Consider the following 70,845-nt stretch of genomic DNA (forward strand, 5'->3'; position numbering starts at 1 on the left):
GACGGGGAGGTTTGAGGCAGCTGGGCCAAATCGGAGCCCTAGGCTGCTGCTCAGAAATCTGCTGCCTTAGGCAGCAGCCTAAAAGTTGGGTGTGGGGAGGTGGGGGGAGCAAACCAAGGTTGTAGGGACAACTGCTGCCCTTCCCACTCCATAGTGAATGACCCCCCTGCTCCCCTCTAGGCACCTAACTGAAAGGGCTGGACTTTCAGTGTCCCAGTGAAAGCAGCAAAGAATCCTGCGGCACCTTATAGACTAACAGATGTTTTGGAGCATGAGCTTTCGTGAGTGAATACCCACTTCGTCGGATGCATGAGACGAAGTGGGTATTCACCCACGAAAGCTCGTGCTCCAAAACATCTGTTAGTCTATAAGGTGCCACAGGATTCTTTGCTGCTTTCACAGATCCAGACTAACATGGCTACCCCTCTGATACTAGTGTCCCAGTGAGAGCTGCTGAGTGCTTTTGAAAATCTGGCTCTACAATGGGATTTTTCAGAACCTAGGGGAATCAGGAACCTCAAATCCCATGGAAACACAATGACAGCTGGGTGCATAACTCCCTTAGGGCCCTTTCACCACCTCTGTGATTTCACAGGTCCCAGGTAAAATCCCTCCTGCTGCTGATCCACCTGGGGACATAGCATTACTGAGTGGGTGATAGTAACAGTTAAACTGTTTCCTTCTTGGCAGACGGGAACCCCCTCACCAAGGTCAAGGGAGCCCCAGGCTGGAGCACAACTCCTACTGAAGCAGTGCTGAACTCGACAAACAGGGGCAATCAGTTATGTCTGGGCACCTCTTTGCTAGAAGATACAGATGGAAGTAGTTTGGAGAAAAGCAACACATTATATGGGGCAGTGGTGAAGGGACTGGTTATGAGGAGAAATCCATGCCTAGCTTGGCTAAGCAATAGGGTGGTTACAGGAGGGGCAGGGGCAGGGGCAGGGGCGGGGGGGGGGGAGGTGATTGCACAACATTAAGAGCCACCTAGCCACACCTGCAGGGTGTGAACATCAATGAGGGAGAAGAGCTATTCTGGCTCCTGTGAGAGGGAGTAACTAGGAGCTATGGGGGGAGCCAAGAAAGGGAAAAGTGAAGATAATGAAATGCAAACAGTCCTGGCAGTGAGATTTGGCAGGGCGTGGAATGGTTGCCTGGAGGGAAAGGGTAGAAGAACCATTTTTCAAGAAGACTGCCGGACAAGGGGTGCTTTTGCAGGCAAGGCAGCGGCTTGCAATGCAGGAGGCCTGAGCTGAATTCCTGGCTTTGCCCTGAGTTACTGTAAGACCGTAGGGAAGTTACTTTGTTTCAGCTTCCCATCTATACAGTGGGGTTAGTAAAACCCTCCTCTCTCACAAGCACTGGGCAATGCTCAGCAGGAAGGCAATAAGGGCTGTGTACGTGTCTGGTTTAGTTTGGTGGAGAGCACTGCAGTAAATGTGCAATAGGGAACAGGGCTGCTTTGGCAGAGGCATGGACTAGATGGGATTTCTCTCTCTTCCATCTCTGAGTTCTGTGATTATTTTTTAAGCCACAGATTCTCCTCCCCAGTTCAAGGGAAAGCTGCAGTTTAGCATTTCAACAGCTCATAGCCCTTTTCATCAGTAGGTCTCAAAGTGCTTTACAAAGGAGGTCACCATCATTATCCCCTTTTTACAGGTGGGGAAACTGAGGCACAGAGTAGTGACTTGATATGCCCAAGGCCACCCAGCTGGCCAGTGGCAGAGTCCCAGTCAAGTGCTCTAGCCAGTAGGACATACTGCCTCATTTAACACCCTGCTTTTACCTTCAGATATATCCATTGCCTCAGGTCAGATTTTTATAATTACCCCTCCATGAATTTCATCTCGCAGATTATTCTGGAGTCATCGTCTTTGTTAATCAGCCAACTCCAGACACTGCAGCTTTGTTACCCCGCTCCTAGGTTTTCTTTTGCACAGAGCAGTTTTCCAACTTGCTCAGAATGACTCTCATTAGTCACTATTAGCAGAGGCTGCATTCTTCTCCCAGTGCTTCTAGGGGTGTAGCACTGTCAGAATCAGCTCCACATTACTCCCGGTTGCTCTGAAGCCATCGGTCCTAACTGTATTTTGACACCTGCTCATTATTCACCAATATCAGGTAAGGCAAACGCTGCACCAGATTCTTGGAATAGGAACCTGCTTCTAGGGCTCCCAGTTCCCTAACAAAGGACCCCCAGCTTCTTCTTCTTACTGTTTGAATTGCAGTAGCAACTAGAGGCCCTAACCCAGATCAGCCCCATTGTGCTAGGTGCTGTACAGACAGGCAGTGAGAGATGGTCCCTGCACTGAAGTGTTTACAACCTGAACAGACAAAGAACTGGTAAAGAATGAAAGGAGAGGGATAGAATTAATGCCAGTCAACGTGGTTCTATGAAAACAGTCTTGTCAAACAAACCTGATTGCATTCTTTGAGATTACCATTTTGGCCGATAAAGGTTCCTGTGTAGATGTAACATACTTAGATTTTTCTAAGGTGTTTGAATTACTGCCATATGACATTCTAATTACAAAAATTAGCATGATACAATATCAATTAAGCACATGTTAAATGGATTGAAAACTGGGTAACTGACAGATCTCAAAAAGCAATTGTCAGTGGGAATCATCATCGAATGGGGGCCTTCTTAGCATCTGCACCTGATATAAGAGCTAATATGAACACAGGCAGTGCAGGAAAAGGGTAAAACACTGACCACATAAATATAGTGGATACCACTCCTCCAGGCCTTAGATAACAGGGACTGCAGGGAATTGATTTCATGGAACACACTTAATAGGGTTTTCAAACCCTTTTAAATGGAAACCTTTCAAGCCCTTGTGCTGGCTAAGAGGGGCAGCTAGAAGCTGAGGCCAAGAATTTAAAAGTTGCGTGTCTAAAGTTTGTCTGTACAGTCTATAATCAAGTGAATAAAATGGTTTGTTCGCAAAGCAAATAATGAACAGCACCTGGTAGGTCAGATGCTGACAGAGCAACAATAAAACCTATCTGATGGCAGGGAGTCTGAACAAGAGAACAGAAGTAAAAAGCTTCAGAATTTGCAGTTTTGTTTATGCTCAAGCTTATGCAGAACATAACCAAAGAGATGCTGTAATTCTTTTGGTGTGCATTATTTACTAGATTTCTAGTATAATAGGGACTAGGATGAGACCTTCCTGGTGGACTGATTGTCCCACAGCTGACTAATAACATCTAGCTCTCATACAGCACTTTTTATCCATAGATCTCAAAGCACTTTACAAAGGACATCAGAATCATTAGCATCATTTCACAGATGGGAAAACTAAGGCACAGGGCGGAGACTGGCCAGTGTTGGAGAGAAGATGCTGAACTAAATGGATCTCAGGTCTTAACCATTCTGGAAATTCCTATGAAAATCTACAGGTCCCTGAGGTTTCACATTTTACATGCTGGTTCTCCACATTCCCCATCCAGTCCCCTAGGATACAGTTTTGGATGTTTCATTGCATTCCTCGTCTGTTTGGTAAGCTAGAGAAATGTTCTCCTGGGCTGTGACCATTCATGGAGGAGAGCTGCTCGTTGATACTTTTTCATTGATTTTTTTTTCAGCTGCAGAGGCCACATGAAAACCCATACTCCTGTGGTTAAAGCTGTTTAGTTACACTGGGACATGTCGTGGCCACATTTGGATCTCTAAGAAATTAATTTTACTCTACAGGGAGATGGGAAAACCATCTTCCTATAGTACATTGTTCCCCAGCAGTCTCATTTCTTTAGGGCTCTGCCTGTTCTTACCTTGGGAGAATTTTCCCATGGATCAGTTACACAACCAAATCTTACAGAGTTTCCAGATCCTAGAGTTTCTCTGTGTACTTTCATTGCTTTCCTAGCAGTATGGAGGAGAATGTGGAAATCTGCATTTGATTGGCTCACCTAACAACCTCATCATCATAGCAACTGTTACTCCTTTTTGATCTGAGCAGTTTGCCAATTTTGGAGGCCCTGACGGTTGTTTCCATTAGAAGGAGAAATGGATGATATGAATCAGATATTTCTCTGATGCACTCGTTTATTGACAAAGAATGTGCAAAGACCTGTTTTCCTGAACACAACAGGAATTAAACAGAAGATGGTTTCTTTGTTCAGAGTCCCACACCACTTTTCAGCTAGCACTCAGCCCCAAAGTTTTCTCTCTAGGTTTTTTCTATGAGTCATGTTCCCCGCACTTGTTCTGTTTATTCCTTAGCATTCTGCTCCTTCTCTGTGTCTGTTTCTGTGTTGCTTCTTGCTGCTTCTCTTTCTTTCTCTCACACACAGACACACTGCTCCAATCCAATCAATCCCCTGCCCCAGTGTTTGTTAGCAGATCACTGTGGAACCCCATTGGGCTGCCTCGCTTGGATCCCAGTCTAGCCTTGCACATGGCTTTGTTTTAGGCAGGGGGCCCTATTATTTCAGGTACCTAGACCATGAAGGAATTCAATTGCTTCTTACATTTATCCTGGATAAAAGGCAGTTCTTCTGCCCACCAGCTCCAATGAGTTTTAACCCCGCTCATAACACACCAGTACTTAAGACTGACATGGTCCTAAATACCTTAACAGCAGCACTTCATAAACATTAACGAGTTAAGCCTTATAACGCCCCTCTGAGGTATTTTCCCCATTGTGCTCATGGGGAAAATGGGAAACTGAGGCTTGGGAGAGATTTAGGGCTAGATTTTAAGGAACCGAGCCAGGGGTTGGCAACCTCTAGCACGTGGCTCACCAGCAAAAGCACCCTGGTAGTCTGGACCAGTTTGTTTACCTGTTGCCTCAACAGATTTGGCGGGAAGTGTCGCAGGCCAAGGGATGTGCTGGCCGCCCTTCCCGCAGCCCCCATTGGCCCGGAGCGGTGAACCGTGGCCAGTGGGAGCCACGATCAGCCGAACCTGCGGAGGCAGCAAGTAAAAAAATAGGTCCAGCCCACCAAGGTGCTTACCCTGGCGAGTCGCGTGCCAGAGGTTGCCGACCCCTGAACTGAGCAGTTTATTAGTGGAAGCAATTTAGCTTACCTACATTATCAACATCTCTGACTGGGGGCACTCGGAGTATGTCTACACTGCAGTAAAATACATGCACTAGTCTGAGTCAGCTGACTTGGGCTCCCAGGACACTGGCTCCAGGGCTATAAAATCACAGTGTAGATATCCGGGCTTGGACTGGAGCCTGGTGCTGAGACCCCATGAGCAGAGAGCGTCTACGCCAGGGATCGGCAACCTTTCAGAAGTGCTGTGCCGAGTCTTTATTTATTCACTCTGATTTAAGGTTTTGTGTGCCAGTAATACATTTTAACATTTTTAGAAGGTCTTTCTATAAGTCTCTAATATATAAACTATTGTTGTATATGACGTAAATAAGGTTTTCAAAATGTTTAAGAAGCTTCATTTAAAATTAAATTAACATGCAGAGCCCCCAGGACTGGTGGCCAGGACCCGGGCAGTGTGAGTGCCACTGAAAATCAGCTCATGTGCTGCCTTCGGCACCTGTGCCATAGGTTGCCTACCCCGATCTGCGCTGTATTTGTTACACCTTTGCCACCTGGGCCCTGGGCCGCAGTCAGGGGACCCAGGCCAGCTGTGGGTGCTTCACTGCAGGGCAGAGGTTCCCCCATATGCCTGGCTCGGCCAGCGTCCAGCGCGACTACCCTGCGGTAACGGACACGGTGCAGACATGGGCGGTGGGTGCAGGACTAGCGCTAGGGGTCTGAGTGCCCTAGGTGGACAGCAATTTCGCCGCCCCACGCGCTGGTCCCGCGGCTCCGCTGGAGCTGCCGCAGTGATGCCTGCGGGCGGTCCACCAGAGCCGCATGAGCAGCCGACTGTCCACCGGAGCCCCGGATCCTCCGCAGGCACCACTGCGGCAGCTCCACCGGAGCCGCCTGCCGCCCCCTCCGGCAAAACGGCATCCACCATTTATTCTGGCGCCCTACGCGATTGCCTAGGCTGCCTAAATGGTAGCGCCGGCCCTGGGTGGGTGCCCAGGAGACACACCCCAACGCACCCCCGGGAACAGCGATCCGGCCCTCTCCCATCACTGGCTGCTCTGCTGCCACACGCCCGGTGCAGCAGCCCCGCTGGAAGGGGCCGGGGGGTGGCACTGCGCGCACCAGGCCCTGGCACAGCGCCGAGCACCGGGCTGGTCGCTGCGGGACGGCGCTGCCCCAGCGGGCGCACGGACCCACCCAGGCGTGACTCAGCCCGGCCAGGCAGGTGCTCGGCGGGCGGGGCCCGGCGGAACCAGCCGAGCGCCGGAGGCGGAAAGGGCCGAAGGGCGGCGGAGCCCAGCGCCGGGAACATTGTAACCCCGGGAGCCGGCTGGAGCGGGGCTCGCTGCGCCCGGATCGTGCTGCGCCATGGGGGCCTGCCTGGGGGTCTGCTCCCTGCTGAGCTGCGTGAGTGCCCCTGCCCGGGCAGCGCCCTCTGCAGCGTGCCCCGGGCTCCTCTGCCCTTCTCCGGGCTCCTCGCTCCGCTCTGCTTCGCTCCCTCCTTCCATCACCCCCTTTTCCTTCTCTTTCCCCCCATCCCACTCTCCCTACCCCTTCCCCGGCTGAGCGTCTCGCTCCTGTTTCTGCTCCTGCCTTTCTCCCCTAGTTCCGTTGGTTCCCGAAGATCTGGCCGTGTGCGGGGGCTCGGACTTCTCTTCCCCCTCAGCTTGACTCTGTCCTGCTAAGCCTGGTTACCTGCGCCTCGCTGGCTTTAAACCTCTCTCGAGTTGCATTTTGTTCTGGTTAAATATAAAGAGTCATTTGAAAGTTGGATCATTTTTGCTTTAATACACGATTGTGTTCTCCACTTCTCGTCTAGACAAAAGGCTTCAGTGGCTATAATTTCTTAGTCATTTTTCCAACCTCCTGAAACTTCAGGAGGAAGTCAGTGTAGCACCGTGTATTGTGCAACATACAACTTGTGTGGGACCCTTTTTGTGTCTGTAAATATTTCTCAAGTGTCTAAAATATTTATTTCAAAGCTTGAGCATGATATTTAATTTCCTAACTGCAAATTCTTTGCTCCCTGGTTTCCCTAAACTTAAAAACCCGAGTGTATAAAATAATACAGAACTGTATGTGGCTTATTGTTAAAGTGTCTGGTTAGTTGTTACTCAGAGCTTGAGTGCCCGTGCATGCACACACACGCTCTCTCTCTCTTAAAATGAGAGAGGACTGTTAGAGTAACTCGCCTGAAATCTGTTTCTTGTTCTTTCAAAGCCAGAAATTACTTGTGTTTGTGGCATGCATCTTTTGTGACTGTTTATGAGACAAACCTCAAGGAAGTAAGTCTGTGTGGCTTTGTGGCTTAAAGCAGCAGTGTAACATTTTTACATGTTGACATTTTAAAACAGAATTGCAGATTTTGTTAAGACAAATAACCGTGAGGTGTAAGGAATCAGGACCCAATAGACTGACCAGACAGCAAATGTGAAAAATCGGGACAGTGAGTGGGGGGTAATAGGAACCTATATGGGAAAAAGCCCCAAATATCGGGACCGTCCCTGTAAAATTAGGACATCTAGTCACCCTAGGACCCAATCCTGCAAACACAAGAACGAGCACTCCCAATGGGACAACTCATTGCAGGATCAGACTTGAAATTGATAAATCTGGCACTAGCATAAATTCTTCACAACAGAGAGTAAAGAACTCTTAAAAGGTAAAACACCCTTCCACTGCTCAGATAGCCAAAAAGAATCCCCTAAGTGGTTCTCAAACATTTGTACTGGTGACTCCTTTCACACATCAAGCCTCCGACTGCGACCCCCCCCTTATAAATTAAACACTTTTTAATATATTAACACCATTATAAATGCTGGAGGCAAAGCAGGGCTTGGGGTGGAGGCTGACAGCTTGCGACCCCCCTCGTAATGACCTTGCGACCCCTTAAGGGCACCCAACCCCCAGTTTGAAAACCTCTGCCCTAAACATTACTAGTTTTTTTCTTTAATGTAGGTATTTTAGTTAGATCAGGTTAAAATAAGTAATGGGTGTCTATTAAATGCCGGGGATTTATCAGTTTTTAGTTTTCAGTCAGACTGTGCCATGTGTAATTCTAGTGTGTGGGAGGGTCTTCTAAACTTTTGTGGTAATGTTGTTTGTAAGGTGACCAGACGTCCTAATTTTATAGGGACAGTACTGATTTTGAGGTCTTTTTTCTTATATAGGGTCCTATTACCCCCACCTCCCATCCTGATTTTTCCTACTTGCTGTCTGGTCACCCTAGTTGTTTGGGAGTTTTCTTTAGCAACACTGTCATCTGATCCAACTTTTCAGGGGTGTGGCCTGTCTTCCTAGTCAAATATTTCCAGTGCTTCAGATCTGTCTATGAAAGGCACAGTAGTTGTGTGAAAATGCTTAGGAGCTTGATACACACACACACACACTGTACAAAATACATGAATAATTGGGACTTGAGGCAGAGAACTTTGGCTTCTGAGCTCAGCTAATCAATGGTGTATGTGCGCTGAATCTTCTTTCTCATTGAATCACATGTGCCTTTGCAGTGGACTCACACCCTCCTTGTGTGTGAAAGCATCAAGATGTTATTAAAGGGACCCACCCAAGATGGAAGTTTAAATACCGGTTTGTTTTGCTCTAAACACACTCCTACGTGATTACCTGTTAGAAGGAGGCCAATGTAAATTAACTTCAGAACAGGATCACGTGGCCGACTTATAGCCTCCACGCTTAGTAATTATTGCAACACAACTGAGAGCAGCATCAGGTGGCTGATACTGGCTGGAACTGAGATGGTTTCACAACCTGACAAAATGCTCCAAAGGCAGTTGCAACAAGTGGCCTGCAGCCTTCTGCTTTAGGGCGTTTAAAGCTCACAGGATTTTGAATAATGTTGGGAGGCCTCAGATAGGAAATGTAGAGCAGACTCTAGCTGCACAAATTCTGTGTGCGCGTATGTAAGTGCCAGCTAATCAGTCTGAAACCCTAATTCTGGTTTTCTCCCCCAAAATCCAGAGGTCATTCTGGGGGGCAGCCTGGAGGCTGGGGCTGTGGTCACTGTGGCAGATCCACAGCTGGCATAAATGGTGGTATTTCCACTGACTTCAGTGGAGCTGTGTCAGCTGAGGATCTGTTCTCTTATGGTTATACACGTGGGCCCCGCACCAAGTGACCAGAATGATGCAGCCTCCCTGGCACATATTATCTGTGCTGCTAGTAGGAATAATCCATGTGGAGAGTGATCCTCTTACCAGTCAGGATCTAGTCCTGTACTGTGGTATCTGAGCACACAGCTGTGAGGCTATTTTGGAGCCATTTACACAGTGCACCAGAATTTGGCCCCCAGTGTCAGGTACTGTGATATGATAAAACACATTAGCTGCTCAGTTTCATTTTTGTCCTCTTAAAGCAACCCTTCCTCCCAGTCTTCTGGAGGATGCTCTGGTGAGTGATGGAAGAAAAATAATAGAAAAGGGCAAGGGAGGAGAGATGGGTGTAATGAGTGGGTTCAGCAAGCTCAGGTGAAGTGATTATGGCCAAGCTGCTTCTGTCTAGAAAGTTTTTAAATTCCAAGCACATACAGGAGTGGAACTAGATAAGTTCCTGGAGGAAAGGTCCATCGGTGGCTATTAGCCTGGATGGACAGAGATGCAACCCCATGCTCTGAGTGTTGCTAGCCTCCGTTTGTCAGAAGCTGGGGGTGGATGACATGGATCACTTGATGATTGCCTGCTCTATTCATTCCCTCTGAAGCATCTGGCCATAGTTGGAAGACAAGATGGACCATTGATCCAATCCAGTATGGCTTTTCTTATGTTCTATCTTAAAATGCAGTAGCCTGCTCTGAGAACTAGGAAAGCGATGGTAAGATACCAAAAAACCCACAGTGACCAGGGAATCAGTTACACTGAAGCTTAATGATATTTAATACAAAAAAACCTGTTAATGCAACACTATAAAGCAGGGACTCTCGACATTTCCAGACTACTGCACCCCTTTCAGAAGTCTTTGTCTTGCCTACCTGCAAGTTCCACCTCACTTAAAAACTACTTACAGTCAAACCTCGCAATAACGCGAAATCGCATATAACGCGATCATAGGTTGGCTCCCCTTTAAGGCATAATACAGTACTATACCAGTGGTCCCCAACACCATGGCAGGGGAGAGAAGCTGCAGCCCCGCGACTGCCGGGCACAGAGAACTCCGAGGCTGTGGGCACTGGTGCTCTCTGTCCCCAGCAGACACGGGCCGCAGCTTCTCTCCGGCTTCTCCAGGGCTGTGGGAACCGGTGCTCTCTGTCCCCGGCAGGCGCAGGGCTGTGGCGTCTCTCTGGCTTCAAGAGGAGCCCCGGCTCCCCGCCTGCCAGGGACAGAGAACTCTGGGACTGCAGGCGCCGGTGCTCTTTGCAGGGCCGCCCAGAGAGGGGGGGGCAAGAGGGGCAATTTGCCCCAAGCCCCGGGCTCTGCAGAGGCCCCCACGAGAGTTTTTCAGGGCCCCTGGAGCGGGGTCCTTCACTCGCTCCAGGGGGCCCGGAAAACTCTTGCAGGGCCGGGCCCCGGAGCTTCTTCCGCTCCCGGTCTTTGCCGGCGGGGAGGTCCTTCTGCTCCGGGGCGGAAGGACCCCCGGCCAGCAAATTACCGCTGAAGCGGGACCTGCCGCTGAAGTGCAACCCTCTTCGGCAGTAATTTGGCGGCGTGGGGCCCTTCCGTTTCGGGACCCGCTGCCGAAGTGCCCCGAAGACCCGCAGCAGGGGCCCCCTGCCACCGAAGAGCGGGCTGCACTTCGGCGGCGGGTCCTGCTTCGGTGGTAATTCGCTGGCGAGGGGCCCCTGCCGCGGGTCTTCGGGGCACTTCGGCGGCAGGTCCCGGAACGGGAGGGCCCCCCGCTACCGAACAGGGCCTGCTCTAGACATTTAGCCGCGTGGGGGGCGCCCTGCTGCTTGCCGGTCCTGCGGCTCCGGTGGACCTCCCGCAGGCATGCCTGTGGATGCTCCACCGGAGCCGCGGGACCAGTGGACCCTCCGCAGGTACGCCTGCAGGAGGTCCACTGGAGCCGCCTGCCGCCGACAGCCCCAGGCCTCCAGAATCCTCTGGGCGGCCCTGGCTCTTTGTCCCCAGCAGGCCGGAGAGAAGCCGCGGCCTCGCACCTGCCGGGGACAGAGAGTGCCGGCGCCCGCAGCCTCGGAGTTCTCTGTCCCCGGCAGACGGGGGGCCACAGCTCCTCTCCCCTGCTGGGCACTAGGGGCACTAGGCGGTGCACATCAATGCACCGCATTGGGGACCACTGACAAACTGACTGGTTTGAAACCCCGCTATACCGCGACCCCGCATTTAGCGCGATGGAAGATTTTGGACCCCAAACGTCGCATTATAGCGGGATTTCACTGTACTTACAAAATCAGACATAAAAATACAAAAGTGTCCCAGCCACACTATAACCGAACAAGTGCTTAGTTTCTCGTTTTTACCATATAATTATCAAATAAATCAATTGGAATATAAATATTGTACTTACATTGCAGTCAGAGCAGTATAAACAAGTCATTGTATGAAATTTTAGTTTGTACTGACTTTGCTGGTGCTTTTTATGTAGCCTGTTGTAAAACTAGGCAAATCTCTAGATGAGTTGATGTACCCATGGAAGACCTCTGCATACTCCTACGGCCACATGTCCCCCAGTTTGAGAACCACTGTTTTAGAGCACCCAGCATTTAACCAATACGTAGTGAATAGTCATGGCCGAGAATTTAAAATTCAACTCCCTGCTCAGGCTGTGGGAAGTTCTGGATACTCAACCACTGTAACATTACCCCCTTGTTTACATTCTTGTAGATGTTAAATGTTATGCGTTTGCCAACCATGTTATTAATATTTTGCCGGTCACCTTTTAAATTCAGTATGAGTACTATAACTTGAGTTTCCTGGCTATTGTGCCTGTTGGTTCTTGGCTGCAATGCTGCACTTTTGGGGGAGGGGGTAATTTAATTTCTTAGGGATTTTAAAAAGGAAGAACATGAGTGGCCACTGAAATGAATGTTTATAGATCAGAGCACGCTTTGGTCTGTAAGGAAAGTAATGTCTGGCAGATGTGTTGCGTGTTAAATTCCTTTGTGCAATTTCTTTATTTAAGCAACTTTTCTTTTTCAAGCTTAGTAGATCATACATTCTGTAGTGAGAAGACAGCAAATAACATTTTTGACTGAGTATCAGAGGGGTAGCCATGTTAATCTGGATCTGTAAAAAGCAACAAAGAGTCCTGTGGCACCTTAAAGACTAACAGACGTATTGGAGCATGAGCTTTCGTGAGTGAACACCCACTTCGTCAGATGCATGTAATGGAAATTTCCAGAGGCAGGTATAAATATGCAGGCAAGAATCAGTCTGGAGATAACGAGGTTAGTTCGATCAGGAAGGGTGAGGCCCTATTCTAGCAGTTGAGATGTGAACACCAAGGGAGGAGAAACTGCTTTTGTAGTTGGCTAGCCATTCACAGTCTTTGTTTAATCCTGAGCTGATGGTGTCAAATTTGCAAATTTTTGACTGAAAATTTTTGATCCAAAAATAAGAAACAGCTACATAAACTTTCAGCCCAGAAGTTCTTTTGTTTGAAATTGATCCGCTGGAAACAGGGGAACGAAAGTACAGTCTCAGCTGTGAATGTAGCTTTACTGTCAGGAGTAATGTCTTCCAGGCGTGAGGTGGTAGCATTGCCCTGTAGTCTGGTGTTGATAGTAACCTGGACAGCACTCTTAGCTCCATACTCAGGTGATCTCTTCCCCACTAAAGACTGTGTTGCAGTGGGATAACTTAACGCAGGGCCGGCTTTAGGAAGTGCGGGGCCCAATTTGAACAGTTTCGATGGGGCCCGGCAGGGGTGACTTAAAAAAAAGAAATGTAAAAAACCACATGGGGCTTGTATTCACTGGGTGGTGCTCCAAGTCTTTGGTGGTGGGTCCTTCACTTGCTCCAGGTCTTCAGCGGCACTGAAGGACCTGTGGCTGAAGTGCCACCGAAGACCTGAAGTGCCACCAGGTGAGTAAAAATTAAAAAGGTGCCTCTAGCCAGGGAAGGGATTCTCACTGGGCGCGGGGCCCCCTTAGGCGCGGGGCCCGATTCGGGGGAATTGGTGGAGTAGGGCCTAAAGCCGGCCCTGACTTACCAGGTGTTGGCTATCCTGCTGGAGAATCCTAGTGGAGGCTATCCACGAGGTCAGCACCATACCTGGCCTGCGGATGACCTCACCTGCCTCACGGTAAGTCTCCACTAGCTTTTTACAGTGGAGTCGCTAACAGTGAAGATGAAACCTTGGAGTCGGATCTTGCTGGACTTCAGTTGGGCTACTTGTGTGAGTAAAGTGAGCAGGACTTGGGCCTTTGTCTTGAAAGAGTCTCTCTGAAGCTGCGCAGCATGCCACAGCCTGTTCATATTGTAGGTGTCTGTGCCTCGCCTTCCCCCCCACAGAATAGCTTTCTATCTAGAGACATTCCCCACCACCAAGCTTGCTATGGGGCGGTCCGCTGAATGGAAGCCAGTTATATTTATTTTTCTTCTTCTGCCCTGCTAGTGTGGGAGAAGTGAGCTGAAGAGAGAGGTAAAGCTTGACTGGGTAGAGATTCTGTTTTATAATAACAAATCTCTAGACGTCCTGGCTTAAGTGCCTTTAAAAGTCTCCGTCTGCTCTCAGATGGTGCACAAAGCTGAGTGACTTTGCAGCTGGGTTCACTTAAGAAACAATTTATTCAGCTGCTGCTCTCTCCCGAGCTGAACCACTAAATTCTGACACTTGTACCAACTGGGTTTTACTTAATTGAATCCTCCTTCACTCCTGTATAAAATCTGCTTGATTTCACCAGCACCCCATCTCCCACAAGTTCACACCCATGCAAGGTGGGTATTTACGAGATCATGGGACCTTTTTGCATTTCTCCATAGATGTGCTGGTACATGGATTTTAAAGACAGACTGGTAACATGTTTCAAAAACATTTTTAAAATTAAACCTGAAGACTAATTTGTGCATTGTTATGCTCTGTTACGTAGTCAGAACTCTTGGGCATAAGCTATGTGGTGGTTTTTCCTGGTCCCCTTGAAGCATCTCTGAAGAAGAGTTCTTTGCAGGTTTTGAGCATATGCTACTGACCCACGCCTTGGAAAATCTTGTGTATTTTTGCCTCTCTGTTGTTTGAAACACTCTCCAAAAATATTGCGGATGTATTTTTTTTTCCGTTGAGGATAACAAAAATGTAGCAAGGAACTCAAACAGCTGTATTTAATTTTTTAATTAGAGTTTGCTCCCAGTATACTTCCTTTGGAATCGATAACAATCCATACATTTAACATCCTGCTGCCAAAGCACTATCCGAACTGCTTACGACCCCAACCCAGCAAAGCACTGAAACACATGCTTAACTTTGGTCTTGCACTCTTGGGATTGTTTCGGTTAGCATGAAGCCCCAGATGCTTGAAAAGTCATTGCACGAAAATCCCAGCTTTCATTTAAAAATCAAAAGTCAGTATCTAGCTCTACAGTTGTGGAGAAAAGCCTGAAAATGTTAATCAAGTGTGCTCTAAAAGCTCAGAGCGCAAATAAAAAGAAACCCAAATTAAAAATAATAAAGATCTCATATTTTGTTAGGCCCTACACATTTTGAAAACAAACAAAAAATAAATCTTGGGGTTGAAATGAACAGGACTACTTGTGCTTAAAGATAAGCATGTGCTTAAGGACATTGCTGGATCAGGACCTACGTTAGTCCGTAGCAATACGTCAGAAAATACTCAAGGAAATTACTAAGAAGTGAAATCACATAGCATTGCTTTGTTTGAAATACTTTCTTGCATAAATTGTGAGTTTCCCAATGTTTGCATCATCAAAAACAAACAATAGCTATTTAAAAATTGGAAGCAATTGACCTCTCCCTGCCGGGTTTCAGTTCAGCAAACATTAATTTACATCTTTCTCTCACACAAATGATCCGAACAGAGCTGCACTGAACGTAACTTTTATATGTTCAGTGTAGAGATGCTGTCATAGAATCATAGAATATCAGGGTTGGAAGGGACCTCAAAAAAGGATCAACTCCAACTAAAGGATCAACTCCAACTAAATCATCCCAGCCAGGGCTTTTCATGCCTGACCTTACAAACCTCTAAGGAAGGAGATTCCACCACCTTGCCAGGTAACACATTACAATGCTTCACCACTCTCCTAGTGAAAAAGTTTTTCCTAATATCCAACCTAAACCTCCCCCGCTGCAACTTGAGACCATTACTCCTTGTTCTATCATCTGGTACCACTGAGAACAGCCTAGATCCATCCTCTTTGGAACCCCCTTTCAGTTAGTTGAAAGCAGCTATCAAATCCCCCCTCATTCTTCCCTTCTGCAGACTAAACAATCCCAGTTCCCTCGGCCTCTCCTCATAAGTCATGTGCTCCAACCCCCTAATCGTTTTTGTTGCCCTCCGCTGGACTCTTTCCAATTTTTCCACATCCTTCTTGTCGTGTGGGGCCCAAAACTGGACACAGTACTCCAGATGAGGCCTCACCAATGCTGAATAGAGGGGAATGATCACTTCCCTCAATCTGCTGGCAATGCCCCTACTTATACAGCCCAAAATGCCATTAGCCTTCTTGGCAACAAGGGCACACTGTTGACTCATATCCAGCTTCTCGTCCACTGTGACCGCTAGGTCCTTTTCTGCAGAACTGCTTCCTAGCCACTTGGTCCCTCGTCTGTAGTGGTGCATGGGATTCTTCTCTCCTAAGTGCAGGACTCTGCACTTGTCCTTGTTGAACCTCATCCAATTTCTTTTGGCCCAATCCTCTAATTTGTCTAGGTCCCTCTGAATCCTATCCCTACCCTCCAGCGTATCGACCACTCCTCCCAGTTTAGTGTCATCTGCAAACTTGCTGAGGGTGCAGTCCACACCATCCTCCAGATCATTAATGAAGATATTAAATAAAACAGGCCCCAGGAGCGACCCTTGGGGCACTCCACTTGATACCGGCTGCCAACTAGACACGGAGCCAACTAGACATGTCATTTCCAGGGAGAGGCATTTAGCTAATGTGAGCTCCTTCTCACTGGCTGGTTATAGGGATCAGATCAAAAATACTGTAGGCTTAGGATAGGGTGACCAGATGTCCCATTTTTATAAAGACAGTCCCGTTTTTGGGGACTTTTTCTTATATGAGTGCCTGTTGCCCCCGTCTTTTTTCCACAGTTACTATCTGGTCACCCTGGCTCAGGATAAACTCTGGCGAACGGTTTCCAAATTGACTAACAGTTATTGGTACCCAACTTGATACCTGAAGGAGATCTCATTTTCAGAAAAGTCTGAGTACTTACCCTCTGAAAAACTTGCCCTTCTAAGGAGACCTTTGTCTGGCACTCAAAACCCCTGTTCTTCTGAGAATTGAGACCTTTGTGTGTCTAAGTAAGTAAATTCTTAGTGAGCAGGTGGACTATATGGTCAAATGTTGTAAGATCTCTGGCAATGTTAGATGATTGCATAATTTTTAATTCAAATTCCGTGGAAGTTGGGCAAAAGTGGGTTTATTCCATTTTTGCTTTTCAGATACAAGAAAAAAGTCTGAAAATAGTTTTTTTTCCTTTCTCGTGTGGGTGGGTGTGGTTCTGCTTAGTTGTTACGTTAGAAATTCAGATGGCGTCAGTCTTGTTTTTCCTGTTACTCTGTAGATGCCTGGGGGATCAGTAGCATTATTAGGTCACAGATGCCAAGGAAATGAAACTGTAGCCACTTCTGTACATCATAAAACAAAACAAAAAAAACAAACAAAAAAGACACAAGCCCTAATCTTTCCGTTTTAGGTTGTCCATATCGATGGAACTATTGATCCTTATTGACGTATGGTCCGGCTATTGTCCCATTTGTGGGCATAGCTGTTTGCTCCAGGGCCTCGCCTTAGCAGTATCACAGGATGTGACATTCTGTGTAGGGAACTGATGAGAGGGTTTGACCAGCAGCAGTTATGTTGTAATTCAGTTACACTAATGCTAACATACTGGTTTCCTGATGGTTTTTATCCCCAAATATGGATGTAACATTACTTGGATGTGTCGTGCAATCCCTGAGTAAGGTTGTACTGTGCCCACGTCACACAGCAGAAGCAGGAGTGTCCATTACGATGCAGGATGGGAAATAGTTTCTTTTCTAGCCCCTTGTTTTCAGAGACTCCAAAACATGCAGTTTTAGGACTGAAATTTTCCATGGCTAATCTCTGCCCAAGAAAGAGTGAGACTAGCCACTTTTGAAGCAGAAAGTGGGAGAAACAATATTTGTGCTACTGTCTTAAAAAAAAAATCACAACTTTTTTTAACCCATTTAAACTATAGGAAAACTGGATGACATTTTAAAATTGAAATTTGGCCTGGAAATGGTGAGAAGTAGCATGGTCCCATGGACGGGGTCTATTCCTTGTTCTCCCACTTGGGCAAATCACTTAATCTCTCTGTGTCTCGATTTCCCAATCTGTAAAAGGGGTATAATACTCCACTTTTTTTGAGCTCTGTGGATGACAAGCCCTGTATAAGAGCCATCTGTTAGTATCAGAACATGGCCTTGATCTGGAAAAAAGTGGTTTTGATTTGCCAAAGTTATGGGAGAGATTTTCCTTAGCAATTTAGCTTGTGTACATGGCCGCGATTTGGTCTCTGAGCTGGGACAGAACTTGGCAACTTTAAACACCCTTAACTTCAAAATTACAGCAGTGACTTTTCATTCCTCATACTTGTCTTGATGTTCAGCTCTTGATTATGTCTTAAAAGACAAGGTCAAATTTTGGTTCCCTCGCTTCTCCCAGTAGTTTTGCGCGTATGTCAGTCAATGAAGGATGGTATCTTTCTCCTCCATGGTAACTTAATCTTTTCTTCGTGGACATGCTGTCCTAAGAAGGACCCTACCGCTCATGTTAGCTTCCTTCCAGATGGGGTGGTGATCACTGCTTAGGGATTATAGATAACAGACACTAATGCTTTTTTTTTTAAATTTTATTTTTTCTTAAATCCTCTTGTCTCTTTTCCTACTTTAAAAAACAAACCCTTAGAAAGTTCCATACAAATGAGGCACATTCAGAGAGCAATCAAGTTGCACAATGCAGCATTCAAAAAGCCAGGAAATTGGAAAGTTAGAGTAAGGATGAACACTCAACTTTAGCTCTTCCCCCTTGTGTGCATGCAGGGTCACGCTGCCTGCTTTAATGAGGCACTGACCGTTTTTGCCTAAAAATGTGCAATTTAGTCCTTTTAACTCCCGACTGAGTGAAGTGAGGCCTCATCATCCGCTCCAGGAGGCATTTCTCTGTCTGTAACGTGATTACTCTTGATCATCACTTGGACCAGTTCCAAAGTTTCAGGCACCAATAGGCAGAACCCTGTTGATTTGGGTGAATATTGGAATAGCCACTTCTGCATAATGAGAAGTTTAAAACTCGGCAGGTAAAGCATGGCCGTAATCTGAAAGGTTGGGTAACGGAGCCCAGCCGACGTAAGCACAGAAGCGTGCGACTCTGCAGAGAAACTCCAAAGAGGAGAACTTCCTATCCTAGCCCCTGTCAAGCAGCAGCCAGGTTTTATGGGTTCACTTTTTGCCTCACAAAAATGCTAAAATTTAAATCAACTTTCAATTCCTGTAACATTCCCCCCATGACTTAACCTCACATGCCCTTGTTTCTTTATGCAGCTTGTCATAGAACGTATACACACACATCTCTGGGAGGCCTCTTCAATTGTGTAACCTGAAAAGACAGTACTTCCACCTCCCATATGATACTGGAGGCTGTCACGCTGTCTGGAGTGGCTCATGACTCTGAGTGCCTACCACAGACAGGGCAGAGTGCTAGACACCCCAAACTAGTGGTGTGTTCTGGAATTAGATTTCACCAAGCCAGTAACCAATGTGATCTCCTGGATTACCATAACCATCTCACCATGGAGTCACAGACAGACCCCTTAGACTCTCCTGTCTATCTTGTCACCCAGACAAACTGGACTTATGATAAATGGTCACTTACCCAAAAGACCACACCAGGTTCAGGTTGCTTCCAGTCCCAAGAGACCAGTCACTTACTCCCAGATCAGTTGGTGCCCTAGATCTTACACCAAGGACAAAGCCTGTAGCCAATCCTGTAATAAACTATCTAGAGGTTTATTTACTAGGAAAAAGGAATACCAGACTTATTTACAGGTTAAAACAAGCAAACATACACAAACCAATGGGTTACCATCTAAATCCAAAGAGTGACAGAGCTGTAGTGATCTGTCAATTCAAAGTGTCTTTCAGGGCAGGCCCAGGAGTCAGACCCTGGAGATCTTTTGTTTCAGGTTAGAGCCTCTGGCCCTTTAGAGTCGAAACAGCCAAAAAGATGGAAAATTTTCCTGTGGCGTTGTTTTTATTTTCTTCATTCAGCTTCTAAGCCGACAGGAGGTGCTTCCTTGCAGGTAGGATTTCCCAGGTGCAATAGGGCCGTTAATCAACCCTTTGTATGGTGATGATTCTTTATGGGCCATTTGATATCCATAGCCCTTCTGGGTGGGCAAGGTGGTGATTCCGGTGCCTGAGTTCACAAGTTCAGGGCAAACATTTTTTAAAGTTATAAACCAAAATGTATGTGTTTTCTTATAGCCTGGAATCCAGGCGTTACAAGGGAGATAAACACAGGCAGCAACTGACAAGCATTTCACGGCGTCTAAACACTGAATACATTCTTAGGAGACTAATACCTGCTTTGAGCGAAACGAACATACAGGTGACCTGTGCTGGTCTCTAGGTACGAGGTTGTTCGTTCTTAGCGCGGTGGTTCTTAACCTGGTGTGCACGCATCCCCTGGGGGTGCGAGATGCTCTTTCTGGGGGTGTGAGACATGCCAGATTTTTTTAGAAGGTAAATCATTGAAAACACAAATTAAGCAAATTAAGTGTGTAATTTTTCATGTATTCTTAATTTTACTGCGAAATTAGAATTCTATATTTATTTTATCTCTTTCATTCTATAGTTATGATATTTGTAGGTTTAAAGAACTGACCTACTTCAGTGATTTGTGATAAAGGGTGCGAGAAGATGTATTTTGAGAACCAAAAGGATGCAGTAAAGGTTAAGAATGTCTGCAGCCTGGGCAAAAACTGGCATCCGGCCTGCCAGCATCACAAAGTCAGTTTCAGGTATCCTCTCAGTCCAGTATTCAGACTCTGTTTGCTCTGCATTCAGGCCCCAGTGGTGCCAGCAGCCTGGGAATCCAGAGCAGACACAGTCTAAATAGGTGAAAGTGGAAAATTGCAGCCACCAACATTTAAGCCTCATGCAGTGGAGGCAGTATGGCCTGTTGGCTAGGGCGCTGCACTGAGACTTGAGGGCTGGGGTCTATCCCTGGCTCTGCCACCGACCTGCTGGCTGATTGTGGACAAATCACTTGACAGTTCCGTGCCTCAATTTCTCCATCTGTAAAATGGAGGTCACGGCATTGACCTCTATGTAAAGCACTTTGGGATCTACAGATGAGAAGAGCTAAGAAAAGCTTGGGATAATTATCTGTACAAAGCAAATTGCTATGCAGAAGCCCCGTTATAGTTTGACCAGCCAGTGTGGTTGGGAGCAAATGGTAATAGAACTCCCTAAAGCATGCCTGTGCCCAGCTGGGCTGTGTCAGCACTGGCCTTTCCCTTAGGATTTCCCACTTGGGGCAGCTCCTGGGGGAGCCCTGGTGTAGCAGGCTGGGAGTCTAGCACTGTTCACTGGCTCGGAGCAGAGTTGGACCACATGGTGGTGAAAACACTGGCAGCTAGTCCACACTAGTGCTTCCATCCTCAGCACTACCACTAGTGCCCTAAGGCACCCGGGGCCAGACTTTCATCTCATTCTGGTTTAACGCCATTCATTGCAATGGAGTTATTGCAACTTTTGATTAGCAGGAGACCAGCATCAGGTCCACAGGCTGCAATGCACCCAAGGATGGTCCTGTGGTTATGATACCAGCCAGGGACTGGGGAGGTCTAGGTTCAATTCCTGGATCTGTTACAGACTTGCTGTGTAACCTGGGAAGCAGCTCCTCTGAGAGGAGACTTAGGGGTGGATGCTCAGCTGGACATGTGCTTCCAGTGCGACATTGTGGCCAAAAGGGCTAATGTGAGAACAGGCATCTCGAGTGCGAGTAGAGAGGGATTTTACCTCTGTATTTGGCTCTGGGGTGACTGCTGCTCGAACACTGCGTCTAGAACTGGTGCCCACAAGTCAGGAAGGAGAAGGTTCAGAAAAGAGCCAAGAGAACGATTAAAGGGTTAGAAAACCTGCCTTACAGTGCTAGACTCAAGGAGCTGAATCTATTTAGCTTAACACAGAGAATGTTCAGGGGTGACTTGATCATGGTCTATAGGTACCGGTACGAGGAACAGATATTTGATAACGAGCTTTTCAGTTTAGCGAACGTACAACCAGATCCAGTGGCGGGAAGCATATGCGCCGACTTCGTGGGTGCTCCAGCCCTGGAGCACCCATGGAAAAAAGATAGTGGGTGCTTTGCACCCACCAGCAGCCAGCACCCCTTCTCCCACTCTCCCAGCACCTCTCACCCACCACAATCAGCTGTTCCGCAGCATGCAGGAGGTGCTGGGAGGGAGCGGGAGGAGTGAGGAGGAGGCGTGCTCGGGGCAGGGAGCAGAACTGGGCGGGAAGAGGTGGGGCAGGGATGGAGAGGGGGTGGGAAGAGGCGGAGTGGGGGCAGGAAGAAATGGGGTGGGGGTGGGGCCTTGGAGGAAGGGGTGGGGTGGGGTGGGGGTGGGGGCGGGGTCTGGGGCTGAGCAGGGGTTGAGCACCTCCGGGGAAAGGAGGAAGCCAGCGCCTGTGGCTGGCAGGTGAATCGAAGCAAACCCAGAGTGGAAATAAGGTGTACATTTTTAACCGTTAGGGTAATCAGCCATTGGACGTTTGTGTAAAAGATCTGCTCAGTTCATCCAGGACTGAACTCAGGGCAGTGCTCAGGCTGGTGTGATGCAGGTCAGACTGGTCTTAGAATCTCTCAGCCTGGGCTCTGCCCATCCCGCTGGTTGTCAGCCAAACCTCGTCAGACCTGCCTAACCTGTACCTTCCCCTTCCCCTCATGGTTTGGTTTGGGGCAACAGAGGGAAGCCCTCTTCTTTTTGGTCGGCAACCAGGTGCCATTTCTTCATGGGAGCAGGGACTGGGCAGGAAGCGAATTGGCCACGGCGCCGGGTACCATCTCTTGTTCTGCGCTGTTTGCTCAGTCTGACTCTTCCATTGCCAGGTGTCATGTCTGTGCGGCTCAGCTCCCTGCCTCCTGTGTGGTTGCTGCCCCTCCACCAGGAACTCCACCATCTCCCGCCTCATCTTTACCTTCTTCCTGTTCCTGGGCACGCTGGTATCCATTATCATGATCATACCCGGTGTGGAAGAGCAGCTGCACAAGGTAAGCAACATTTCCAACGTCCTGCCCTGCCCCGCTGACGTGGGACCTCTGAGCAAAGGCAGAAGAAAGGAGTGAACTGAGGGGGGCGGGGGCAGGTGTCAGAAAACGTAACGGGGAAAGAGGATTTAAATATTGAAGTCTCTGACATTTTGAAGAAAGGAAAAACGATGTTAATACTTAGCATGCAGTGTTCCCTTCCCACCGCCCATAGATCCTAATGTGCTTTATAAAGACAGGGTGTTGTTAACTCTCCTTTCAGATGGGGAAACTGAGGCACAGTGAGACAAAGTGACCTATCACCCAGTTCTCACAACTCGCTGTCCATTGGGCCATGCTGCCTCAGTCCCATCCTGGCATTGTAACTGGCTGAGTAACCAACAGATCGTGAATACTAAATTAATAGATTAAGTCTAAATTATATTCAGCTCATTTGCGTTGTGTTCTCCAGCTCTTACAATGTCACCCTGTAATTCCTGCGTGGAGGCCAATCACTTGTGGTTAACTGAGGGGATGTATTTCAGGACCACAGCCAGTCTTCAGATGCCCAGTGATGGAGGATCCACCACATCCCCTGGGAAGATGTTCCAGGGGTTATTCACCCTTGCTGTTAAAAATGTGCATCTTAACTCACCCCACCCCCACCCCCACCCCCATTGCTGAAAGTGGTCCCTCCATATTAAGGCTGAGGCTTACTGGTGGGAGATGATATTCCCACTACCAGAACCGTCCCTGTCTTGTGGACTGCACCCTCTAGCACTGCCTGGCTGCACCCTTGCCAGCAGCACATTCACTAAGTGTTTTCCCCCAAAGAGGAACAGTTACGTTTCTGGTGAGAACTTTGTGAATTCTCGTCAGTTCTTGTGTGCAAGCTAGAAAGGGACATTGTGAAGCCAGTCAGACTCTGGCTACCAGCTCCCTTTGCCTAAACTTGTAGAGAATTAAAGGCCCCTGGCCCTGCAAATTACTCTGCCTCTGTACAGAGTCCGTAAAGAGTTTGCCAGCACAGAGCTGCTTGCAAGACTGGGACCTATTTCCCCTGAAATCCCAGTTAAAAAGGAAAAGCAATTACCTAACATGGTGGAGTGTCTGGTATATGGGAGGCATGGGTTCATAGAATATCAGGGTTGGAAGGGACCTCAGGAAGTCATCTAGTCCAACCTCCTGCTCAAAGCAGGACCAAGACCTAGATGGATTTTTGCCCCAGATTCCTAAATGCCTCCCTCAAGGAATGAACTCACAACCCTGGGTTTAGCAGGCCAATGCTCAAACCACTGAGCTATCCCTCCCTGCTATTCTATTCCTGGTTCTGCTGCTGGCCTGCTATGTGACTTTAGCCAAGTCACTTCCCCTCCCCTCCCATCCCTTTGTTTGGCCTATTAGCTCAAGGGATGGATTGACTCTTATTTTGGGTTTGTCTACATGGGGAGTTATTCCAGAATAGCTGTTCCTGATTAACTCAGTTCCAGAATTAGAATGCCTTATTCCAAATCAGCTGAATGCACTTATTTTTTGGAAGTTGGTTAAGCTAATTTGGAGGCACTCGTTCTGGAATAAGAGCATCCACATATGCAATTGATCTGGAATCATTAATCCACTTCAGATTCACACCTTGCTTTATTCTGGATTAATTTTCATGTGTAGACAAGTCCTCTGTGTAAATTCAGTGCCTAGCACAATGGCCCTGATCTTGGTGGAGTCTTTAGGCGCTGCTCTGAGGTAATGTTCTGAGGTGCTCACAGAACTGTTTTCTCCCTGTCTCTCCTTGTAACAGCTTCCTGGCTTTTGTGAAGGAGGCAGCTCAAGTCTAGGCATCCAAGGTCGTGTCAACTGCAAGTCCTTCCTGGGTCATAAGTCTGTGTACCGCATGTGCTTTTCAACGGCTGCTTTCTTCTTCCTCTTCGCCTTGATCATGATCTGTGTGAGGAGCAGTAAGGACCCAAGAGCAGCAATTCAGAATGGGTGAGGCACGCTGTGACTTATCTCGCCTCACTGATGTTAACAGGAAGCACTTCACTTAAAGTCACAATTATTTTAAAATGTCCTTGGCATGTTACTGACGGAGCCACTGATTGTTCGCAATGAAGTAATGCAAAAAAATCTTGTCTGCTTTATACTGCGGATGCTTTTTCATCTTCCTGGTGAGAATCTGCTGGTCAGTTTTCAAGGCTAGAAAGAAATCATCTGGTCTGACCTCCTGTCTAATGCAGACCACAGAACCTCACCAAGGATTTCCTGCAGTGAAGGCAATTAGGATTCACTCTCTTTGTAGGGAAGGATATTGAGTCCAATAACTAGGCAGCGCCCCGGTTTTGCGTTCTGTTTCTCATGCTCTAGCCCATTGCACTGTTTAGTTTGCAAACCCTGCAGGGGAACTGGTGCAAAGGTAAATCTCATAATGGTAGGTATGTAACATTTCTCTCAAAATAAATAAAACACTTTAAATTTTGGCCCTGAACTCCCTGCAGCTCTCATGGTCAAAGCAGATGTTACTGCAGGGTAATAGCCTCCTGCTGCTAGATAAATACTGCAGTTCTTACTCATTTTAAAGCAGGCGTCACTGATCTATGACTGCTCTATTCCATAACATGCTGACTGGAGCTTTAATTATTTTCCCTGGTGAAAGCTGCTGCAAGAAAGGAATAGTTCTTCTGTCTAGCGTTATTTAATAGCTGTATTCTGATTGGCTGCTGCATGTAAACTTTCTCTTTTCCAAGCCAATCACAGAGCAGCTTATCGACAAAAGCAGATTTTTTTTTTTTGAAAGGTAGCTATTTTCCTGACCAGAGAGAAGTGTGACTTATTATTGACTGGAAACAGGGCAGGAAGCCAACACCTGCTCTAGATTCTGTGCACTATAAATAGCATGAGTCAACTGCACTCCTGTTCTCTGGTTCCACTCCAAGTAGTAATAATGAGCATCAGTGGGTGTAGGACTTGGCCTGGATGGGCCTCGCCAGCTTGCTTCCCTTCCTCGATCTCAGGTGGCTTTTCTTACCTCTTGTCTTCCCATCCAGGTTTTGGTTCTTCAAATTCCTGATTTTGATTGGAATCACAGTGGGCGCTTTCTATATTCCCGATGGATCGTTCACGTCAGGTAAAGACACGTACCTGTGTAAACACATCCAAGCCTAGCTGCAGGTTACGTGCAACCTAGGCTGTGCCTTGATATAATTGATATAATTGTACAGTCAGTGCTTACAGACTGCTCCTGCTGTTGGTCCTGAACGATATCGGGACGTTCTCAGGTGAGGTCCCTGGCCTCTCAGACCTACTTCCCTTGGTGGTCTGCTGGAGCCCAGCTTCAGGTAGCTCAGGGCCTTGGTGCAATGCTGGTTCACACTGAATGAGTGTTGTTTTTAATTGGATGTGAGCCCCCCAGGTAATGACACCATAGATACAGGGGTTCTCAGTGAAAATTATTTGGTGGCCTCAGAGTGCAGCCACCAACTCTTGCGGGTGGCCGCTCTCACATGTTTCCCTGAAATACTTAATTAGCTTTAGGAAAAACAAAACAAATATGCACATAGACACATCCAAATGATTGTCATTTACTTATTGCTAGCTAGTAAGTCTGTTGTGAAAAGTGATATTAACAAACACACACGTATCACTTTTCACAGTGGACTTACTCAGCCTTGGAAAGCATGGGGACAAATTAAGCCCTGGATGGGGGCCAGATGCGATGGGGGTGGGGGAGTGGGTAGCCAGGGGAGGCAGCTGGGGAACAGAGCCTGAAGCTACATGGCTGGAGCCTGGGGCCTGCCGCCATGCAGCTCCAGAGCCCAGGACTGGTGCCCGAATCCCCATGACCAGAGCCTGCTGCCCTGCCACACAGGGCTGAAGCCCAAAGCCCGAGCCCCACCACCCCTGGGCAAATGAGGAACTCACTGGCTGCCTGGTCCTCCAGCATTGTGCCCCAGGTATCTGCAGAGGGGGGCAGGGCCCAACCCCTGCTGGAAGCCCCAGTAACCAACACCAAATAGTGCACCTAGGAGCACCAGGGAGTGGGAGGGGCCGCTGTGTGTCCCCTCCCACCCCCCTAATCACAGCCCAAGAGGCTGTGACCACAAGAAAAGTCCTGGTGGCCACATTTGAGGAATGCTGTCATAGAAATAGCTACAGAACACCCCCTCACAGACATACCATGTGCTTTGGAAGGTCTGATTTCTGGCAGAACATTTTAAATTTTTTTTTCGTGATTTTTGGCTGTTAAAAAGTACTACAGAAAAGAGTTCTACTGCTTAGTGCCCTCTGATGCAGGGAAGGGAAAATGCCCATTGCCTGTTGGACTAGAAGCAAGGCAGATAATTTAACTGGCCTATAACCATTATATTCTTCACTTCCTCTCTTGTCGATACACGGAACTTCTCCAGTTTAAAGGTGTGTGTTTAAATTGATTTAATTATACTGGTGCCACATTCTTATTTTGGTTTAAACTAGGCTTATTTCATTTAGTTTAATTTGATTAGGAACAAGTGTAAATGAAACTGGAATAATAGTGTCCATACATGGGTCTGTACTAGTGCAGACGAAGCCTTCACCTCTGAGCTGTAATGAAGCAGTAACTCATGCATGCAAATGGTATCTCAGCTCCACGTACAGCATAGGGAACAGCTCTATTAGCCATCAGCTCCAAAAGTAACCCAAGTGGAGCTGAAATGGAGCTGCTGTTTGCTGTCAGGCTGGTCAGAGCGTCATCATGCTCATTGGCATGAAAGGCCGAGAGTCGCAAACAGGGGCGGCTCTAGACATTTTGCCGCCCCAAGCGCGGAGGATCCACTGGTCCCGCGGCTTCGGCCTGCGGGAGATCCGCTGAAGCCGCAGGATCAGCGGACCCTCCGCAGGCAAGCCGTCGCAGGCACCCTGCCTGCCGCCCTAGCGGCGACCGGCAGAGAGCCCCCCGCAGCTTGCCTCCCCAGGCAAACGCTTAGAGCGCTGGTGCCTGGAGCCGCCTCTGGTCACAAACATAGGAACACGGGAAGTGTCCTTACCAAGTTGCTAAACTTTTGAGCAATGCTCATTCCCCCCAGCTGAGGGCAATGGTGCTTACTAGCTACAGAAGCATGGTATTAATGCCTTTTTACTGGCTCATGCACACAGCCTGGCATGGATAGGAAAGTTGCTGCTGGTGGGTGTGCACCCTGCGAGCCAGGACAGGACACAGAAGGAAATGGCTCTCTCCTAGTGGCTGAGGCAGGCTTTAGGATAGCTTAGCTGACTGACAGCAAGAAATAACTTATGAAGCAAATCCAGTACTGATGCTGCTGTAATCCAGCCTGGCTGTATTCTGTGTCTCAGCAACTGGTTCTTGTTTGTGTAAGGGCTGGTCTACCCAGGGGAGTTAATCCAGAATAAGGTAGGATGTGAATTGGTAGTACTAGAAATATTCTGCTATAGCTGCCTGGGTGGACACTCTGATTCTGGAATAGCTCTTCTGGTCGGTTTTCCTGCGTAGACAAGCCAGAAGAGTTAACAGGGAACAACATGGTGTCTTGCAAGATGCACAGCAACTGTAAGCTGGTTGATAAAGTGTGTCCCTTGACAGCTGCCTTATGGCTGCATGCTCGTGGGCTGGCCCCACTGCACTCTGCCCAGGGCATTCCTGTTTTGCGGACACAGTTATTTGCCTGCAAAGTTATTACCTAGAGTGCAGCCACCTTCTGTGGTCGGAGAAAATTTCCCAGCATCCCTCTCTCCGGAGAGAGCAGGGCTTTCCTGGCTCCAGATCTTGTTGACAATACTGGCTCGTCAGTCTGGTGCAGCCGTTTTCAGTGCTGGGCTTGGAAGCATGGAGAAAGCCCTTCAAGGTGGGAGTGGGGACCAACTCTGTCCTGAGTATACTTCCTAAACCTCCCCATGCCACGCTGATGCTGTGTCTGTTATGGCGCTGTCCTCTGGCCCTGGGCTTGTCATGCACCCTTTCTGTTCATGCTTCATATTACGCTTCTGTGTATAAAGCGTTCATCTATGTTTGAATCAATTGCAAATGGTCCAGGGGGTCACAGAGTTGCTTATAACCATTTACAACAGCTTCTACTGCTGTGCTTATAACCCTGTGTAATACGCCCTCACTCCTGTCTGCAACGTGCTGTAACATCTATCGACCCATTGTCAATGTGGAGCCTTCATGCAAAGTGTGGCCCAGTTTCCTAGGTTGTGGCCCTGGATGGGAAAAGTCCGAGTGCTGCGAGAGGGATGTGATGGGGGAGGCACCAGGGGAGCTTTCCGTGCCCCCATGGGATTGCATGTGTCCCCTCCACAATGTGTGTGATCGCTTCGGAGCCGACTGAGTAAGGAGGCGCGTGGAGAACACACCCAGAGTCCGTAGTGACCCTCCCCCAAGGCAGCTGTGCTACAACTTCTGCTTTCAAGGAAGGTGAATGGATTTCACTCTGCCACTAAACGTGCATTTGTTTGCCTGTTACATTAGCTGGAGTTGTTTGCATTGTGAATCAGCAAGTGATGACGTAGGTGAGTGTGTGTGTGTGTGATAGAAATATAAAAACAAACCCCTCCATTAGCTGTGGTGGGGACAGAACCTCCATTAGTCCTGCCACAGGAAATTATTTCCCATTTCTCTGCCAAAGCAAAATTCCCATTTGGGAAAAAAAATCTAACTAGCCCCTGGCACAGCTTCAGCCTTCGGGAGCAGACTGGGATGTAATAGGATCAATACTCTGTGTCTGATCACATGGGCACGCTGGCAGCAGAGCGACATAAGAAAATGACTCTCCAGGACAGAAGGGTTTGTGTGTTCCCTGATCTGGTTCATCCGTGCGGTTAGCGTGCTTGTGCTTGGCTGTGAAAAAGAAGCAGGGAGGGGGAGAGCTCCAGTAAATGGAATAATGCGGCATGGTGAGTGTCACGGAGTCCCCGGGCGATGCTCTGGAACTGCTCCCCACCAAGCCAGTCAGGACTTTGGGGAGCCTCCTCTCCCTTGGAGCAGACTTGTTCAGGGCAAGAAGCTCACACGGCTTCACCTCCTGGGTCTCTCCTTGGAGCATTCAGCATCCTCTGCCCCTCCGTGCGCTTCCCACAGCGAGTCCACCCCAGCGGGGTCCTGGGGAAGCCACCGGGTTCTGCACCCCCACTTTGCAGTCAGACATGACTCTCAGCCAGCCAGTAAAACAGAGGTTTATTCGATGACAGGAACAGGGTCTAAAACAGAGCTTGTAGATACAGCGAACCGGACCCCTCGGCTGGGTCCATTCTGGGGGGCAGTGAGCCAGACCCCCAGGTCTGCCCTCCACCCTTGACCCCAGCCAGCTCCAGACTAACAACCCCTCCCAGCCCCTCCTCTCTGCTCAGCCCCTTTCCCGGGCCAGGAGGTCACCTGATCCCTTTGTCTCCAACACCTTCAGCTGGCACCTTTGCAGAGGAGGGGCCCAGGCCATCAGTTGCTAGGAGACAGAGTGTCAGGCATTTAGGTGCACTGGCCCTTTGCTCTGCCAGATACTTAAGAACTGCCATGGGGACACTGAGGCACCAACACAGTATTCAGAGCAAACATTAAGAACTTTCCCAGTTCGTCACAGTGAGGGATCCTTCGGGTCCCAGCCTGGCTTTCTGTTGCAGGTGAGGGCGTGGCTGTCTCTAGTGCGGTCTCAGCCGAGGTTAATTGATTGTTACAGCGACTCTGTCACTGGGCTGTTTGATCTCGGACTGGCAGACCTGTCTGTCTATTGCTGGGTGCTCTTTGAAGAGGCTGCCGAGGGTGTCATCCGGAGCATTGGATGGAAGCTGTTCCGGCAGAGAGTGGTAAAAATCCAGCTGAACAGCAGGGAGAGGGAGAGGGAGCTGCTCTCTAGCCAGAGACACCGGTGGTTTGTTGACTCTCCCTTGACGGATGAGTTCAGATTACAGGTCAACAGGTTCACAGATTCAAGCTAATTCTTCAACCCCCAGAACAGCTGTATGAGGCACTGCCCAGTCCTGCAGCTCCCCCAGATTGGTCCCGTCCTCCCCCGACCCTTCCCGATCCTGCCACACCTCTTTGCTGGCCCAGGTCTTAGGGCTTCTTTGGTTTTGCTGATTAACCCAGGTCTTTACAGACATATTAACCACCTCACCCCAGCACTCCCTGGATGCTTGTTGCAGGGCCAAGCTCGAGGGGCAGGGACCGTCTTTCTTTTCTGTTTGTGCGGGGCCCTGCTCTGTGACTGGAGCTCACCGGCTCCAGTGCGATACAAATACTAACTAATGCTCTAAGCTGAGCCCAAGGATAACCCACAGATATCTGGGGAGGGCCAAGCTAGCCTTGTTAGATGTGTTCACTGCCCTGAATTGACTGGCAATGGGGTACAAGCTGGTAGGGTGTTATCTCCACTCAGGTGAAGTTGTGTCCCAGACTCAGGTTAGCTAAGTCTGGTTAAAATAGCAGTGATGACATGGAAATTCTGCTTTTAACTCAGGATAACAGCATGAGTTCAGTTCTGGCTCCCAGGTAGGCTTTAACCAGTGCTACAAGCCAAGTTGCAGCATCTTCCCTGCTGTTTTAAATCCCAGTTACGAGCACACCTCTTCTGTAGTTTAGCCAAGGACCCAGCATGGGCTGAGGGAGAAGAGAAGCTGGTCTAAAGCCTGCTGATGAAGTCTTAAGCATCCTCTTCTGCAGTAGAAACCTTCCCTTGTTTCCCAGAGGACGGACAGCTGTCCATTATCTCTCCTCGGAGCTGATCTCCGTGCCGAGATCATCTTGGGAGGATGCACTGTGGACTTGCATCACTGACACACACTGAGCTGGCGTCCCCTCAGCAGCTCAGTGCTTGGGCAGAGACGCCGGGAAGACGTCTCTTCTCTTGGCTTCATCCACAAGGGACTCATTGGTATGATCAAGAACGTATAACAGTTCCCAGCATTAGCTCCTTTCTCTCTTTCTCCCCACTCCAGTGTGGTTCTACTTCGGTGTGGTGGGGTCCTTCCTCTTCATCCTCATCCAGCTCATCCTCCTGATTGACTTTGCCCACTCCTGGAGTCAGATCTGGCTTCGTAATGCGAACGAAGGCAATGCCAAGGGCTGGTATGCAGGTCTGTATGGAGCGTATTCTGGTAGATCCACCCAAGTAGATTCCTGTCTCTTCGTGAAATGGGACAGATAAGTGGATTGGGGCCCCTTTAGCGTTAAAATCCAATCAGTCTAAAAGTTGAGTGGGACCTTGCTCCTGCCCGTTGTGGTGGCTTAAGGATCAGGTTTCCCTGCTGGTAGCTTTTCTCTTCCCTACAGCTGTGGGACCATGCAGGAAGACAGGGAAAGTGACCACGCACAAGCTACAAAAACAGACTAACCCCTTCCTGTGAGTTCTAGGGATCTCGGGTAACTTGTGCCAATAGCAGGTCCACAACTTTACAGGGTGTGAAACCCATGCAGGGCGTGTGACGTTGAACTCCAGGCTGGTGTCTGAGCCCAGCCTGGTTCTGCCCCCCTGTGCGGGCCCCCAGAGAGCACTGCACCCAGTTCCATCCTCTCTTCTCCCCAGCCCTCTTCATCTTCACCTTCACCTTCTACGCGGTCTCCCTCGCGGCCGTGGTGCTGCTGTACGTCTACTACACCAAGCCTGATGGTTGCACGGAGAACAAGGTGCTGATCAGCCTCAACCTGATCTTCTGCATCATCATCTCTGTCGTGTCCATCCTGCCCAAGATCCAGGTGAGGGGGGAACCAGGCGGCTGCTGGAAGCCTGCCGCTGCACAGGCTGCTTCACCCCCTGCAGCTCGCATACCATCTGATGGCTGAGCAGGGAACAGCGGCTGAGCTGCATGCATGGGTTAGGCCCAACGGCAGGCCCAGTTCGTAATGGCGATGAGTTGCTGATGCCGAAGTTGGTACAGCCCAGCCTCTGTGAAACAAAAGCCCCTCATCTGGCATGGAGACCTCCCCAGCTCTGGCCTGGTTTCAGATAACACCTCCCCTGACTTAGCTCTGGGGGAGAACCCCATTTCGGATAACAGAGCCCTGGCTTTACAGGAGGCCTCAGTCCTGCCGAGCCAGCCAGCCATCATCTGCAATCAGAGCTAGTCAGCACGCTCTGCAGCCTGCATTCGTGGTGGGGCAGTGGAGCCAGCTTCTCAGATTACCCTCTTGCCCCCTGGGGGGCCAGCACCCGTCTGCTGGACTGGCTGAAGTGATGGACTCTTGGAAGCAGAGTTAATATTCAAGCAATAGTCTGCAGCAGGGTTGCTCAGATCATGGTTCACAAGCTGTGTGAGGCCATACAGAGCTTCTCAGCAGCTCCAGCAGTGTGTGCTGGGCTCCCTGCGCTCTAATTGTGTCTATCATTCTCTGTGCTGCCTGATATGGGGAGTGCAGAGTGACTGGGCCTGTAATGCAGGGCCTTGCTGTGGGATCTTCTCGTTCCTTTAAGCCGCCAGGAGAAGGGGAAGAGGAGAAGGGAACTTCTGCTGCTCCTCCTGGCAGCCAGCTTGGTGAGATGGGGAACGGTGGAGATGCTCTGAGACTGTGCCATAAGCTGGCATTGGTGGGTAACACTGGTCCAGCCTCCCAGATTGCTGAGCCGAGGTCACCTGGTGCTTTTTGGTCCCTCCGGTCGCTCAGCACTGAGGACCCCTGGCTTGCAGTGTCATCAGGACTGGGCAGGGACGTCTTGCAGGATTGTATGATGCTTCTAATAACCCAGAACAAAATTAACGTGTGGAATTTGCTGCCACAAGACCTCACTGAGGCCAAGACATGTCTATGAATGATGATCATATTGCCAGTTACACTACGTAGGGGTGTAAAACCTTCTGCTTTAGGGCATAGACCAACAACTGACTGTTTGGGATCAGGAAGAAACTTTTCCTTCCAGCAGGTTATCCCAAACCTGCTGCTGTGGCTTCCTTCACCTCCCTCTGAAGCACGTGGTGCTTTCAGTTCAGACTTGCTGGGCTTGAAATCGATGGCTTGTCAGGGCCTGTCTGGGGCAGGGAGCTAGTCCGGTTGCTCGGGGTCTGTTGGGCAGGGTCAGGCTAGCCCTAGCTGTGCCGGGGCATACTCAGCAGTAGTAATGGGAGGAAGATTTTTTCCTTTCCCTCCAAATCCCCCAGCCTCTTGCTGACATTGCCCTGGGCTGGGCTGGCAGTGCCTGCTGATGCTGCCTGCTGGTCTGAGCCGGGTGGTTGGTTGTGTTGGGGATGGTGCCGACTCTGAATGACCTGCTCACTGCCTTTTCAGGATGCTCAGCCTCACTCAGGCCTGCTGCAGGCCTCCATCATTACCCTCTACACCCTGTTCATCACCTGGTCGGCCCTGGCGAACGTACCAAGTAAGTGACGCTGGCGCTCGAGGGCTTTCGGCCGGTGCCTCGAGGGTGACTCATGCGAACCCTGCCTCAGCCTCTGAGGAGACCCTACCCGTGGAGCTTGGCAAACCAGCTTCTCAGATGAGTGGGGGGAGGTAGGGTTCGAAGGAGCGGATGATTGGCCAGCAGAGGCTGCAGGTGACTTTGGAGCAGCCTGGGGTGGCACCCCCCATCCAGAAAAGGCTAATGCAGGGGGTGTCTGTCTCCTAACCCCCCTGGCCAGGTCCTCTCTCTGCTCACTCCCCTCTCCCAATCACTACGTGACCTTTTACTGTCTGGCATCCAGTTGGCTTCATTGCCCCTCATGTACCCAGCTCCCCTCACTGGCGATTGTTACTGATTACAAACTAGATCTGAAGCCAGCGAGTCCCAGGAGCTGTAGCTGCTGCTCAGGGCCAACCCGTTCCAGCCCTGTAGCGGGTAGGCTGTAGCTAGAGGCCCCACTGTTTTGGCATTATGACACAGCCCAGAGGGTGCAGGGTATGCGCCAGTCCAGGGCTTGTGTGTGTGCCTTTGAGTGGGTGGAAGTTGTCAGTTACATGAGGATCGTTGCCCCCACTCCAGCGCGTGAAGGGGTCTCAGCTTCGGAGGCTGGGGGTGGGGGAGGCAGTTCAGTATTGTCGGGCATTCACCTTCAGGTCTGTATTGGAAAGCAGCTGGGAGGGGGAGCAGGGGCAGCTCCAGACACCAGCAAAGCAAGCAAGAAATGCTTCCCAGCAGTTTTTAGGACTGGAATTGCTATTTTCAATAGCTACTGCCCCCTTTTTTTAAAAAAGTTTTATTTGTTTAAGAGGAAGACAGTGATATTGCATTGTCAAATTCCCCATAGAAAGAAAGAGTGGAACAAAAGAATAATAAAGGCACCTCAACTTTTTCTCATTTACGTAAGACAGTCTTATAATATGCATCCAGATATCCTCCAGTCACACAAGCTGAAAATTGTTCCACTTTACTGCAGTTCTGTAACCAAATGGGAACCAATCCTGTCTGTGTTTTGTGCACATCCAAAATTCCTGCTGAATGACCCGCCCTGGGAGCAAGTTACCAGTGACCCAGGGCTGGAGCAGAAGGAGGGTGCAGGTGTGGGGAGGCAGAGCCCAGGGCTGGGGCAGCAGGGGGTGTGTGGGTGGGGGGGAACTTGAGGGAGGGAAAGGGGGAGCCCAGAACTGGGGCTGCACTGGTTGTGTGGGGCAGAGAGCCCAGGGCTGGGATGGCAGGGAGGTGTGGCTTGGCGGGGGGGAGAGCTCTGGGCTGGGGTGGCAGGGGGTTGCAGGTGGGGTGGGAGAACCCAGGGCTGGGGCAGCAGCGGGGTGCGGGGGGGGAGCCCAGGGCTGGAGTGGGGGCAGCCAAAAAATTTTTTTGCTTGGGGTGGCAAAAAACCTGGGGGGGAGGGACACAGGTCTCTGTGAAATAGGCGGGGTGCAGCACACACTGAATACTTTTCAATTGGCTCTCACCTTGATCTTTGTTAGCAACCTCCACAAGGGTCCCTGAGCTGATCAGTGCATTGCCCCGACCCTCTCTCCTCCCAGGGCCGGGTTTGCTGGGATGGTGGGAGGAGGAGCAGGGAATTACTGCGCTGCTGGCTGTGCCTTTTCTCCGGTCTCCAGGGCCACCAGCCCAACACCACCGGCCAGAGCCACAGGCCCTTGCAGGCCCAAGTGGGTGGAAAGGGTCTTGCTGCTTACACTGGCTTTTGAATTCCTTTTCAGACAAGTACTGTAACCCCACGCTCCTGGTGAGGAACAGCACCGCTGGCCTCGTGGCTGATGGGCAGGTGACTCAGTGGTGGGATGCCCCAAGCATTGTGGGATTGGTCATCTTCCTCCTGTGCACACTCTTCATCAGGTGAGGGCTGAGGCTGCTGCGGCTCTCCTTCCATGGCTGATGGGGAGTGTGTCTGCCCAAATCTCTGAGCCAGGCGGGGAACCCCCTGGCTCCTTCTCCCCAGTGGTGCTCAGCATCTTGTCTCCTGCCGCAGAGCAGGGGAACTCTGGAAGTCGGCATGAAGCGTTATAGCAGTGCTGGCCTGGGAGCTCCAGGGCAGCACCCCCTACACCCCAGGGCTTTCTCCTGAGGGTCATGCAGCCCGGGATAGACAGAGATGCCCCCTGAGCGAGATGTAACTGAGGGCAGAGCCTGGCATGCTGTGGCATTTGACTTACGACCCTGTTCGTTGTGAGTGAGCCAGAGGGGTGAGCGAGGAGGGGAGGGGAACTCCCCTGCAGGCAGCATCCAAAACTGGCAGGAGTATAGAGCTTCTGAGCCTCTCTGCAGTGGCTTTAACTTCTCCCTGATGTCTCTGCTTTCAGCATCCGCTCCTCAGACCACAGCCAAGTGAACAAGATGATGCTGACTGAGGAGAGCCCGGCCATGCTGAGTGGCGGGGATCCAAGCGTGGAAGATGGGGCACATCGGGCCTATGACAACGAGCAGGATGGCGTGGCCTACAACTACACCTTCTTCCACATCTGCCTCTTCCTGGCCTCCCTCTACATCATGATGACGCTCACAAACTGGTACAGGTAGGAGCTCCCCACTGTTGCCCTCTGAGTCCGCACCGGGGTCCTGCTGTGAGTGCCAGGAGCTGGTGCTTTTGGCTGGGGGCTGCAGGGCAGAGAAAGGGGTGACGCCTGCATGGGATCAGGCTTGCTTGGCAGCCCAGCATAGTGCCTCAGCAGTGTCTGGCTATGTGGAGGTGTTTCCACCATGATTTGGGGTGGAGGGAGCAGTCTGTGGAGCCTCCGTGTCCCCAGCCCATGGTGTGGCTGTTGTTCTCCCTCCTTCTCATACAGGGCTAAGGAAGCATCAGACCCCTGATTACTGCTTACAGGAGGGGTTAGGCCTTTATTGAGGCAACGGGGTTATCCCTGAAGCACTTAATCTCCTCGTGTTCTGGGATTAATGGGTTGGTGGGTGAGGCCCTGGGCTGGAAATCCGGGAACCTGGGTTCTATTCCTGGATCTCCGTTGCAAGAAAAATGCTTCATTGCTCCGTGCCTCGGTTTCCCCATCAATCAAACCGCGATGATGCCACTGAGTCACCTTTGATTTCAAGGGCAGGAGAAGGCTGACCCAGACGCAATCTGTGTTGTGAACATGCTGTTGAGCCCACATCGCAGATACTGAGACACACAGGGACAAACACAACCACAGCAAGCGATCTCTGAAGGCGAAATTCACGCCAGGCAGAGCCCTGTGAGGCTCCAGCAGGACTTGAGTGGTGCACAGGCCTTGCGCTGGTCCTCCGCCCCGGGAGAGTTTCCTCCTGGCTGGCTACAGAGCTAGTAATACAGCCCACGGCTCCATGCCTTTCCCCATCCCATCCCTGCCACTCCCCCCAGCAGGCCCATACGGCGAGAGGCAGATGAGTATTAGGTGTTCTTGGCCTGGTGTGACTGACAGCTTTCCCAGCTAATCAGCAAGCCCTAGCTGCGTGCAGCCTCCCAAGTGGCTTTGTGGCTCTGCTCTGAACGTGGAGTTTCTGGGCTGTGCAGCTTCATTTGCTGGGGGCATGTGGCTCATGGCAAGCTCCCCCGCCGCCCCCCCGCACTTCACTGCCATGATAGCAGGGTTGCCTTGGCAACCAGTGCAGAGCAGCTGCAGCAGCCGTGCAGGCTGGGTCTCCTTGGAGGTGTCCTCAGCTGAACTCTGCCAGACATGCGAGCAGGGGGCTTGCAGTGGAACCTAACTTCTGGTGAGAGTCCGGGTGGGGGCTCTGCAGGCTCCATTGTAAGTCAGGATGATCTGGCTGTTGGAGAACCTCACCTGGGAGACTCTAACTGGGACCCTGAGACGTGTCTGTCGCTGCCCCCTGTCCTGCCCCTCCCCTCTCTCTCCTTTGCTATTCATAAAGCACCAGTCACTCAGGCACTTCTCCAGTCCCGGCTCCGGCAGTGCGGTACAGTGACTTTGCCGTCAGCCCTTCGCTGACAGTCTGCCTTGCCAATGCACACGTCCGAGTGAGCTCCAGTTTGCTCCCCAGCAGCTGTGCGGGGTCCAGCGTGCTCTCCCCATAGCTGGGTCTGTGTCCGGCTCTCGCTGTCCACAGGGCAGCTGTGGTTCTGCAAGAGCAAGTAGGAGCAGGTGGTTTGAATCAGCAGTAATGCAGGCTGGTGTGGAGCGACCAGGGTAGCACCAGTTTAACTAAAGATGTGAATTGAAACCGGTGCTCGCCTAGTTAAGGGAATCCCCCATGCATGAGTGACCCCTATAGTCAACTTAACCACTTGGGTACATGGCTTCAGGTCCTTACTTCTCTCCCAGCTACAGAGCTGGGCACAGGCAGGGGAATGGGCAGGAGATTCCAGTTGGAACTTGCCTACCTGGTACGTTGCAGTGACCTGATTTCACCTGACTGCGGGGGCTCATGTTTGGTGTTTCAGGCCCGATGAAGGTTCCCAGATGATGACGAGTCCGTGGACTGCAGTCTGGGTGAAGATCTCTTCCAGCTGGGCTGGTCTCCTCCTCTATCTCTGGACCTTAGTGGCCCCCATCCTACTCCCTGGCCGGGAGTTCAGCTGAAAAGGACCTGCAGACAACCATGGTCCAAACCAGCTGGACAGCTCGGACTCTCCAAACCAAGGAGCCCTGTTGCCAAAGCCCTGTCCCTGTCCCTGTATCTAGAGCTGGGTTTGGGTCTCATGGTGGGGAAAGTCCTAGCTATGGATGAATGCTGGGCTCCTGTTTCTGCACCGAGATCAGTTCCTTGGAATTGTGCCTTTCTTTGTTTGTTGCTTTAAAAGGGAAAAAAGTGCCAAGCAGGGAAAGTCTGTAGCTTGTGTGTGAAGTCGGAAGCGTCGAAGGAAATGTTTCTGGTTTGTTTGGGGGGTGGTTTTACTATTGTAGACCTTCGCGTTTCTCTGGTGTTTCTGCGTGGCCTCTGTGCTGCTCTTTTGCAAGGAGGCAGTTGAATCACCTTTGAGAATTTTTGTTTTTAAGCAGATGCTTGTATGATGCATTCTTTGACTTGTGTTACCTGGGGAGCATTTTGTATAATTCTTGCACAGCCCATTTTGGCATGTACCTGTCCATGAACCTGCAAAGATTTAAATAAATGGCCAGAATTCAGTATCAATCAGCATTGGTTGAGTATCAGCCACCCCTGTGTAATCAGCGATTGGCGCAAGGGAATATTCTAACTTCAGAAATCAGCTTTCAATAGATCAAACCGTCTCACGGTTACAAGGCTCCAGGTACGTGGCTGAGGAAGAGTTACAGCCAATTGCAGCCTCAGAAATGTAATGGAAACCTTTCACAAATTACGCTTGACTTACACCACCCAATCGCATCATCCTTTGTCCACACAGGCCCCTCCCATGAGCAATCAATGCACTCTGTAGCCCCTCCCTCCAAATCGTTATTCCCTGAAGCCCGGACTCCAAACTGACAGCAGTGGGCGCTGTCCAGAGGCCGCCGCGGGGGATTCTGTGACGCTCACAAGTGATTGCCTTGAAGAACAAGAATGATACTTAAGATCTAGGTGTCATTCTGAAACCTCCTGGCCACAGTGTGCTCTCTGCTGTTCACATTACTCCTTACATAGTTTGCCCTGCACAGGTTATACAAGGACAAAGTGGGGTGGGGGAATGGCATGCTGAAATTCTGCCAAATCTTTCCTCGTTAGTGTTCTAGGATGAGATGCTTCAACAGAACTAGGAGCAGAAATGAAAATGGTTGGGCTGTGACTGAAAGAGCCTTACCTGCCTCTTCAGCCCCATGGCACCCTAAGGCCCTGATCCTGTAACTGGATCCGTGTAGAAGCAGCCTACACCCTATGTGGTGCTCCAGTGGGAATCCATGGAGGTGCAAGGATCTGCCCTCTCTGGCTGTTTGCAGGATTGGGGCCTAAATCCTGGTTCCCGTGTCCTATGAGGACAGGTTTTCCTTTTGGCTGTGAAACGTCTTCGCTTGTTTGTTTTGGTTTTTAAAAAGGAAGACTGTGCTACCAATAAAAGGCCTTTTTTTTTTTGGCAAATCCCCTTGTCCGGCAATGTGTGATGTGTACGGTACTGTCAGTACCCGGGGAGCTCTAGAGTAGGCAGAATGTCCAAACACAGCCCCCACAGAAAAACTGACACTAAGGTCTTGATGGGCCCAGGTAGCAGTTGGCTGTTATGCAGGCAATGGAGATGAGGGCAGTGTAGCTGGGATGCTTTGTGCAGCAGGTGAGTTCTCGGGAGGCAGGAGAGGCGCTGTGGGCGTTTTGGATAGCTCACTAGTAGAACTGGGTGGGAGAGAGTTTAGAAATGTCTCCTCTTTGGCATTGAGACCTTTCACTATTGTTTGATAGGAAGGTTGGGGACAGAGAGAGGGAGAAAGCCCCCACCCCAGTACAGCCAGTCACCTGCTGGTTAGGGCACTTGTGGGATGTGGGAGACCTGGGTTCAGGTCTTACACCCCCCAAAAGACACAGCTGTGCCAAAGTAAGTTGTCAGTGTAGACCAGCCCTAGTCACTGGGATTCGAGAGACCTGGCTTCTATTGGCAGATTCGCCCCCAACCTGCTGTGTGGCCTTGAGGCGATCTACCTCACTTCCCCGTTGGAAGAAAGGAGAAAGATGAGTGCTCTCCTTTGTCAAGTGCTTTGAGAGCTAATGACAAATGCTGCTTCAATGTGGCATGTTAGTTGGGATACAGTGAGGGACACAAGGCTTAGTGTGACCTAGAGGATAGAGCATTGGGTTAGGACTCACGAGACCTAGGTTCAGTTCCTAGTTCTGCCACTGGCCTGCTGGGTGACCTTGGAGAAGTCACTTCCCTGTGCCTCAGTTTCCCCATTTGTAAATGAGGCTAAAGATTCTGACATGTTTTGTAAAGTGCTCTGAGACCACTTGGAGAAAAGTGCCATGTAAGAGCGAAGTATTAACGTTAAGTGTGGAGGGCAGCAGAAGGCTGAGACTGGGAAAAGCAGACACAGGAGTTAAGAAAGGAGTAGGGCAGCTGGGGAACAGGAGGAGAGAAAGATATTGACATAGACAGGTGCTGATTCATGGGGATTTTTGACGGTGACCTTCATGCAGAAGTGTCTCATGCTTCATGCCAGCAAATGCTGTCTAGAGCAGGGGGCAGTGTTCCCTTTCCTGTCTGCAAGGGGGCCTGTTCTGCTCCCACAAAGGAGTGTCTGCAGGTATGGGGAGAACCGACCATGAGGCAACATCTGGTTTAGTCCTAGTTTTCCAGTTCAGGAAGCCGAGGAACTCCCAGCTCTCCCCCGTCCCTCCCATGCTCTGGGGTTTCTCTCACCATTCTTGGTGTCGCAGGAACCTGCAACCCCCTTGGCTATAGCTTTGGGGGCAGGAGGGGTATACAAAAGATGATAAAACCGTGAGCATCTGGTATATAAAAAGCACAACCATAAAGGGGTTATAAAGCATCAGAGCTAAGTTAGTGCACTTCAGAGGGGCACATTCTGCGCACACAAATATCCAGGGCCTGATTCTCCCTTGCTCTGCAACTTGTATCATTTACACCAGTGCAAAAAAGGTGTAACGCCACCCATGCAGGACAGCTAGTGCTGTGCTCTGGTGGCAATGACAGCCACAAAGTACAGAGGGACAGGATCTGGCCCCCAAGCTCCTCAGTGGATTCAGAGCATGCCAGTGCTGAGACAGAGGCCTGTGCTGGCTGCTGCCCCATCACGAGTTCTCTCCATTGACCTGCTTCTAGTTCCAGGCAGAAGAGGAGCCTGAGGAACTGCTGAGAGCCTTGTGCTCCCTTCGAGCTGCAGCCATTCCTTACAACACAGCCACTGTGATTGCATGGCTGCGCTCTGGGGCCCAGGACTGGAAAGTCCCAGGCCTTCAAAGCCCATGACCGCTCAGACTGGCAGTTCCCTCTGTCTGAGGGCATGTCTACACTACAAAATTAAGTCGACCTAACTTACGTTGGCATATAGCTGCCGCAGTAATTACATTGCTTACAGTGCCTGTCTGTGCTTGCTCCTTGTGTCGGTGGTACGTGTCCTCACCAGGAGGACTTTTACTCATTGAACTGCCAGTGTGGGGCATTGTGGGATGGATTCTGAAAGCCAGCAGCAGTCAATGTAAGCAATGCAGTGTCTAGACTGATGCTGTGTCGACCTAGTTATGTCGACATTGATTCTGTGCCTCTCGTGGAGATGGAATGATTGTTGGTATAGAAGGCAAGTTATGACGGCGGGAGCAAAATTTTCCTATAGACACTTCCATAGTTAGATGGCGTAAGCTGCCTTGCATCGACCTAACTCTGCAGTGTAGACCAGGCCTGACAGGGATGCTCTGGAGTTTTTGTTGCTGGTGCAGAGAGAGTGTCTCATGTAGAGCAGGAGCAGCAGGATTCTGGGCTGGAGGCTTTAGCCTAGTGGCTCTCAACCTTTCCAGCCTCCTGCACCCCTTTCAGAGTCTGATTTGTCTTGCACACCCCAAGAGTCACCACATTTAAAGACGACTTGCTTACAAAATCAGACATAAAAATACCCAAGTGTCCCACCATGTAATTATAAAATTAATCGATTGGAATATAAATACTGTACTTCTGTTGCAGTGTATAGTAGATAGAGCAGTATAAACAAGCCATTGTCTGTATTAAACTTAAGTTTGTACTGACTTTGCTAGTGCTTTTTAGGTAGCCTGTTGCAGAACTAGGCCAATCTCTAGATAAGTTGATGTACCCCCTGGAAGAGCTCTGCGCACCCCCAAGGGTGTGTGTACCCTGGGTTGAGAACCGCGGCCTCAGCCTAATCCAGCTGGAATCCAGAACACTTTATTAAACGGGGGCAAGGGAATGCAAGGAACCAGGGCTCAGCTGAATCTTGCTATGGATTGTAGGCAAGTATAAGTTGCACGTTTTTGCCACTAGATGGCGCACTCAACCTACCTTTGTGAGCCTGTGTGTTGGAGCCCCCAGCAATCAGCTAATTCCAAGGGGGACTGGAGTAAAGGAAGATGTGTCCATGCAACACGCTTCAGTGATGCATAACAAATTCCAAACGCATTGGCCACATGCTCAATACAGGAGCACTCCACCCCCTGCCATAGCAGGGCTTTGTGCTCCAGTGGTGAAGGCAACTAGTGTGAAGTGCTGATCTTAGCTTCCACTTCCCCTGGGCCCCATGGAGAATGCTCAGGTCAGTCGCGAGTAGGATCTCCCGCAGAACAAGGCCATAGCCTTTGGCGTACTCTGAAGGTGGAACTAACCATTGTTTCCCTTCCATCGACACTCGTGCACATAGAGGAGCACTTTACTGAGTGCCAGGACAGCAGGGAGATGGCACAGGTTGGGATTTGCAGGATAAGTGATGTCTGAGCGTGATTTACTTCAGGCTCAGTTGTGTTTGTGGCAGGCTGGATGTGTCCTCCTGGCACAAACGCTGGGCTGGCACCTCCGGGCACTCTCCTCTGTGAGAGATCCCAGAGCAGGCAGATCTCTTCAGCCGCCCAACTTCCTGAGCTGTCTGGCTACAAAAGCGCTAGCTGCCCATTCCCACAGCTCTGCACACCTGCCTGCGCCCTTACCCTCCAAGAAACCTGCCACTTCCACCAGCTGGCAAACCACAGATATTCATGGGCTGAGGGGGGCATTTCTGGGGGTTTGCATAGCTGGGTGCTGAGGCAGAGAAAAGACTGAGCTGGTGAACCAAAGGTTTGGCGATGGAGGCAGCTGTCGTCTTTGCCTGCTCTAGAGAGGGCAGCCCCCCCCGCCCCCCGAATCAGGTGAGAACAGAACCTTCAGTGGGCACAGTACAGAACTTAAACCAATTCATAGCGTCTACTCTGGGCCTGCTGTGTTGTTGGTACTTTCACTGGTTCAGTGCGGCCACATGAAGCAGAAAAAAGCAAATGCTTTAGCAAGAGGAAGGATGGTCCAGTGGTTAGAGCACTAGCCTAGGATGTTGGAGAACTGGGGTCAAGTCATGGTTCTGCCACAGTCTTCCTGTGTGCCCTTGAGCAAGTCATTTACCCTTTCAGTGCCTGAGTTTCCCATCTGTACAATGGGGATAATAGCACTGCCCTGCCTCCAGGGGTGTGTGAGGGTAAATATGTTACACTGTGAGGTGCCAAGCTCCCCCAGTTAGAGAGAGGGGATAGATACAGGTCCAATTCCTTACTTATTTCCCTTTGCTGGCAAACTGTGCAGTTAGTCCATGGGACTGAGACTTAGAGCTTGTGAGCTGTAATCCCAGCCCTGGCACTGACTCACTGTGTCAGCCCTGCTGAAACCACCCAGCGTGGCACCCGGCCTGCCCACGGCTGGGGGCAGCTATGGGTCATAAGCCAGCTCAAAGCCACTGTCCGGTTTCCCTACTACTCCCTTATCAGGCAGCAAAGAGCCGGAGACGGAGTCGGAGCTGGGACCCTGCTCCTGAGGCTGAAACGGCGACCACAGGCAGAGAAGCATTTGCCACAGGCAGGGCACGGGGACTCGCTGCTGTTCCCCGGTGAGGGCGTGGCTCGGAAGTGCAGCAGGGTGACAGCTCTGGGCAGAGACTTGACCTCGTCAGCCCACTGCATTCACCTCAGGCTGAGCTCCCGGCCTTTCTGTCTGCAGCCCTGGCTGAATCAGCTACGGGGAGATGGGGCGCAGGGCACATGGTGTGAGCACAGAAGTGGGGGGCAGGCAGGAGAGCTGAGTGTGAAGGGGGGCCCTGCCTGCCGGGAACTGCCGGGGGAGAGGGATGAATCACTCGCCAGCTGCTATTGTGATGCAGGTCTGATGCAGGGCGCTTGCCTGCCCTGCTGCTACGGTGGGTTAACTCTGAACAATGAGGCATGGCCCTGGGCATCTTCCCCCGGAGCGAGGGAGTCTGCTCGGCTGAGCGCTTATGCTGGGGGGGCGGAGGGAGCAGGCACGCACTGCCAGACCTGGGCCAAGGCCTCACCCAGTTGGGTGGCAGGGACTGAAAAACCATCGCCGTAGCCCTGAAGGCTCCCCTGCCTTTAAAACACCCCCAGCCAAGTGTCTCCTGCTCACACACAAGCCCCAGGGGCCACTGCTGTGCGGGACGGGGGGCTGTGTGAGCCAGCCAGGGCCTGACAGGCCCGGTAGTCCGAGGTGCTGGCACTATGTCCAGCTGGCCAGGTGAGCTGGCCCTGCTCCCTCGCCACACGGAGCTCAGCCTACGCGGGAGACCCAGCCTGGCCCTGTGCACCTGCCCTGGGCTTGGCTGAGAGCCCTCAGGGCCGGAGAAAGTCTGTGCCCAGCACTTGTCCTTGCTACCCCCTCCAGCCCCATTTGCCCATGCAGCTCCGGCTCACAGGCCCATTGCTATTGTGCCTCTGCCTGCCAGCCCGAATACCTGGCTGGAGAGCCCAAGGGGCCGGGAGGGGGAGCTAGGGTTGCCGGGTGTCCCGTTTTTTACCAGAGCACCTGGTCGAAAAGGGACCCTGGTGGCTCCAGTCAGCACCGCTGACTGGAGGGGTTAAAAGTCTGGTCAGCAGTGCAGTGGGGCTAGCACAGGCTAGTCCCTATCTGTCCTGGCTCCATGCAGCTCCTGGAAACAGCGGCTGTCCCCTCTCCAGCTCTTACACCTAGGGGCAGCCAAGGGGCTCTGCGCACTGTCCCATCCACAGGTGCTGGTACCGCAGCTCCCATTGGCTGGGAATCACAGCTAATGGGAGCTGCGGGGCGGTGCCTGCAGACAGGGCAGCACACAGAGTCATGTGGCTGCACCTCTGCATAGGAGCTAGAGTGGGCACATGCCACTGCTTCTAGGAGCTGCTTGAGGTAAGTACTGCCCGGAGCCTGCACCCCTGACTCCGCACCCCTGCACCCACAGGCCAGAGCCCATACCCCTTTCCACACCCCAACCTCAGCCCAGAACCCCCTCCCACACTCGGAACCCCTTGGTCCCAGCCTGGGGCCCCCTCCTGCACCCCAAGCCCCACACCAGATCCCGCACCCCCAGCTGGAACCCTCACCCCTTCCTGCACCTCATAGACTCATAGACTCTAGGACTGGAAGGGACCTCGAGAGGTCATCGAGTCCAGTCCCCTGCCCTCATGGCAGGACCAAATACTGTCTAGACCATCCCTAATAGACATTTATCTAACCTACTCTTAAATATCTCCAGAGATGGAGATTCCACAACTTCCCTAGGCAATCTATTCCAGTGTTTAACTACCCTGACAGTTAGGAACTTTTTCCTAATGTCCAACCTAAATCTCCCTTGCTGCAGTTTAAGCCTATTGCTTCTTGTTCTATCATTGGAGGCTAAGGTGAACAAGGTTTCTCCCTCCTCCTGATGACACCCTTTTAGATACCTGAAAACTGCTATCATGTCCCCTCTCAGTCTTCTCTTTTCCAAACTAAACAAACCCAGTTCCTTCAGCCTTCCTTCATAGGTCATGTTCTCAAGACCTTTAATCATTCTTGTTGCTCTTCTCTGGACCCTCTCCAATTTCTCCACATCTTACTTGAAATGCGGTGCCCAGAACTGGACACAATACTCCAGTTGAGGCCTAACCAGCGCAGAGTAAAGCGGAAGAAAGAGTTCTTGTGTCTTGTTTACAACACACCTGTTAATGCATCCCAGAATCACGTTTGCTTTTTTTGCAACAGTATCACACTGTTGACTCACATTAAGCTTGTGGTCTACTATGACCCCTAGATCTCTTTCTGCCATACTCCTTCCTAGACAGTCTCTTCCCGTTCTGTATGTGTGAAACTGATTGTTCCTTCCTAGGTGGAGCACTTTGCATTTATCTTTATTGAACTTCATCCTGTTTACCTCAGACCATTTCTCCAATTTGTCCAGATCATTTTGAATTTTGACCCTGTCCTCCAAAGCCGTTTGAATTTTGACCCTGTCCTCCAAAGCACCTCAACCCTCTGCCTCAGCCCAGAGCCCTTTCCCATACTCTGAACCCCTAGACTCCACCCCAGAGCACCCTCCTGCCCCCCAAATCCCTCATCCCTGGCCCTACTTCAGAGCCTGCTGTGACGTTGCACCCCATATGCTTTATGGAAATATGCTTATAAATGTACAGTAACTCCTCACTTAACGTTGTAGTTCTGTTCCTGAGAAATGCAACTTTAAGTGAAACAATGTTAAACGAATCCAGTTGTCCCATAAGATGTAATGTAAATGCCGGGGGTTAGGTTCCAAAGAAATTTTTTGGGGCAGACAAAAGGCATTATACTGTATACTGTACAGTACTGTGCTGTGGTTGGGGAGTGCCCTTGGCTCAACCCACACAGGCACAGCCTGCCGCAGGCAAGGACCCTAGGAAGCACCTTTGCAGCAGCAGCAGCGGCAGCTTCCCTGGAGAACAGGCTCAGATTTTGCCGGGAATGTTCCAGGCCACCTCTTCCTGTCCCCACTCCACTCCAGGCCCACCTCTTCCCACCCCCACTCCACCTCCTCTCCAGAGCATGCCACATCCCTCCCCCCCGCCAAGTCCTAAGTGCTGCCAAACAGCTGTTTGATGGCACTTAGGGCTTTCTGGGAAGGAGGGGGAGGAGTAGAGATGCAGGTCTTCCCCACTCCTGCGCCTCCCTCCCAGAAAGGCTTAAGGGCAGAAGCGCTGGGAGGGAGGGAGAGGGGGTGGAGAAGTGGAACTTGCGCAATGCTCCCTTGTAAAGTCTCTGCTCTTCCCCAGAATCTTACAAGCAGGCAGCCAAACAACGTTATAAGGGAGCATTGCATAACTTTAAATGAGCATGTTCCCTAATTGAGCAGGGTCGTAACATTGAAACAACGTTAAGTGGAACAACGTTAAACGAGGAGTTACTGTATATATGATATAACTGGAATATGTTTTATGCCACGTAACATATCTATGTAAAGGTTATGATTTAGTGAATATATTCATCCTATTTGTATGCATGTATCATTTTTGTATTTGAAGTTATGAATATTGGCTGTATATTTGTTTGATTTTAAGTAGCCTTAGTAAGGCATTTGGTCAGCTTCTTAAGAAAGGAATTTGCAAGTTAAATGCCCAATCAAGAAACACTTAATGGACAATGGAACCTTGGAAGACTCCAATCCACATAAGAAGTCTACCTGGGGACTTTCAATGTAGCACGTGAACAATGGCTGCCACCTGTAAAGTTCTAGGTCATGCATGGACATGTGACTTGCACATGTGACTCCAAAACTCCAGCTTGCAGCTGGATTCTGCATAGGAGAGAGGAAGGGGTCTCCACCCACAAGAGAGAGTTTATTTAAGCCCCTGGGAGACCCTCCCTCTTTTGTCTTCAGTTGGCTCAAGAGATGGCCTCTCCACCCCCAAGGACACCTGAAAGTAACTGGAACAAAGTACAGCAACTACAGGGGTGGGAGTGATTGCTGGACCCAGACTAGAAGGAGGTTAGTCTGTAAAAGAAGCTTATTGGAACATCTCTGAGGTGAGATTTCATCTGTGATCACTTTCTTACTGTATTAGGTTTAGACTTGCGTGTTTTATTTTATTTAGTTTGATAATTCACTTTGTTCTGTCATTACTTGGAACCACTTAAATCCTACTTTCTGTATTTAATAAAATCACTTTTTACTTATTAAATAACTCAGAGTATGTATTAATACCTGGGGGAGGGGGGAACAGCTGTGCATCTCTCTCTATCAGTGTTATAGACGGTGAACAATTTATGGGTTTATCCTGTATAAGCTTTATACAGGGTAAAACGGATTTATTTGGTGTTTGGACCCCATTGGGAGTTGGGCATCTGGGTGTTGGAGACAGGAGCACTTCTGAAGCTGTTTTCAGTTAAGCCTGCAGCTTTTGAGGGACGTGGTTCAGATCTGGGTCTGTGGTTGTAGCAGGCAAGTGTGTCTGGCACAACCAGGCAGGGTTCTGAAGTCCCAAGGTGACAGGGAAAACGGGCTAAGGGATAGTCTCAGCACATCAGTTGGCAGTCCCAAGGGGATTTCTGTGATCCAACCTGTCACACCTGCACCCCCAGCTGGAGCCATTACCCCTTCCTGCACCCAATCCCCTGCCCCAGCCTGATGATGCCATAGGGTGAGGTGGGCTGAGAGCTGTAGCCATGGCTACGAGGGGACATAGGTGCCCAGTTCCTGTGTATGATGGAGTGAGCTGTCTAGCCAAAACACAGGGTATATGTTGGCTATTTTTATATACTGTGACCTGATTCGCATAGTCCTCCATGCCCAGCCCTGTGTGGGTGTGCAAACTCCAGGTTACAGACACCACTGCTTAGTTAGCCAAATCCATGTGCAAAGCAGGGATTAGCTCACTTGCTCCTGGTTGATACAGACAGTTGTGTGTGCACAAACGCCTGCTGGCTGTGACACTGAACATCAGACCCAGGGAATTTCTATGGCTGTTGATGACCCTGGGATTTTGTGGTTTTTGTATCTACCTATGATGGGGTTCTCACATGTATCTCTGAAGCATCTGGAATGGGCCACTGTCAGAGACAGCACCCTGGCCTAGCTGGCCCTTATGTGTGAGCCAGTCTGGCAATTCTTTATGTGCAGGCTCTTCTGCATTTTAACAGTCTCTGACTTGCCCACTAGCAAGTTCCCCCAGTCCAGGTCTTCATTCTCATTCCAGTCTCTGCCTTCCCACGTTGGCCTGGCTAGCTGTGGGCCTGGGGACAAAACTGACACGGCAGCACGAGAAGACAGCTCATCTACCGGCAGCTGAACTCAGGCAGGTGTTTGCACTTACCCCATGAATCCTAGTCTCTTATGATCAGCAGCTTTAATGGGTGAAGCCACTGCTGTGCCTGGAGCACCCAGAGAGGAGGGCTAGGAGGGAGTGGAAGGGGGAGAGAGAGATCCTGGCTGGGTCATCCCCACGGCAGAGACTAACAAGGGGAGCAAGGTCTGAGTGCCCTCTTCTCCCCCCTTCTGGCCAGGGGAAGCTGGAGTTGCCTTCCTCCCATGATGACCACAGATGTTTAGGAAACATGCTAGTTTAATATCAACTTTCAGGCCCCAATTCTCAGATGTGGGTGACTCCTTTGGGTGCAGGGACCAAGGTAGGGGCATAAGTGGCTTTACACTTGTGACTGGGTCCTAGTGGGGAGCCAGCTGTGGTCACTCAGTTAGGGTGAACTGCAAAGAATGGGGCAGACAATCCCATAAAGATGGTGGATATTCCAATACTTAGATTTATCAAGACAGAATAAACACTCACTGGTTACTCAGAAGTCCAAACAACACAGTTCCCTTAAAGTGATCCAGCCTCAGGCCTCCATCCAGGTACCCACGTCAAATATGATGAAAATTTCTGTAAATCTGATTTCATCATATGAAGGTTCTACCAATCCCAGAGGATCGGACACGTTACCTCCCAGGTTAGTGAATGTTTCAGATCTTACCCAAATACACGCTACAGCCAATTCTTATTAACTGAACTAAAATGTATTAAAAAATAAAAGAGAGAGAGTATGGTTAAAAGATCAATATACATACAGACATGAGTTCCATCCATTGAGGTGCAGATTCATAGCAGAGATGGGAAGCTTCGTAGCTGCAAAGAGTTCCTTTAGAACTCAGTTCATAGGTCATAGTCCAATGTCCAAATCTCACATTCAGCGAGTGCCGGCATAACTGGGACCTCAGTCTTGTGACTCAAACTTCCCCTGATGAAACCTAAGTGGATCTGAGACGACAGAATCAGGACCCAAGGATCTTTGATACAATTTCATGTATTTTGACAAGTTGGGAGTTCCTTGTGGAACAAAAGGTAATTAGGCTGACTTTGAAGGAAGTCCATCACTGGTACTTAGCTATAGAATTAACGTAAGGCCATTTGCTTGTTGCTCCACCATTCACAGATTATTTGCTATACATTTCAAAGAGAGATGAATACCGAGATAGTTCGTGTTGACAATTCATTTAAATGAATTATCAGAATACAGCATGGACAGGGACTGCTGAGTACATTGTTGACCCTATGTTACCGAAATGTCGGGTCTGCCTAGCTGAGAGCCAATGACAGCCAGATAGAGATAAGGAAAGGTTGCTTTATTCTGCAGAAGAAAGGAGAGTTTTATATCTTGGTACAAAGACTCTACTTTATACAAAAACCAAGAATCTTTTATACACACTCACACACAGGCTTCAGTTGTGTTAGCATTTGATTGGTGGTTTGCAAACCCTGCACTTTTGCAATTTGCTTAGCAAAAACCGGCTTAGGACGAGCTTTAACTGCCTTAAGACCGATAAGGGAAGGCAGTTCAAACATTCAGGCTACTGTGTCTGTGAGGTATCCAATTTCCCCTAATGGTTGCCAGCTATTATAAAGCTACTAGCTGTTCGGGGGGCGCTGCTGACGATCACAGTCCCCCCTTTCGGGCCTAACAATCCAAATTGTCAGGCCCGATACACAATTTGCTATTAAGCTGGAGGGAGAGAGACTGTGTTCTCCTACAGACAGTAGAGCCCTTAGTAACAGCACTACACAAACATTTTGCACATTGCAACATTACCCAAACGACATACGGAAAAAAAAGAAAGAAAATAATTTATTTGACAATTTTACGGAAAAGGCCAGTAAACCATGACCCAAGGTCTGGGAGGAGGTCCTCAAAATTAAGGGAATGATTAAGAAATACAGTGTGGAAAACAACAGCTGCATCCTTGATGGCCTGCAAATCCTCCTCAATTAAACCAGAGCGATTAATATAAAAACAGCATTTTTTTTCAATGCGAGCACAGGCTCCCCCTACTTCAGCATTCATGGCATCTAGCACACGCCTATTTTGCAGTGTTACTTCTGCTATGTTATTGATTTCTTGTTGTAACTTTTGGAATGTGTCCAAGGAAGCATTAGCTGCTCTTTCAAGTTCTGCAGAAATGTTTACCACTACCCTTTTCAGCTCCACTACCCCCAGTGCAGGAATAAGTCCACGTATAAACGAATGAAATCCCGTTTACCTGATTACTAGGGGGTTTTCGGCATGTTTAACCCGAGCCCCTTTTAAGGGTGTGAAGAGCTTGTGAGAATAAGTTTTTAGGTTGAGGATTTGGCGTGAGTCCAGTGTGGTGTTTACTTGAACGTCTGGTAATACTTTGGCCACACCACACCAGCCATGCCAACCCGGCAGGAGAGCTTTATAAGCATTATGGCCACAAATAAAATGCAGACCGGGGCTTTGTAAATAAAGGATGAGGGAGCTTCCTGCTACTCGGTGGCACCAATCTACCCTAACATCTTGATGTTTGGAGTTGCCAAATACCCGGCCCCGGCACCGCCAATGGGATGCATTTAAATGTCCCATGGCGTGGGTGTTGTTTAAGATACCCCCACAGTATGTAACAGCAAACAAGTGTGATATAAAGCTTTCTAGCGCCCACTGGCATTATAAATTGTTACAAGGGGTAAGTGAGGTGATAAAATGCCAGAGGAGACATCCATATAATATGCATGAGTTTTATTTATGGGACCCAAGGGAAGGAACGAAGGAAACCACTCCCCTTGATAACGTTCGCCTGTTAATTTCGCAATATAGGCCTTTTGAAACTGGCAGGGAGGTCTCTGGGTGTTTACACCAATTTTTAAGGGGTAAAAGGTTCCATTTTTAACACTAAACCTAAGGGTTTGATCACAGGCTTCTAAGGGGATATAACCCAGTTTCTTCTCGGTTCCATCAACAGCCTCAAAGCATAGAACCAGCTTATACCCAAACCCAAGGATATTGAAGAGAGGGACTCCTTGGGCCTTCCAGCTATGATGCCAATCCTCAGATGTTTTCCCACACTTATTGGACTGGTATTCTCCTTTCCACCCCCACTTAGCTTTCTGCACCACTTGTAGGCAGAGAGTTTCAGAGAGGTTTAAAGGTACAGCCCACAGTCCTATTCCTTCCTCAGAACAACCAACAGTCAGACAAGTGTCCCAACATGGCCAGTCGCTGAAGAGGTTTAGCCGCTGGGTGCGGGTTAGTTTGCACAAGGGGCAGGCTCAGCAATAATAGCCACCGCAGCACCGTCTGAGAACCCATAGTCACAAAGTCTCAGGATTTTGTCCATCGGAACAAAAGCTTTAGTTCCTTGAGAGGTTCAGTTTTCCAGGTACCATCTGCTTCTGGCTTTTCTGGGTTGCGGTGGGAAGAGCTGGTGGTGCTCCCTCAAAGTTTGATGTTGTCTGCTTCTGGCCCCAACCTAGGGGCTAGCTTGATTCGGGTGTGGTGGATCCAGGTATTCCGTTCCCTTACTCGAATTGCAGTGTGGGAGGTAAGAAGGACTTGAACAGGGCCAGCCCGCCAGGGTTGGAGAGGCTTGATTTTCCACTCTTTTACTTAGACCCAATCCCCTGGCTGGATCCAGTGAGCAGGTACATCAGCAGGTAAGGACTGAAATTGGGCTGCATACCTGATCAGGAGAACAAACCAGGACGTCATCCACATACAAGAGATAAGTGGACCCACCAGGTAGCTTAATATCAGCTAAATTGCATGTCAAGATAGAGAAGAAAATGGCTGGCAATTTAACATATTCTTGTGGTAGCCGAGTTCAGGTCAGCTGTTTTGCCCTCCCGGTCTCTGGATCCGTCTATGTAAATGCAAAGATATTCCAGCTGTCTTGATTTAGGGGATTACTGAAAATGGCATTACACAAATCTATTACCGAATAGCAAGCAGTACCTGCTGGAATGGCAGTCAGGATAGCGTGAGGGTTAGGTACCAAACTGTGTCTAGCCTGAACGACTTTATTCACTGCACACAAGTCCTGGACAAATCAGTATGCTGGTTTTCCCTCGGGATCCATGTCAGGTGTTTTGACTGGCAGAATGGGGGTGTTGAAAGGAGACTTGGTGCGAACTAGCACTCCCAACCCCAGGAATGTGGTGATAATGTTACGGAGGCCTAGCAGAGCTTTTTGAGGGATGGGGTACTGATAAATTCGAGGAATTACAATGCCTGGCTTCAAGGTTATATGCACCGGTTTTGTCCAGAGAGTGCCCAAGTCTGTTTTTAAAGTGCCCCATAGGGAGGCTTTTACCTCCTGTTTGAGTCGCTCGGGTAGGATTGAGTCCGCAGGCAGGATCGAGTCCTCTGAAGCCTGGGTTAGAACAGCACACAGCTGGGGAAGTTGGTTTTGAGGTAACCAGAGGACGATCTTGTTATCTGAAAAAAAGATCTGAGCATGCAATTTACACAAGAGGTCTCTGCCCAAGAGGTTAACTGGGGAATCTGGAGCTAGCAAAAAGGCATGGGAGGCGGAGACACCAGAAATTTTCACAGTAGCCTCCTACGACACAGAACAGTTAAATGGCTTTCCGCCTATACCCATTACCGGAATACTTGTATTCATGAGGCTTCCCTTTTTTGGCTTGACAGTAACAGTGGAGAGGGCAGCCCCAAAGTTCAGAAGGCAAGAATAAACGGTTTCTCTTTGACATTCCTTTCTGAACACCGGGTAAAGGCCATTTATTTAACATGTAATCCAAAGGGCTAGCCTTAGAGGGTTTCCACTGAGACCCACCCATCCCCTTTTCTGGCACTCAAATAGAGAATTAAACAGAAAGAAGGAGGGAATAATGGTTTAATCCAAAAAATTCAAGCCAGCAATCTCTGCTTACGCTGACTGCTACAGGGGACGGAACAGAAGGATCTTAATACGACCTCAGGACTTCCTTGCATGCTATGGCTTCCACCCTGAGGAATTACGAACAAGGATCTCAGTTCCGCCCACACACCTAACACCCAAAGGTATAAGACAGAAATAGAGTAACCAGGAAACCAGAATATAACCAGAATCTGGGAAGGGTTTCCTCATCCTATTAGGGCTCACCTTATCGGAGCACAAACCCCAAGGGGCGCGGTAAAGTGAGGAAGAGGGGCTGAGCACCCCGGTGGCGCTTCTCCTAGTTCGCCGCAGCCATCTAGAGTCCGATGTCCGAGCTAGCAGGGTCCCATCTGGGGTGCCAGAAACTGTTACTGAAATGTCGGGTCCACCTAGCTGAGAGCCGTTGACAGCCAGACAGAGATAAGGAAAGGTTGCTTTATTCTGCAGAAGAAAGGAGAGTTTTGTATCTTGGTACAAAGACACGCTGACACCGTGGCACAAAGCACTGCAGTGTGATGGAAAATCATGCCCTTAGTCACTGCAGCAGTGAGCTCATTAGCTTTAAATCCTAACCCAGGCAATTCCAGCCTTTTCCTCTGCCTGGGGAAGAAGCTGCTAGATGCTCCCTCTGGTCATTTCTTGGGCAGCCAGCTCTGGGGATCGTAAGGTTTTTCACCCCCACAGAAGGGGAATTGCTGGGCGGAGAGTGGCCATGGGGATGCTCAGTCTAGGAGCCTTCCCTCGTGGCAGTGTCTGGGTGCCAGCGTGGGGTATTTGGAAGGCTAATGAGCAGATTGAACACCCAACTCTAACGCATAAGCAGAACCATGAAACACAGGCAAGACAAATACAGCACCAGAGGCGAAAGTAGCCGGGTAACAGCATGCCCTGGCATGGGAGCAGGGGCTCCAGAGACCAGTACCGAGGCTGTGCCACAGGCAGTTCGGCCAGTGGGCTGGAGTGGGAGAGCCGTGCTAGCACTGGCCACATTCTGGGAAGCACTGGGTGATGGGGCTGTGTACCACCGAGCAGAGAAAGGGAGGAACACGAGGAGTGCCCAACATCTCCAACAGCAATGCTCCCCAGCTCAGCAGGAACCGCTGTCCCTCAGGACACGGGGCCCACGCCTCACCAGGAAACATGCCGGGTTTCACAGAACACAGTCAAGCATAGCATCTGCCAGCCAAAATTCCCAGAGAATGGGCCAGGCCTGTCCGCCTCCGCCTGCGCTTCCGTTAGCGAGATGCAGTGTGTCGGCCCTGCCAGGGGAATGGCTGCAGGAGCCTAATTCCCTATGGGAGCAGCCCAGGCACAACAGCACATGGACTGGCACGTCGGGTCTCTCAACTGCTGCGGGTTTTTTGGTATCTATCCCGGGAAGAGCTCAACCTAGGGCTGTCTCAAAGCAGGGAAGAGAGGCTGAGCACTGGCACACTCTCGTCTGCATGATATCCGTGCATGTGGTGGTTAGAACAGAGGAGCAGGAATCAGGACTCCTGGGTTCTTTCCTTGTACTTTCCTTGACTCGAAAGTCACTTTGGGCCAGATTTGTAAAGGTATTTAGGTGCCTAACTCCCATTGATGTCTATGGGAGTTAGGTGCATAAAACTAGTTCTTTAACTCTGTGCCTCAACTTTCTCCTCTGTAAAACCCAGGCACTAATGCTGAGCTGGCTGGCAGGGCTACAGGCTGACTTAATGGACCAATGTTTGCAAAGAGCTCAGAGACTGTGTGCTAATGGCTGCTACTAAAGTGCCACTTATTTTTACCATGGTAATACTGTAATCACCTGGTGCGTGTGAGTGTGTCTCTGTCACCCTCTACTGCTTGGAATCTGTACCCCTGAGCTCTGTACTGTCCCATACTCCCTGTACTGTCAACGGCTGACAGGGATTCTTGGTTACTTCCAACGGCAGGGCCGGTGCTTTTGGAGCAGGAGGATCTGGGTCTACCCCTGCTGCCCCACATGGTCTTGGGGGAGGGGGCACAGTAAGCTGAGCAGTCCTACCTGGCCAGCCTTGTTTCATGCTGTTGGTACCTCCCTCCTGCTTGGGGTTGAGATGACAGGCAGGATGGGACTCCTTTGGCAAAAACTATTTAACTTCAAGTGGAGAGAGGGTGACGTGGAGGTTGGGGTTCAGGCAATGGCCCAAGCCATCTGAGCAGTCCCTGCTTGTGACCCCAACCTTGAGACCCCGAGCTTAGACTTGCATGGAGCTGGTTCCAGTGAGCCGGGACTATTATGAATATTGGGATAAAAGTGGCACCAAGCAAGATCAGGCCCCACTGCGCTAGGTTGCATTGTACAGCTGTACAAAGAGAGACAGCCCTGGCACATTTACAGCTTAAACAGGCAAGGCAAAGGATGGGATGGAAACAGAGACACAGCAAGGGGAAGTGATTGACCTAAGGTCTCCCAGCAGGGCAGTGGCAGGACCAGAGCTCTGGTCTCCAGACTCCCAGTCCAGTGCTGAGCCATGAGACTATGCTGCCTCCCCAGCCCAGCCTCTATGTGTTAAATACGAGGAGAGTGGCACAGCGCCGTGAGAGCAGCCTAGCACTCCAGAAGCTCCTCTCCTAGAGCATGGATGGCAGGTGCTGGGACGCAGTCAGCAGCCTGAGCTTGCATCACAGTTAGAGCCAAGAGGTTAATACTCTTGGCACAGGAGCTGTGGGAGCCTCTGTCCAGGTTTGCGCCACGTGATCTGGAATGAACCCCCATGAAATCCTTCTGGTGGGCCTGGTCTCCACCCAGACCCATACATCAGCCCAGACTTCCCGAAATATCCAGCCTAGGTCTAGAGCAGGGGTAGGCAACCTATGGCACGTGCACCGAAGGCGGCACACGAGCTGATTTTCAGCGGCACTCACACTGCCCAGGTCCTGGCCACTGATCCAGGGGGCTCTGCATTTTAATGTAATTTTAAATGAAGCTTCTTAAACATTTTAAAAACCTTATTTACTTTAATACAATAACAGTTTAGTTATATATTATAAACTTATAGATACCTACTAAAAATGCTAAAATGTATCACTGGCACGCGAAACGTTAAATCAGAGTGACTAAATGGAGACTCGGCACAGCACTTCTGAAAGGTTTCCGACCCCTGGTGTAGAGACTCTGGGGATGGGTGCATTAGAGAGGCCATAGGTTAGAACTGCTCAAGCTCTCTGCAGGTTCCCACCCTCAGGGCCTTTCTCTAGGAGATGGAGGACGAGGGAAGTATCCCTGCAGCTCCTCTTCCAGACTGTTCCTGGTGCCAGTTCTCCTTTGCAATTTCTCCTCCTCCTGGGCCCTGGGCCACCCTTGCTGAGAGCTCCCCGTACTTTAGTAGCAGCTCCCCGGGTCTCTCCTTTTCCAGGGCATATCTCTGCAGCAGCATCCTGCTGATTGGAACACATGCGGGCAGCTGCCATTGCAGAGTCTCCTTGGCCAAGCTCTGAGAATGCAGCTGGGCACCAGCAAATCCCTGCAGATCTGGCCCTGCAGAAACACTTACCAAAAGACGGATTCCTGTAAAAAGCCATTTACGGCAAGCCAGAGGCGCTGCTAACAGACCAGATATGCCAGGCGGCCGGAACACAGGAAGGCTCAGAGCCTGCGGTTCAGACTCCTGTGCTGGCTTCTCCAGGAGCAGAAGCCACTCTCTTCATGGTATTGATCACTGCACTGTGGAGCTCTGAGGCTTTCTCCACCTCCCCACAAATCAAAGCCACTTTGCATCTTTACCTGCAATTAGCAGAAGCAGACACTTAGTGCCCCAGCTCTAATCTCCTGCTCTGGGAGCCAAGCAGATGAATAGCACAGGTGGGAGTCGTTTAGGCTTTCAAGAACTCTCCTTCATTCCCAGCGTGGTGGGATGCTACGAAGAGCTGGACGCTCCGAGGAGCCTACATTGGATGGGGATGGACACATTAGAAATCACTAGAGATCACTCCCATTGCCTTTGGTGGGAGCTGCAGGTTCTCACACAGCCCTGCTTCGTCCCTGCGGCCTGTCCTGCACTAAAGCCATCACAACTGGATTTGCAGTTAAAAACCATCCCTATGCGGGGAGACTTAGCCAGAGCCAAGCAGAACTGCCTCCAATAGCAAATCCAACCCATCCTTCCAGGGCACTGAGGGGGCATATGTGCATCTGAGATTTCCTGTGCTTGGGCTTCAACATAGCGGCTGTCTCACAAATACCAAGCCCTGCAGCAAGCGCTATCCACCTTCCCCGTATCCCTAGGAGCCAGAGTACCACACACATCAGGTCCATCAAAGCACCTCATATGTCCAATTTACTGCCTGAGACTAACAGGCCAGGTAGGTTAGTTCCATGTTGTTGTCTGGACAGTGTAGAGGCCACCCAGTGCATCATGCATCTCCATGATGTTCTGTCCTGAGCCACACCTGGCATGTTATGAGGTAGGATGCCTGTGAGGGCAGGTATCTGTTGATGCTGTCCAGCCTTTGAGTTTTAGGTCTTCTGAGGGGGTCTTTTCCATCATGTTTTCCTTGGGTCAAACTCGAAGATGATTCTAGTAGGGCAGTCAGTAGGCATTCAGCACAGATGACCATGCCACCTTGGAGAGAATTGGGTGACCATTTGAAAAAGTGGGACCTGTTTAGTTAGGAAGAGGACCTCTTTGTTCAACTTGAATTAACTACCATTGGATGTTTTCAATCATTCAGAGATGCTTCATCTGACTGGTGTCCAACTTCTTTTCAATCCATGTTTCAGTCTCATAGGTCAGAATACTGACCACAAAAGCATTGTATAGCCTCAGCTTCATCTCTCTACTTACTAAGGACACTCTTAATGAGGTGTTCCGTTACTGATGATGCTTCTGCAGTGCAGGCTTCAAGTTCTTTCTTGATGCCACCCATGTTATCAACAACAGAGCTGAGGCAGGTGAAATCACTGACAAACTCAACTGGATGGTCTCTCACTGAGATGCTAGAGCCCGCAGCATGTTCAAAATCGCTAACTAGAAGAATAATTTTCAGGCCAATTTTCGCTGCTGAGCTTTCCAGGCTTTCAGCATCACAACTAGCTCATTCATTGATTTAGCACCTACAGCCTTCTCCTTGGCAGAACCAGCGTCATCAAGGCGTCTGCCTAAATCTCATTTGCATAGTGTCTGAAAAAGCACATAGTCTATGACAGCATGGAAGAGTTGTGGGGCAACAACACAACCTTGTTGAACACTCGACCTAATTCAGAAGAAGGCAGGACTTTTCGAGCTACAAGAACAGGGCTTGAGGAGCCGCCAGACAGAATGTTCTACAAAGCTTGTCAGAGAGGCCTGTGAATTTCAAGATCAGCCAAAGCAATGCCCTGTCCACAGCGTCAAACATGTCCTTGATATCCACAAAGACAATGTGAATGGAGCGCTTGAATTCTTGAACTTTCTCAAAAAGCTGGCAGACTGTGAAGATTTGCTCCATCGTGGAATGGCTGGGAACAGCTTGTTGTGGTCTTCTTGATATCCGTGCCTTGGGCCAACAAGATAGAGGAATAAGTTTCCTCAGGACGGATAAAGGAGTAATGCCACGATAGTTACAACAATTCAATTTGCTATCTTTACATTTCCAAAGTAATAAAATAATGCCTTTTGCCAGTAGGATAGGACTGACCTGTTTCCCAGCTGATACTGAACAGTGTCTGCAGCCACAAAAGAATAGCTAGTCCAGCCTTTGTTATGCAGAAATTCCACAGATTCCTGCCACCATATTTCCCATAAGCGTCTTTACAGTTCTGTGGATTTCGTCAGTAGTGAATGGACCAGGATCATTTTGTGCAGAATGGATCAAATCAGCAACTGCTTTAATATCAAGGTCCAAAAATTGGAGGGGGCCTTTAGCAGCTGGCTGAAATGTTCATTGCAGCATGCCAATCACTCTACTTCTGCACTGATTAGCTGGCCAGGACTGGAGTAGACCACCCCCAAATTAATGACATTTCTCATAGAGTATCAGGATTAGAAAGGACCTCATCCAGTCCAACCCTTTACTCAAAGCAGGACCAATCCCCAGGCAGATTTTTACCCCTATTTCCTAAGTGGCCCCCTTAAGGATTGAATTCACAATCCTGGGTTTAGCAGGCCACTGCTCAAACCACTGAGCTATCCCTCCCCTTGTCAGTAAGGCTGCATAAGCATTTATACAAGGGGACAACATCGTTCCTGGCAGCTGCTTCCTCGAGTGCAATGGCTGACATAGTCCAAAAGGCACTATGGCCTTACCTGTCCAATAAACAGCATCACCTGACTCGCTGTTTCACACACAGTAGATGAGCATCACACTCAGGTCCAGCTTCCTCTGCTTCCCCCTGCCCTTAGAATTATCTGGTTCACTGAAGTACTATAACTAATACTAGCGTCCAGCTGTGGCTCTGTACTGTTTGGCAGTGTGGAACGTTCCTAGCTCCTTGCACGGTTATAGCCTGAGGGCAGCAGCTTGGTACTGGAGAAATGATTTCAGTCCGAGAGGGAATCAGGCAAAGAGAACAGGTATTCACTACTGCTGTGCTCAGCTTTTAAAAAGAACTGCACTACAACTGACAAACAGTGTTTCACCCAGGTCTACATTTGCGCGCAATCAGTTAAAGAGGACTGGTACCATAGTGCCGTCTGGGGACTCTCAGCAACGCTATAGTGATGCAGGGATTGGCTGACTCCTGTGTAATGAGAGATGGCTCCATGCATACAGCCAACAACAGGACTCAAATCTGGTACTGATCGCACACACCACTATCACCTGTTCTCCCTCGGCTGTGAGGTGGTAGCAGGCTCTGTAGGGCTGGGCCAGCCATGAGCTCTCTCACAGGCCAGTGATGATAATGGACAATAGCACCTTTGCTGCTATTGCATCAGTTCAAATCCAGCCCTAGCCAGTCGTTGCTGAACGATGTTCCTCTGTTGGCTGTTTGACGAGATGAGATGCGGGACTGACACCATCGCAAATGTCATTAACCTTGTCCTGTACTGGGAGTCTCAGACCAAAGGTTAATTAGGCCAGTGACGCTGAGCCCCTCTTGCAGGGGGTCCCTCAAGTGCAGGTCTTGGGGAGGATTGTGCAGCTCATGAGGAGAACTTTGGGCTCCGGGGCTGTCGACACAGCCCCTTTAACCACATTCCTATCTTTGAAAAAGAGGTTGCAGGACATTCACACAAACAAGTGGACGCTCCATTAGGAATGGTCAGCGGCTGTACAAGGGAGAGGGGCCTGGGCCTGGGGCCTGGGGCCTAGCTCCTGTGCATGGACAGAAGCCTGCTGGGTTCTTGTTCCAGGCTGGCTGTGTCCTACACAAGCTCATTGTTGCTGTTGCTAGTGCAGAGGGGTCTCAGCTCCCCCGGAATCCAGCGAAAGTGAATCGTTGGTCCATCCTCATGGCCCCACATGGGGTCAGCTGCATGGTCCCCATTGAGTCATGCAGTGAAATCCCACACCCGTTGTGCTAGGTGCTGTACATGCACAGAACAACGAGATGGTCCCTGCCCCAAAGAGCTGACAATCCTGGTATAAGACAAGAGACAACCAGTGGATACAGGCTGACGGGATGGTGCAAGGCAACAAAGAGACCATCAGCACTGAGACATGTTAGCACAGCAGGGTGGAAAATGCTCATGCTGCTGCCTGGGCTGTACCTGTTCAGGGGGCTCTGGACTCAGCACTAAACTCACCTCAATCCCCTGAATGTGGCTGGCTCATAAGAGCCTCCATGCTGGGTCAGAGCCTGGTCCACCTTGCCCAGTATCGGGGCTCCAACAGCGGCCTGTAGCAGAGCCTCCTGAGGAGTGGACACCGTGACATGATGACCAAGAGAGGCCGGACTAGCCAGTGACAAGAATTAATCTTGGCGAGAGACAGGGGCTAGTAATGCTGTTAGTAAAAGCATCTGTGCAGTTTCCACTCATGCTAATGGGAGACACTAGACTGGGGGGAGGGGCAAATAGCCCCTCAGCAGCGAAGCTGGAGATGGCAAAGATCTCTCTGGTCAGTTGCTCTAGTGCAGAATTTTACCCTGCTCCAGACTCTCATGGGCTTTATCTTGCCTTGCAGGCCAGTCCCACCAACAGAACCGACTGGCTCATTTCCACCTCTTTACTCCGCTCGCACCCCTTGGGCCACCCTGGTAACCGCCTGCAAACCACTCGGTGGGGATGAGTCTCAGGCCAGACTGAGTTCGGCCCCGTGCAGTCAAGGAGGCTGTGTGGAGCGAATGAGAGCAATGCTAGGCCCTCCAAATCCCTCTGTGCTACGGGGTCATCAGCATCCCGGTGCTCGGAGAGTGAAACCAGCCCAGGCTCGGGGACATAAAGCCAGCGCCCTGCGTCTCAGGCACAGACCGTACTCCCAAACTGGATTCCCTGCCTCGGCCTTCATGCCTTACGGCAGCATTGTGGTTCTTTCCTTCGACAAGTTGCCTTCCTGCTAGCATCTATTATACTCGGCCAAGGGTTCCCAGGCTAGCCTGCTCTTAAAAAGCTAGCACCCTATCTCTAGCTCCTCTCCCACCCCCACATCTGTTAGCCAAATGGCGCCTTTTGGAGTCCCGGATGAACATTCAGCAGTTCTATAGCACTTTATACCTGCCGTGCTCTGTACAAACATGCATGGATTAACCCTCACAACCCCCTTGCGAGGTGGACAATTGTTATTATCACCATTGTTCAGATGGGAAAATTGAGACCTAGCAACATGAAGTGACTTGACCAAGGTCACATAGGGAGCCCCTGGCAGAGCGAAGGTGAAAACGCAGGTCCCGCTAACTCCTAGTGCCCTGTTCTCCCCAGAGGTCTCTGTAGCTAACTGCGAATGACACCTTGAGGTATGACACCTTTACCCAGCAAATGCAATGTGAAGTCCAAATAACCATTTTAACTCTGGGCCCAGCTACGGATACACAGAACTGCACTGGTGGGGCTGGAGTGGGACGGGGGTCTGGTGACTTCTGAAACAGTGAGCATCACTAGAGGGCTCACAACTGTTTAAAGGTATGGCACACAATCGCAGGATACTGCCTGAATAAAAGACTCTCATAGCTCCAAACTCAGCAGCATTCCTTTAAGGCCTCTCTGAAAGCTGAGACAAGCGGGCACAGGAGGCCGCTGAGAGATTGATAACCTGCCTCCCCTGCTCAGTAAATCGCAGCCAGTAATACACGGAGTGACTTGCTGTGTGGAGCTTTCCTCTCTAAGCTAGAGACAATGCTTAAGAGCATTAACAGGCTCCAAGGGCAATTATTTACTAAGCACTGTGTAATGATGTGTTCTCTTTTGATTTGATTGCTGTAAAAGGTAATAAGTGGATTGCCTCCCTATTACCCTCAATCAAGCCAGCACAGTGACATCATGTACATTTCCCACTAATTGGTCTTAATCCACTTGTTTCAGTTTTGGTAGGTTTTGATGACTCAAGTGGGAGAGGGGGTGGGAGAGAAGGGCTCCAGGGTGAGGGGGGAGTTCACACTTGAAGGAATTTTTAATATTTAAGTCCCCTTGGGGGGAAGGGCAGCAGGAACAATTAGCGAGGCCCCAGGAAATGGGGAGCTAGCGCTGGCAAGAAAAACCTGAAAGTGGCTCAGAGGCCAATACTGAGATTATTTTTTGTCTGCAGGGGTGGACGCTTGTCTGGAGCTGGCCCCCAAAACTCAGGAGGAAAGCATGGGCGACAGCAGGGAATTTGAACTTCCCTGAGTCCAGACCCCAGGTGGCTGTTGTGGGGCCGGCTCTTCCAAAGGGCTGAGGGCCAGATTCTCACGGGCTCAACACCTACAAGCAGGGCACAATTGTGAAAAGCATTTTAGCACCCAGCATGCAGAGCTCCTATGATGATCCGGGTGACTGTGAGGGGGTATCCATGCTGGGGTTTGTGTCTGTGTGGATCTGCTGGGGCTTTTGCAGTTGGCTGTGCATCTCTGCATTTGTGGGTGGGTGAGTGCACACCTGCATTGGGCAGGTGGGGTGGAGGAAGCAGTGACCATCACAAGAGGTGAATATCAGGTGACACAAAGCATGGTCCCAAGCCAGAAGAGAGTGACGGTGCAACCCATAGGACAGAAGAGAGACAGAGACACCACAGCACTGTCTACTCCAGTGTCCCAAATATGAGGGAGGAAAAGACCAAGAGTTCCTTACACTGTCAGGGATCATAGACGAACATGTCATCAAAAGCAATGCCTGACCCCTGGGAAAAGAGAGGGACTACATCACGTCACGGAGCAGCCAGTAATGAGCACTGACGACAAGTGAACTCTGGATAGCAAACCCCAAACAATGTATAGTCCTGCCTTTGGGGGGTCAGACGCTCCTCGGACAGAGACCGGTGGGGCGGGTTGTCTGTTTCTTACACTTTGGCAACACTTGCAGAACTTGCCATGACAAAAAGTGTCACTCAATGGGATTGAGGGCTCTGTGTGTGTGCGTGTACATCTGCATTTGGGTGGGTGTGGCTGGACATCTGCATGAGTCTGTGAATGTATTTGCACGTGGCTGTGTGTGTCCCTGCTTTAGCGTGGGTTGTGCATGTGTGTGGGGTGAAGTGTGTGTAGGTTTGGATAGTGGTGTGTCCATCGGTGCGGTTGCATGTGTCTGTACGTCCCTGCTTTGTGTGTGCATCTGTTTGCAAGTGACTGGATTTTGTAAGCCAAACCGACTTCTCCCTAGCAGTGGAAGTGGTGGGCCCTGGGGCTTTGTACCTGGTGCAGCAGACCAACAGCCCTGCTTCTCTGTAACCAGCCTGGGCAATGTGCATCTGCTAGTGCAGTGTGCTCACCACAGGGCTGTCGGGCCTGCCATGCGGCTAAGGTGGAGATTGTCTTGCACACTTGCCATACACGTTACCGTTTGCTTTGTTTGCTTGTTCATTTGGTCAGATCTTTTCCCACCCGGTACAATTAGTGCTTCGCTGCTCCCTCCACTGAGATGCAAAATGAAATGGTCACGAGCAATAAACCCACTTGGCAGTGGGCAGGGGACCAGTTTGCTGTGAATTGTTAAAATGCCCCCCAGAGCGATTAATTGCTAGAACTCCTAATGTCTGTAATGCTGCAAATGTGCCCTTTTTTCCAAACACACGCAGACCCGCTCCCTGCCCTGGAGGGCTTCACCTGAGACAAACAACTCAGAGATGAGGCAGAGCATGTGGGAAAGGTGAGAGAAGGACTGGGAAGTATTGTCGGTGAGAAAGTAGGCAGGTTTCTTGAGAGAAACAGGATTTAAGGAGAGCCATGAACCAGAAAAGGGAGGGTGATCTTGGGACATGAGATCAGGGGAATTGTCCCAGGCAGAAAGCACAGAAGCCGTGACAGGTGACAGAAAGCACAGAAGCCGTGCGTACTTCCACCTTTTCATGTTCTCTGTATATATAAATATCTTCTGTCCGTGTGTTCCATTCTATGCATCTGAAGAAGTGAGCTATAGCCCACAAAAGCTTATGCTGAAATAAATTTGTTAGTCTCTAAGCTGCCACAAGGACTCCTGTTCTTTGTGCGGATACAGATTAACAGGGCTGCTGCTCTGAAACCTTTCAAGGGAAACGTGGTGCTTTGCTGACTCCTGGGCAGAGCAGGACATGGAGGACATTGGAGAAGGGATGATGGAGCAAACTGGAAGAAAGAGCCTGCAGGGAATGTGAGGAGGAGGGGGAGGGCTGCCACAGCCATAGGGTAGGCAAGTGAAAGGAGATGGGGAAGGCAGCATTCAAAGTTGGATCAGGACAGAGGGCTGGGGTGTGCAAGGAGGTGGCGAGATAGGAGAAGTAAAGGGAAGCAGCAGCCTCTCTTACATTAGCAGATTTAAAAATTATTTGAGGGCCTGTCTCCAACCAAGACCACCTTTTAAAAAAAATAGCATTCCTACAGGAATAGGAGTGACTTGCTCAAGGTGACAAAGCAAGCCAGTGGCAGAGTCAGGCCTACACCCCAGGAATCCTGATTCCCAGGTCCCTGCCTTTACCTCTAGTGATCAGCACTGTAAAACAATCCCAACTCATGAGAGCCAACCTTGAAACGTGCTCCAGCAACAGCCTCATCCTGAGAAATCTGCTGAGTCAGATCCTCTTGTCGAGATTAATTACCCTCATTATTCCTGGCCTTGTCATAACAGACTCTGCCTGTAAGAGAATAGAGTGTCTACTGCCCCGTTCTTCAAACATCTCACTGCAGAATGAGCTCTGCACTCCGCCAGCCCGGTTTTTCATCCGACTCCTGTTCGGGGCTGATTTACAGACGGTAATTACTGCTCACTGCTAACAGAATAGCACCAGATAAATTATGCTTGACTCCGGGACAGAGAACTTCAGCCTGGGAATCAACAGGTCAGAGAAGAGGGAAAGGGCTCTGGTACTCACTGTAACATTCAGGAAACTATAAGGACTGCACCCCAGGTGTTTGAGTGCCAGCATGACGTCAAACATCTGAGTTCTAGTTCCCTCCCCTGGAAAGGGAATAGGCTGCCACAGATTGCGAAGAACCAGCAGAGAGTCTTCCCTTTAGCACAGCAAATCATAGCAGTGGTTATTTCTTCCTGATGCCTAGATGAGAAGTGCCTTGTCACTGTTCTGGGGCTTGTTGTCCTGTGGGGCTTAGTGGGAAGCAGAATTTCAACAAATCCAGAACAACAGGCCATGGTCTTGGATTGGGATGTCTCTTCATCATACAGGCCTGGTAGGATTCTTTCCCAAGCCCTGCTGTGTAATGCTGTGGGTATGAGATGGTTAAGGCATGTCTTTCTGATCCTTTGGCAAGACTGCTTCTGTACTGGGTATTAGCTCCTGCCTTATGCTGGGCCAATCACACCAGGATTCAGACTCATTCCTGGCATTTTGTGACGTTCTGGTGTTCTCCATATATCCTGAACTACATAGCGCCCTGCAAGGACCCTGGAATTGCAATGAGATTACAGCTTCAGCTTCAAAGTCCTCTCTCATTGAAATCACCGGATGTCAACCCCTCATAAGTAACCAGGCCAAGCACGCCTTATACAGTTTGCAGGTGTGTGACATTGCTAGCGGCTACTTTACTTAGTTCTAATTTCTGAGGGAAGGGTGGGAAGCTGCTGAGAATGGCACCCATGTTTATCTGTATTATCCTGAGCCTCTGGAGAATCCAGGTGAGCAATAGGGCTCTTTGATAAGGTGTCAGCACCACCAGGGACTTCATTGTGCATAGTCTCCAGTGAGTCCCATTGTGGTGTCTGTCTCCGGAAAACTGGGATGCCTTTTGTTTTCTGTGTACTGCACCTTTAAATTTCTAAATATTCTCCCTGTGTGTATAGACAGCAGCCATTTTATTCACCTAGTTGCTGAAGACTGTCATGTGGGAGTCACACACACTGTGCTCACCCCTAGTGACTTTACTTATGTTCTTTCTTGTTGTTTTCTTAATATAAAATAAAAGCTATTTTCACCAAAGGTACCTGTCTGCTCTTTGGGGCTGGAAATCCCTAGCAGCCAAAGGTAAGGCCTCATGGTGAGTGCAGGCAATTGGGAGCTAGGGCTCCTGTGTTCTTTCCCTGACTCTGGCACTCATTTGGCATTTCTCTTTGGGCAAGTGTCTTGTGCTTCATTAACTGACTGTACAATGAGGATAACAACACTGAGCATGTTTTCTCCATCGCTCACAAAGGAAGTCACAATCATTTTGCAGATGGGGAAACTGAGGGGCAGATAGGTGAAATGATTTGCAACATCACATGGCAGAACCAGGAGCAGCACCCAGGTTTCCCAAATCCCAATGCAGTGCTGTATCCCTTCTGCCACACCTGGGGGTTTGTGAAATTTTGTTGGCATGTGCAGGGCTCTTTGTGTGAAATTATGCTCTATGTGGGTCTAACTGCGTTCTCAGATACCTGGGGGTAATTACAGTGTGTGCCCATTAAAGGCAGTGGGGTTCTACTGATGTCACCTCTTTCCCAGTCTGTAGCAGGTGAGGGAACATAGCATCTCAGCTTTCCACTGCTGGAGTGATGTGGATAGAGCCGGGCAAATAAAGGATTTTTCAGTTTGTAGGGGGAGGGCAGAGACCAAACCGCAAAATTTGGAGGGTGGGGAACAGGTTTGATTCAAACCAAAATAAATTTGTTTGACTTTTTTCATTGAAACAAGAACCCAAATCAAGCGAAATGTTTCAATCCCCTCAAGCCAAATTATTTGTTGGAGGTTTTCGTTTTGATTCAGCTGGTTTGGATGGTTCTCCTCCTTTGTGCTTTGTTTTTTTTAATTGGACAAACTTGAAATCAAACCACTGTTTCAGATCAAAAAGGCAAAACCAAAACATTCCGACTCTTTCAAAACAATTTCTCATCCAAAATTATTTGTTGAATTTGACCCAAATAATTCCGGGCCACAAAAATTTTTTTCAACAACAAAAAACAATTTGTCAAAATGGTTTTGTCCAGGTCTAGCTGTGGATTCTGGGCACTTTCTTATGTAACTTGCTTTAGCTACACATACGTAATAGTGCTGGGAAACGTCATCGTGAAAGGCACTGAGGCAATCTCATTTCAGAACTCTCAGCCAAACACCAATGCCTGGTTCTCATGGAGCAAGCATGGACTCTAACTACCTGACAGCAGAAACCAAACACTTGCTGCTTGCGCCAGCTACCCCAAAGACAGGACATTGCAAAAACCTGTCATTAAAGATTGAACAGTGTTTGCATGCTAAAAAGACCATGGGTATGTCTACGCTGCAAAAAAACCTCGCAGCTGCCACTCTCAGAGCCTGGATCTACAGACTATGGCGCTAAAACTACTGGTGTAGATGTTCTCACTTGGGCTCTGAAACCAGGCCAGGGGGATGAGTGTCAGAGCCTGAGTTCCAGCCCGAGCAGCAACATCTACGCTGCTATTGTTCCTGCTGCAGTGCAAACCCGAGTCTGTAGACCCAGGCGCTGGGACTCGTGGCCACTGGTTGTTGGGTTTGTTTGCAGTGTAGACATGGCCTATGTGCGACAAGTGCCGTTTGATGAGTCCCACCAGTGCCACTGAGTGCAGAAACGGGCTGCAAGTGTGAAGCATTGTTAGAAAGCTGCTGGCTCTGCCGCCACCCGCAGGTGCGCTGTTTGAAATGTGCTTTCCCAGGCTCCAGGGAGAATGGTTTCCAATGTGCAATTTAGCATTCAGCTCTTTGGTTTGGTTCTGTTTTCAAAGCTGTTGGCCTGAAACAAACCAGAGCATGAAATGAATCCTGTCTGGCAAAGCCTCTCCAACTTGTTCTTTGTAGCAGCGCTCACCTGGCTGGGGGATTAGAGGTGAGAAAGAGGGATAGACACCGTGCTGGAATACAGCTCTGCATTCCTGGCTGTGGGAACCCTCCGGATGGGCAAATCCCTTGTCCCAGACCACTAGGGTTTGTTTTCCTTCCTCCAAAGAGGTGCTCTGAGTGAAAAAGGAGGCTCTGATAGCCGAGAAGGGGCTGCGAGAGGAATGTCAGAGGCATTGTAGGGGCTTTGCGGGCGGAATTCTGCTGTAATTTTATATTGTCTAGCTAAGGAGAGCAAAGGAAATATTAATTGCATTAGTGATAGCTGAGAGCTCCTTGCCCCCAACCCAGCTTCCTTTCTCAGGAAGCTTTTAAATCAAAGAGGCAAATGCACATTGCACAGCCTAGGAGAGGGGCTGGGTGCCACAGCGTGAGCAGGAACTGCAGAGCAGAACTGGGAGGGGCCAAAGAAAACAGCTGCACCTTTTTGTTTGCAGGGGACAATCCTGCTGCACACAGACCACCAGCCACTATTCCTTGGGCAGTACTGGTGGGGGGAGCCCTAAATACCCAGCTAAAGGGTGTGTACTTCATCCATGCTGATTTAAAGCAGTTCAGGGAGTGTACCATGGTAGCGCCAGCCAGGAACATGCCACATTGCCAGCCTAGAGGAAGTGTGCTATGGTGCAAGGCATGTCAGAGGGAAAAGGAAGAGTGCACAAAAATGCCACTCAGGAATGGGCCGTAAGAACAGCCAGACGTGTGCTAGAGAACCGTCCAGAAGGGACCCTTATGCTCATCGAGTCTGACCCCCTGAATAGCGCAGGCCAGAGAAAATCCCTGAAATTGCTTTGAATGCCTTGCAGGGGATGCTAATGGCTGGAGGGGGCAGCACAGTGCTGTGCTGTGCTGTGGGCATCCTTGCCCCTGATGCCATGAGATCTCCCTAAAGCTGCAGGTTCAAACCCCAGTAGCTTCTCTGCCCTGAATAGGATCAGCTGATGTCTGTACTGATCAGCATGTGTGCACCTTTCAGGTGCAACTTTATAAGTCAAGCCCCTTCCTTAAGGGTCCTCGTGCTCTACCTAAGCCCAAGGGCTAGTTCGATATGCTCCCAGAACCAGCTGCACACAGGGGAGCTGAGTGGCTGCCTGGCTTTGAGATGCAAGTACCGGACTAGCAGAGCCTGCTTGTCAGAGGTCCTGAGCACCCGGCGCATCTCGCTTTAGTCAGGAGGAGCTGCAGGCCTAGAGAAGCTTCCTGAGGGCCGCTGTGGATGGCTCGGCTCTGCTTTCATAACCTCCCTCTTTGCCAGTTGCAGAACAAGATTTATGGGGAGCCAGCTGCTCCTTTGGCCTTTTGTTTCCTGTCACTGCAGCCGGCAGGCGGGCAGCGCGCCCTGACCAGCAGACCCTGCCGCTGGCAGACAGTGTGATCTGTGCGGCTGAGGAACTCCAGAGAGATGAGAACATCGGTCGGCCTCCGTCT

General features: G+C 49.9%; 1 protein-coding gene and 1 long non-coding RNA gene across 2 annotated transcripts; one reads left to right on the forward strand and one right to left on the reverse strand.

Annotated features, from left to right (window-relative positions):
- The first annotated feature begins 6,284 nt into the window (after positions 1 to 6,284).
- Positions 6,285 to 44,810, forward strand: SERINC2 (serine incorporator 2). Its single transcript, XM_050932346.1, has 10 exons — positions 6,285 to 6,414; positions 22,245 to 22,406; positions 24,178 to 24,365; positions 25,421 to 25,500; positions 31,296 to 31,433; positions 31,883 to 32,052; positions 33,577 to 33,667; positions 35,416 to 35,551; positions 36,016 to 36,228; positions 38,088 to 44,810. The coding sequence occupies exons 1-10, from the start codon at positions 6,376 to 6,378 to the stop codon at positions 38,224 to 38,226; spliced, it is 1,356 nt and encodes a 451-aa protein (XP_050788303.1). The 5' UTR covers positions 6,285 to 6,375; the 3' UTR covers positions 38,227 to 44,810.
- Positions 44,811 to 52,576: 7,766 nt separating this feature from the next.
- Positions 52,577 to 54,603, reverse strand: LOC127039165 (uncharacterized). Its single transcript, XR_007770911.1, has 3 exons — positions 54,391 to 54,603; positions 53,599 to 53,723; positions 52,577 to 52,968 (listed from the first exon to the last, which is right to left on the reverse strand). It is a non-coding gene; the product is annotated as an uncharacterized LOC127039165 (long non-coding RNA).
- Positions 54,604 to 70,845: the final 16,242 nt, after the last annotated feature.

The sequence above is a fragment of the Gopherus flavomarginatus genome, chromosome 22, assembly GCF_025201925.1.
Source record: "Gopherus flavomarginatus isolate rGopFla2 chromosome 22, rGopFla2.mat.asm, whole genome shotgun sequence".
NCBI classification, from domain to species: domain Eukaryota; kingdom Metazoa; phylum Chordata; order Testudines; family Testudinidae; genus Gopherus; species Gopherus flavomarginatus.

Excerpts from the sequence above, each read along its gene's own strand:
- SERINC2 (XM_050932346.1), top strand. The coding sequence starts at position 6,376 with ATGGGGGCCTGCCTGGGGGTCTGCTCCCTGCTGAGCTGC. Across the intron at positions 6,415-22,244 it reads TCTGCTCCCTGCTGAGCTGC|GTGTCATGTCTGTGCGGCTC; the intron begins GTGAGTGCCCCT and ends TTCCATTGCCAG. Across the intron at positions 25,501-31,295 it reads CGATGGATCGTTCACGTCAG|TGTGGTTCTACTTCGGTGTG; the intron begins GTAAAGACACGT and ends TCCCCACTCCAG.